The following is a 60,948-nucleotide window of genomic DNA, read 5'->3' as shown; positions in this document are numbered from 1 at the left end:
TTTTTACCAACACTTGCTATAATTTACTTTTGTTTTTGGGGTCATTATGATTTATTTTTTAACATATTTTGAAAGATAAATGCACTTTGATTTAATGGAACAAAATGCAAAAAATATGACTATAATTTATTTAAAAAATAATTATAAAAAATTTAAATACTAAAAATAAATCACACAAAATATCCGTAAAAATGAGGGAACCAACGCGGTTGGCGGGAGTTGTAATTTGCGCGTTTAAAATATGGAGGGATGAGCAGTGAAGTGAGCAGGGATGTAGTGGTGGTAGTAGTTAACTACTGAACTCGAGCTGACTGGTAGGTGCCGTACGCCAAAGCTTATTCCAGCAGTCATAAATACAAAGCAAGCTAGATCGACAGATGAATAAACACCATCATCATCCGTCACCAAGCTGGGAAAATGGCTTCCCAGAAACCCCAACTTAAGCTAGTTATCTTCATCTGGGCTTCTTTCACATGCCTCAGTTCAAGCTATGTTCTTCCCAGCGAGTTCTCAATAGTGGGCCGTCCCGGCGAGGTGGTTGCAGAAGAGAGGGCGGCGGAGCTCTTCCGGCAATGGAAGGAGAAGCACGGCAAGGTGTACCGGTGCCGCGGAGCGGAGGAGAAGAGGTTCGAGAACTTCAGGAACAATTTGAAGTACGTGATGGAGAAGAACGGCGAGAGGAGATGGGGCTGGGAGCGTGTTTTGGGTCTGAACAAGTTTGCGGATATGAGCAATGAGGAGTTCAGGAAGGTGTACACTTCCAAGGTGAAGAGGCCTGTGAATAAGAGGATGGGGGCACAGAGGGGCCGGAGCGCCGCGGCCGTGATGTCGTGCGACGGGCCCTCGTCTTTGGATTGGAGGAAGTTTGGGGTTGTCACTGCGATCAAGGACCAAGGAGATTGTGGTATGCTTTCTTATTACTCGATCTTGTGTAAAACTTATCTTTTTAATAACATAGTAATTTTCATTATATTAAATCGCATTTCAAGTGCCACTAAAATGAAAAAAAAAAAAAAAAAAGGATAGAAATAAGAAAGTTGTAATTATTATGATTGATTACTGATGAAAATTTTACTTAATAACATGTGACCCCAAATAGTATCCATGCTTAACACGGAATTTCCTTTTGGTCAACACACATTCAAGTGACACATAAACAAACATTTTATACATAGTAACGAAATAAAAATATTATTTATATATGAGATTTGTACACTTCCTTGTTCATTTAATTTAACGATGAAATGTTGTAGTACCCGCAGCTTTGAGCTTTCCGGAAAAAAGAAAGCACATAGCAAATTGATTCCTTATTACATTTTTTTTTTTTTATTTTATAAATAATTTATGTTTTCAATTTGGGGGAAAATGCCGCTGCCATCAAGATCGATCGAACTTTCTGCGTACTGGTTCTTTGTTTCATCTCTTTCAACTTTATTAACCATGGCTTTTTACAGGAAGCTGCTGGGCGTTCTCATCGACCGGAGCCATGGAAGGGATCAACGCCATAGTCACCGGAGACCTGGTCAGCCTCTCCGAGCAAGAACTCGTGGATTGCGACACCACCAACTACGGCTGCGAAGGCGGATACATGGACTATGCTTTCGAGTGGGTTGTAAACAATGGCGGCATCGATTCGGAGTCTAATTATCCTTACACAGGAGTAGACGGAACCTGCAACACCACCAAGGTTTCCATCTCTGAGTCTCCAAACTATTTAAACAATGCTTCTATTGATCATGCATTTTGCTAGGAGAACGTGATCTGTGGGTTTTCCATTCAATTATACATTTGTTCATCAGTGGGGCTGGGGCCAAGTTATCTTTGGAATCAGCCCTAGGCCTCCTTCCTTGTGGTTTCTAGTGGTTTGAGGCGGTTGTCGCGAGAGAATTGCCGGTTTAAGATGAACTAGGGTTTGGAAGTTGATTTAGGGGGTTTTAATGAAAAATAATTAAGTAACATTTTGATATGGTCGTTAGGCATAATGAGAGGACTCCAATGGTATAAAAATGATCGATTTTGGTTAACGTTTGTGGAAGTTCGGTTAAGGGACTAATGACGGTTATTAGGATTGATTAAATGAGATTAGCATAACCTTTAGCCATAGTGATGGCAACAGGGCAGGGCGGGGGTTGGGTAGCACTGCCCCGTCCTCGACCCCGACCCTAAACTCCAATACCCCTCCCAATACCTCTCTCGGTAAGGGCAGGGGTTTCCATTCCATACCTCGCCCCGCGCCTCGAACCCGATGCCTTTTTTTGTTAAAAAATTTTAAAATGCCTTTATACATATGCAAATAGTTTTTCAAATGGTTTAGAGGTTAGGGGTATATCTCATGTTATGCATGTGTAAAGAAAAAAATGCATTTCAAATTATATTGGCATAAATTTTTATTTTTTAAGTAAAATAGAAAAGAATATTTTGATATTCACCTTATTGGCAATGCTTGTAACCTCAAAATGACTTATTTACTTAACTAATAGAATATATATTATTATTTATATATACTTTTCTACATTTAATATATATATATATATATTTATAGAGAGAGAGAGAGAGAGAGAGAGAGCATTGGGGTAGGGTACCATCCCTGCCCCAACTCGATTAAAAAATTATTAGGGATTCTCCGAACCTGCCCAAACCCCGATCAAATAGCCTTTGACCTTGCCCCAATTAGAATGGGGCAAGGTGAGTTCGAGTCATTTTGCCAACCTTACTCAGCGATCCAGAGACTAGGAGAATGTGGTATAAGGCTAGGGAGGCTTCTAGAGAAGGGGTGACTGACCCACCAACTTGTTCTAAATAGGTGATGGAGTGTATGGACAGTTCATACACCCCACCTACTTAGAACAAGTTGGTGAGTAGGGATGCGCATTTAGTTAATTCTATCTGTTATAGGACAAATTTGACGATCAAATTGAATTAACTGAATTTATTTATAACAAAACTAAACCTAATTGAAAATAAAAGCTGATTTAACTGAAATAACTAAATTGACCGAAATTAACCAAAGTAACTGACATGACAGAGATTAATCAAACTAATCGATTTTTATTCAAAATAACCCATGTTAAAAAAGTTTAGTAGGAATTTAAAATATTTTAGTAAGTGTAATTGTTTTCTTAGATATCAACTTATGCTTATTTTAGTGCTAACTCTGTAAATAGTCTACAGTTTAGTGGTATATTTTTTGAAAATAATCATAAATTTCAATTAAAAAACAAATTATAATATTCAAAACTGAACTGAAAATAGAAAATTTGAAAATTTAAAACTGAACCAGAGCCGAATTAACAAAAAATTGAGCCAAATTAATTGAAATTTTAGTATGGTTCAAGCATGAGGCAAGTGTAGGGCAAGGTGTCAAGGGGAGGAAGCAATGTCATCGGAGCTACATTGACTTGAGAGGGGACAATTGCACCCCTTCACGTTTGAAAAATTTACATTTAGGATATGGATTTTGTAATTTTTTTTTAATTTGGCCCCCTCAAGTTTGAAAGATATACACTTAGGATATAGTGTTTGTAATATCTTTTAGAATTGTCCCCACTTAAATATATTGATAAACCCTATCTTAGCTTTTAGGATAAATAATTTTAGCTAGTTACAATTTAATATTAACTATATGTATTATATTATTAGTTAATTTATAGTTTCTCAATTATATTTAATTTTAAACTAGAAAATTAACTTTTGATACTGATGATGCGGAGCCGATCACCTTCTTCTGTCTTGAACCAAGTACCTGCAAAAAGGGTGGGGACTTGCTCCCCGTGATCCCTCCGACGCTCAAGTCAGTTCATAGGGTTTTTGAGGAGTATAATAACAGTAATGAAGGATAATCAAAGAGTCCCTTGGGAGTCCGCCCCCATACCTGTAGAGCCTGTCCTCTATTTATAGATGTCCCGTGGCCTTTCCCTTAGGAGATAAGATATATTTCAAAAGGAGAGGTTGATCCCCTTTCCATGGGGAGAAAAAATAATCTTCCCTAATAGAGATAATTCTTGAGATATTTAAAGATATCATTGGTTGACTTAATCTTCTTCTTTATCTCTTTCCAATTCAAAATCATAATAAAGATTATAAAGATAAGCGGAACTCCTAAGTCTTGACACGTGGCGATCGCCCATTGGCCTTTACTAGCACACATGGCTCCAAGTTAATAGTAACCTCTAGGGGTAGCACAGTAAAATTGCCCCCCTATAAATATTCCCTCATCAGATACGTTATACTTGTAGATAATAGTTTTAAGACGAAAGTAATATTAAATCAACAATCATAAATTTAAGAATCTAGTAGTCAAGATAATGAAAAAAGCTTTCAAAAACCTGCTGACTTAAGATAAACTTAGAATATTTCTGTACAGATTCTTAATCAAGGATTAAAATTTTAGATTATCATCTAAATGAGATGGTCAATATTTGCAGAAGATACATAAAAAGGAGATTTTGTCAACTTTGCTGTTGTAGTTTTTTTTTTTTTTTTATAAATGAAAGTTTATTGAAAATTTTGTAGACTTTTTAGTTTAATGAGTCTGGTAATTAGTTAGAATAATTGTTTTAGATTACTACACTATGATACTACGTGAAAAGAATTGCCCCCGGGTTCTTGGCTCTGCCACTATCCATTTTGTAGCACAAGCAAGTGTAAAGTGGAAGGCTCTTGAAAGAGAAAGTGCTAGTGAGAGAATTTTAGAATTGAGGTAATAGTCCCTGTGGCACCATGGTGCAATGTGGCTTTGTTACCCCGTACCTTACAAAGCTAAAATTTGAAGTTGGAGTCGTGCAATGAAGAGGAGCCATGACCATGTCCCCAACTAGAACTAGATCCACCACAACTATTTCTAAGGCCAGAAGACAAATAACCATAGAAGTAGTTATTGTTCTGAGTTGAGGACTTCATAGTTGTGGTATTGATAGAGGGGCCAGCAATATCAAGTAGGCGTTTATGTTGATTGTTGCAGAGTTCTTGAGTAACAAGCTGCAGGCTTGCAATGAGAGATAAGAGGTCACAACAACATCAAAGTCAGAGTGGAAACCATTTGAAAGACATGCAACAAAGCCACTAAGTGACCAGTTGCAGCAAGATTATTTTGAGTAAGTCTGATCTAGTTAGAACAAATAGGGATGAACATATTACCCTTCTTGAGATTCACAAGTTGGTAGCAATACTGAATTACCCGAGCCTGTGTATGGGAGGAGTACTCCTGAAGGTGAAGCCAGGCATTATGAGAAGACGCTTGATCGGTCAGAGCTATTAGAGTGGGATCCACTTTTTGGGCACGCAAAATAATCTAATCTTGTTGATGCCAGGAGGCATGTGCAAGATTAAGAGTGATACAAGAGGTTTTTGTGTGCGAAGATCCAGAAGAAGTTGATGGAGATATAGGGATGTATCATGGAGGGTCTGGTTTGAAGACATCGTTGTAGGAAAAAATCTTTTGGCAGCAAAGGTGTGGCATGATCTGACCATGCCAGAGAATGTGGTCTATTCGGTAATGTCACTGGCAAAGAAATGTGGTAGATTTGTGAGGGGATGTGGAGGAGAAGAGGAGTTGTTGCTAGATATATACCAATGGATAGTGCAGATTCAGACATGAGGACCAACGAAGACACGAGTCTTGATCACTTTGCTACCATGCAAGATGAACTAGGATTTGGGAGTGTAAAATGCCGCATTTTTGACCGACCTTTTCACTGATATTAGTAACTTGTAGAATTGGCATTTGTGTCAAAATCAAATACATGGTATCAAATTGGATATGCGTTAACAGAAAATAAGAACTAAAAATTCTCTCACAATCCTTATCTCAATCACAGACTTTTTTTATTGATGACTCCAAGTGAAAATGAGAATTATCTTCTATATAGACTTTGTTATTGATATCTTGACGTGATGTTGAAAAAGTTTATCTCCAAATGGGTTGAGAGAGATGTGTGCTCTAATAGCTAACTCTTATCACCTGTACTACCTTTCTAACATTTTATTTTTGTCTCATTAACTTTGTTATGTTTTTAATTAGGAGGAAAACAAAGTTGTATCAATTGATGGCTACACAGATGTAGAAGAAGAAGAATCTGCACTTTTCTGTGCTGTTCTTAAGCAGCCTATTAGTGTTGGCATTGATGGTGGTGCGATAGATTTTCAACTATATACAGGGGTGAGCTTAATTTGATTTCATGATCACAATTTATGAATTCAAAATCCTATGATGATCTTATAAGAATAATGCGATGATCAAAACAGGGGATCTATGATGGGTCTTGCTCGGACAATCCAGATGACATAGATCACGCAGTTCTGATAGTGGGATATGGTGCAGAAGGAGATGAGGAATACTGGATCATAAAGAACTCATGGGGAACTGAATGGGGGATAGAAGGGTATGCTTATATAAAAAGGGGCACTAGTAAAAAATACGGGGTCTGTGCAATCAACGCCATGGCTTCTTATCCAACTAAAGATTCTTCCTCATCTTCGCCACCTCCTTATCCCTCTCCAGCATCCCCTCCACCGCCACCACCACCACCACCACCTCCACCACCCCCCTCTCCATCCCCTAGCCAGTGTGGTGACTTCTCCTACTGCCCTGCAACTGAGACTTGTTGCTGCATTTTTGAATTTTTTGACACTTGCCTCCTCTATGGCTGCTGCGAGTACACCAATGCTGTATGCTGTACTGGCACCGACTACTGCTGCCCCAGTGATTATCCAATTTGTGACGTTGAAGAAGGGCTTTGCTTCCAGGTATCAAATTCAACGTTTCACCTTGGATGCTTAAGGCCCCGTATGATTTCATTGTAGTTTCCTGTTTTTTATTGCCATTTTCAAATTTTTGAAAAATAATACAGGAAACACCACTTGGCTGGGTGCTTCCGTTTTCGAAGAAAAGAAAAAACTGAGCACAAAATCTAAAAAAGTGGTAAAAAATTGGTTACTACATGCATTTTCATCAATTTGATATATAGTAACCAAAAATATTGGTTTTCCAGAATTATGGAGACTACATTGGAGTAGCTGCTAAGAAGCGAAAGATGGCAAAGCATAAGCTCCCCTGGACTAAGCACGAAGAAACAGGGCAGAAAAGCCAAGCTCTGCAATGGAAGAAAAACCATTTTGCAGCAGTGCTCTGAGAAAGGGGAATGCTATGTTCATCAGTTGATCAATTTCCAAAAGACGGTTAGATTGTTTTCTTCCTGGCAGAAGCATTTTCTGCCTTGTTGTTTTTAGAACATTTGCTTGGGATTAAGCTCATGTGTTGAGCACAGTATGAAACCGTACAGAGAGAGGGGGAAAAATATGATTTGCTATGGAATATGATGTATGACGGGGTACTTAGTTTCATACATTCATTACAAACATGGTTCATTTGTTAAACTTGATTTGCAGTAGAGTGAAGCTAAAACGAGTTCGGATTATTAAATTTTTAAAATGACGAAATTACAGTTTCCATTTTAAGCTAATAATGCTGTGAATTTAGATGCCCCCAAAAGGCTCTCCTAGTTACTAGTAGATTAAGAGGAGAGAGAAAATATATTTTTATGTTGTAGCGGAGCGGGCACCTTTAATTCTGTTTATAATTGTTTTTGGGCAAATTATATTAAAAATGGTAAACTTTTAGTTTTATTTTAATTTTATAACAAATTTTCAATTTTTGCACTAGTATAGGAAAAAATGTTTTCCCAACTGATACAGTATTTGACTAGTCAAATTGGTCGGCCCAGCTCTTCAAAACAAAGAAAACTTTAGTGTAAAATTATTTATTTAAAAGACTTGTTTTTTATTATATTGTTGCCTGTTTCTAGTCGTTTAATATTTCAGCAAATTATTAATATACTAATCAAATATTTAAACTCACGGCCTGTAGTCGTTCTTTCTTTAAGAGGCTTTGCTTGTATAGAAATTCAATTTAGACGTATGATTGTCTATTATTGTGAGTTTGTTTGTTTGTGAGACTTTTATTTCATTAAACTCACGGTCTATAATATGTCATTGGCAGGACACAGGATATCACCAAGTCACAGGAGATGGAGTGAGAATGCTTTCACAATCTCTGTAGACAAACAACGCTATTACATATAAGGTAGTCTGTTTATTTTGATGGTAAAATAAATAAAGACTTTGTTTGGTATCATGTTTTCCTAGCTTGTACGAAAATGAGAAAATAATATTTTTTTTTAAAAAGTATGAAATAGAAATAAGAGATAAAATATAAATTAAAAAAATATAAATTTTTTTATAAATATGATTTTTAGTATAAAAAATTATAAAAATAGTTCAAACATAATACAAACAAATATAAATATAAAGTGCACAATATATTCAAACAACCATCAATAATATTTACAAAGTTTTATCATTGTTAACATGACTTTGTAATTAAGAACCAACAATAAATTTAAAAAATAAAACAAACATAATACAATTTATAAAAAGTTCATCATTCTCTATCTCTATAGCCTCGTTAATATCTTTATTAAAGAGTACATACTTCAACTCTGATTTATCTAGGGAGAAGATAAATTAGCAAACTCGAGAATATCCACATTTTTCATATTCTCAAATTTATCTCTATCTATATCCCACATCTTTGTCTTCTCGTAATAATATTGGGAGATATTCCTTAATAAAAGACAAAGATTATTATAAATGAAGATTAAATTCCCTGCACGTTTTGGAGTTAATTTATTTCTTTTAAATGAATGAACGAAAAAATAAGTACTCTAATTCCTTTCACAACATGAGGAAGAAATAGGTTGTCCAAACATGTTAAAAGCTAACCTTTGAAGCAAATGAGCACATGAACTATAGCATGCCCACCACTTCCTAGGTTTCGTGTTTTATACCTGCTCACGATAGAATCTAAATCTCCAAATAACCCACTTTTGAGAGAAAAATCAACAAACCCATTATTAGTAATAGCACGCTCATCTTCATTAGAAAAAAAATCTCCTAAAATATTTAATTTTTTCTTTGGAGACTTCTCTATCCATATGTGGAGGGATTCTACTTTTTCTCTCTTGAAATTATTTATCACTATAATATTTTTGAAAGCCAAAATCAACAAAATTTTAAAAATAAAAAACAAGTAATACATAGAGTATTGAATTTGAAAATTATTTTGGGTTCAATGGATGAGCTAAACAATGTAATGAAGTGTTATGTTTTGTCCAACGAACAAGAAGAATACGATGAATGACATGATAAAATAATGCAAAGTCACTTTGTAGCTTTTCTTCGTGATCATAAATAACCTTTTTTATCTTAAAAATCATAGAATTCCACATCTCATAAACCAAATGAAGGCATGGCTTGTTTGTATCGCAAACTCTAATCATGTCATAAATAGATGCTATGAAAGTAAGAAAGTAATTAATTTTTTCTCACAAATCTTTATTCACAACCAATTCATGAACAAATTGGGCTTTTCCTTGGTTATCATCTCGATATTGTGGCCATTTATCACTCATAATCATTGCTTCAAGTGCACATTTAAAAAGTTTAAATCTTTTAAGTATAACAATAATAGAAACAAATCGAGTGTCGGCAATTACAAACAACTTCAAAGAGCTAAATTGATTGAACATGACCAATTTTATTGAATGATTCATTATAAAATTTTTGATGACCAAAGTATCTTCATACACTTTAGTGATTCAATAACACTCATCATATATCTTTTAATTACTTTCTAAATTCCTAATTGCACATATATTCTTCAAAGTAAGATTGTGTGTATGGTCAACATAAAGAGTCCAATAAATATATGGAAACATACTTTCGATGATTTTTCCAGCTCCCTTGCAATTAACAGCATTATTAGTAATAATCTATACAACTTTTTGGTAATCAATTTCATCTATTACCTCTTTCATCAAATTAGTAATAAATTATTTATTTTTTACTTTACTCGAACAATTCACAACTTAACAAACACAAGACCATTTTTAGAAACAATCATAAAATTAATAAAGGGCCTTCTTTTTGGGTCACTCCAACTATCAGTAACAATGCTAACATCATTTTCCTACCAAATGCTTTTAATAGGTTCCAACAAATTTTCAACATTTGCTTTTTCTTGTTAAAGTAATGTGGTCCTCAACTTATTATAACCCGAAGGCACATAACCACTCAATAGATGAGTAGTGACAAATGAATAAGAACTCAAATAATATGGATTTCTAACAAGATTAAAAGACAAACCTCCAGTATAGAACACTTTAGCAATTTTAGCATTTAATTGTACTCTAGTTTGTATGTCAAAAGCTCTAGCGATAGGTGAATCAATGACTTTTCTCTTCTTTAATTGTTTTACAACTCTTGGTTTATGCAAAGACAAAGAAGGTTCCAAAGAAACATTATTAGTTGGTAAAGGCACTTGCTTCGATCGTAAATTTGATAGTCTTTCTACAATGTCTCCTTCAACATTTTTCATTTCAAGACTCACATTTTTATAACAAACAATCATTTTCCCATTGATATTTAATAGATGAGTCTTAACTTTTGTTTATGTCTCAAATTTTTGTAAACTACAAAAGTTACAAGTCCACTTCTAACTATCCTCTCATTCCCTCATTTTCTCAATTCTAGTCACATATTTTTATAATGAACTATTTTCTTCATTCTTATTTTTTGATACAACACCATAGCTAGATCTTGAACTTAAAGTTGAATGAGTCATATTACCTATATAGAATGAGAGGTGGGAGAGGGGGAAATAATAAGGGCTGCCTTAATATCAACAACTCTAACAAGAAATTTGTAATGGCCCGCCTCCCGAAGCCCTTACTGCGGATAGAGGATCCGTGAAAGGGTCATTACTAAAATGATATTGAACAATAACACAACTACATCTCACACACAACCCTTATTAAATTATAATCTTTCTTTATTACAACATCTTATAATCATCTTTACAGAATCATTCATCACTTGGGCCCACATGGGCTTACATAACATATGACAATCCCAAAAATGTAAACATTAACCTTAACAAAGGCACGATGACACCCAGGATCTAGTTTCAAGAGAACTCTGCACTTGCTACCTTGACACGACGGCCTGGACCCAAACCCCGTTGAACGTACCTGCTATCTCAGGCGTTTCTCTTACCTGGAATGATGGAAAGCAAACGTGAGTCGCGAGACTCAGCAAGCTCATGAAAGAAAGGCTATAGGCTTAGGATATGACTCTTCCCATGACATCCCATGCAAATCATGCCAATGCAATGTCATGTCATGCTATGCCCAATACCTGTCTTACTTCTAGATGCATGAACATATAATAAATTTTACATAAACAGTCCTTGGGGCCCACATAAAACACACACTGGCACCCAAGTCCAGCACACAAACCTGTTAGTAGTCTTTTATAAGCTACCTCCATACCATTTCCTTTATATGTCCATTCATGTCACTCACATCATAATTTGTTGCCGTGGGTCTTACCCCAAGGTCTTTATGTCGTCGTGGGTCTCACCCCAAGGTCTTTATGTCGCCGTGGGTCTCACCCCAAGGTCTTATCGTGGACCACGCAGTCATGGGTCTCACCCCAAGGTCTTACCGTGACCACGCCTACCATCCATACTTATCATCTAAAATGCACATTCTCACCATGCAGTGCAACAAATAAGAAATGCAACGGCTTTTGTAGCATAAATGTGATGGCAAGGTCCACATAAACCAAGCATCAGGCCATGTTACGCCTACACATAAGAATTCACACATGCGAAATGCCTCTAAATACACCGGCTCACCTAGAGAACCTAGGTTAGCTCTTAGACCAACCGGGTCATGTAGATACTCACACATCCCATCACACACAAAGCATGTCCCTAAGTGAATGCAACCTAAGGCCTATGCAGCACACACATCATGATATGCACAAGTCAATGCGGGAATCTGGCAGTATCAGCTCTTCTGGCCCGTCTAGCGCTTATCGTAACAGCCGATGAGTGGTGCCCATACATCCAGCCATCAACTGCCACGACCTACGGTCGACAGTCAGTAGCTTTGTACCCCATATCCTTAAGACACACATAAACAACATTAAACTCAGTCTCTTAAACTCAACATTTCTCACACTTTATCCATAACAACATAGACACCATTATGTCATTCACATTCTCTTCTCTTCTCAAACACAGGAAACCATTTTCACATTCATAACACACTATTAACATAATCTCATGATCTTGACCACATCCATTTTCTAAGAACCTAGCCCCAACAGGGTTCGGCATCATTCCCAAGGGAAGCGGAGCGGTTCAAAGCTCCGTGACAGTTGAAAAGAAAGATACCAATGTATTATTGTTTAGTTCATTCCATTAACAATAAAATAAAAGTCGTAAAGTGGTTACTACGCAGATTATTATTATTTATGCGTAGAACCGAGTCACGCTGAGGGAGGGTTTAAAATATGAAAAATAACAAAGACTCTCACAGGAAATGAAGAACATGAGGAGAGGGTTAGGAGCTTGCCTGAAACCAGCTGCTTTCGGCCTCTCTTGTGCTCCCGTTGCGAAGTAAAAATGTTCTATATAAAATATCAAGTTAACGGCTCAAATTAATTAAATTTAACCGCATATTCGACATAATCTAGCCGTATAAATTCTATAACTTAAAAATATAACATTTATGCTAATTTTATTCACTTATCGGGATATTTTTTGATATTAAATAGCCTCAAAATCCCTTATTTTCTCTAATTTTTCTTCTCTTTTCTTTCCATTTTCGCTGCTGAAGTCAAGTCCTCTTCTCCCTCATTTATTTCTCTCTTTTTCCTCACTGTTTGGGCTCCAAAATGGCCAAATTTTGGCCTTAAATAGCAAAAACGGAGGATACTTGGCAACCAAGGCGGGAGAAGCTCCCAACGCGCTAGCAGCCGCGCATGGCTGCCACCGCCTTGGGCCGAAACGACGTCGTTTCGACACCCTCCTTTGGCTGAAAATGTTTAGCCATTTTCCTCGCGCACGCAGACCCCACGTGGAATTGAACCCGCGACCTCCAGCATAGCCCCCCCTTCGCGCTCGACCGCTTGCGCCGCTTGCGCCCCTCAACCATAATAGGCACACGGTTCCTTTTAAGGTGACCTGTGGCCCTTTCTCCAAAATTGCAACAACACCCCAAAATTTTTTGAAAATCCCACATGCACCCCTACCACTCATTTTACCTTTATTTCACTTACACACTGAAATTTCTAAAAATCCTCAAATTTCATTTATTTTATTCCTTCATTATTTTCATAAATATCCCAAACAAAATAATTAATTTCCTTAGTTACTCATTTCCTCAAAACAATATAAATAAATATATTTTCTAAAATCTCCAAATATTCAATAATGACTTCAAATATCACAATTAATAACTATTATTTATCTCCTAATTTTGGAATATTATTTATCTCCTAGTCACATATTTTTATAATGAACTATTTTCTTCATTCTTATTTTTTGATACAACACCATAACTAGATCTTGAACTTGAAGTTGAATGAGTCATGTTACCTATATAGAAGGAGGGGTGGGGGAGGGGGAAATAATAAGGGCCGCCTTAATATCAACAACCCTAACAAGAAATTTGTCTCTAATGTAAAAAACCATCACTATGAGAGATTATTATAAATTTATAACAAGTAATAATGAAAGCAACATCACACTAGAAGCAAAAGTATGAACTTACAATTACAAACTAATAGTCTTACAAGTAGGAATAAGTCACGATGAGCCAAGCACTAAGCAACCAAATTGACGATGGCAAGATAGAGCAATTGAGCAAAGCATTGACTTGCAAACCACCAAATCGACGATGGCATGAGCATCGATCAAACAAGAAATTGGTGATGATGGCGAGAGGGAATGATTGCGAGAGGACTAAGGCTCAATCGATGGTGACATGAGCATCGAGTAATAACCAATTGACAACAACAACAACAGATGGAAATGATGGTGATGAAAGGTTTCAGGTGAGGCGATTTTCAAGATTCGAAAACTAAAATTAAGGCTAAAGAAAAGGCAATGTGAAGACTAAAGAAAAGAATGATCACTACAAAAAAAATAGTTTTTAGCGACGGAATTTAGTGACTGAATTATTTCGTCGCTAATATTTCTAAATATTTTTTTTTAATTTAGCGGTGGAAATCCTGTCGCTAAAAAATAAAAAATTAAAATTTAGCGATGGGTCATCTCAGTCGTTAAAAAATAAAAAAATTAAAATTTAGCAATGGGGTCAACGTTGTCTCTAAAAAATAAAAAAAATTAAAATTTAGCAATGGCGCCACCCTGTTGCTAAAAAATAAATAAAAAATTAAAATTTAGAGACGGGTCAACCTATCGCTAAAAAATAAAAAAAATTAAATAAAAATTAAAATTTAGTGACAGAGCCAACTATCATTAAAAAATAAAAAAATAAAAAAAATAAAAAATTAAAATTTAGCGATAGGGTCAACCCCGTATGAAAAATAAAAAAATAAATAAAAAATTAAAATTTAGCGATAAGGCCACCTCGTCGCTAAAAGATAAAAAATTAAAATTTAGCGATGGGTGATCCCGTGTCTAAAAAATTAAAATAAATAAATAAAAAATTAAACTTTAGTGACAGGGTCAACCTTATTGTTAAAAAGTAAAAAAAATTAAATAAAGAATTAAAATTTAGCGACGGGGTCAACCCCATTGCTAAAAAATAAAAAAATTAAATAAAAAAATTAAAATTTTTACATTTAAACATATCATAATAAGTTTTACTAACATTAATATTAGTAAAAATTAAACTAATAATTTTTTAAACATATTACACATAATTTTTTACTGCTAATATAATAATTAATAAAATTTTATTTGAATTAATAACGAAATAAAATTTAATTTAATATTCATTTCCCTTTACTAACATTAATATTAAAATTAATATAATTAAATAAGTTTGAGAAATTTTGGTGTATAAATATAATTTTAAAATATTTGGAAGAGAATACTATAAATATATTTTATACACATCAATAAACAAGAAGACTTCCAGATTAGCTGGTTCATGCGCGGAACTTGGTCATGGAAGGTTAGGAATTCGAATTCGATAGAGAGCTTGAGATAATAGCTGAGATTAATATCCCAGTGCTGCCACATGGCCTATATGAGGTGAGAGTGGGGTCTGACGAGTGTTGAATTTTGAATTTGGGGTTGAATTTAGCGATAGAATAATTCCGCTAATCAGTAACGAAAATTCTGTCATTGATTTCTCGTCATTGAATTTAGTAACGAGGTTGTATCGTCGTTGAATTCAGTGACGAGTTTATCTCCTATCGCTACTCAGTGACGGGGATAAAACAGTCGTTGATTCCATCGTTGATTAGCAACGGGTACAATCCCGTTGCTGATTCCGTCGCTTAAAAAATCCTGTCGTTAAATTTCTGCAATGCCATTTTTAGCGACGAAAGATACCTTTCATTAAATCCGTCGTTAAAAAATTTAGCGACATAATTTTTTGTCACCAAAATATTGATTTTTTGTAGTGAATATAATAGATATATAGTCGCTAACCATATTTGGTAGCTGGGGAAATGCATTTCTAAAAGTTTTCTGTAATTGTGAAACATCCTCGAAACATTTTGTAATTTATAGAATGGCTCGAAAAATGTTTTGGGCTATCTTTACAATTTCCGAATGAGAAATGCCAAAATGGTGTCTATGAGTGATTTTTGTGCATTAGAGATATTTTAGTTTTCACAAAAAAAAAACCTAAATATTTTATACAACTTTTACAAGCTGCTTTTTTTAATGAGAATATCAACTCATTTTTGAACTTATTATAGCACTTATTATTGGCTTTTAGTTTTTCTAAACTTATTTTAAAAATCATTACTTAAATTAATAAATCAAATACTATACGAGATTTACATAAATTAAATTTTAAAAAATATTTGTAAGTGTAAAGTTAGCCACAAACAAAGACTCAATATTACGCTAAAAAGACAACAATGCCCCCATTCCCCCCCCCCCCCCCCCCCCCCCCAACTTTCGTTGCCTCTCCCCTCTCACCGCCTATGACGCTGAAATCTACTTGGAATTACAAGCCCGCAGCTCGGCGCCAGACGATTTGCTAGAGCTATGCTTCGATGAAAAGTTTTGGTAACAGTAAAAGGATCACCTGCGTGGTGCCAGCAGAGAGACGTCGATCGCCGCGGCCAACTGTGTCGTCTGCTCGCCCAGCGCTGCCGATTGAGAAGAAGACCCACACCAGCGCAATACCGAGGAAGGCTCGCCTGACGTTAGAGAGAAGAAGAGACTCTATACAATGGATGCTTCAGGAGAAAGGTCCTCGTTTGTCATGGTGGGAAAAGACAATTCGCGGCTTGCAAGCCATCAGTGGTTTCGGCATGAGACGAACCAGACGCAGCAAGATTTGTAGCCACCGTGTTCGCCGCTGCCGCTGGTCCACCGCCACCTGAGAAGAAGGCTGCTCCGGCTGCCGTGACTAATAACGAGTGAGTGAGGTACCGGGGGTGGTGGGTGCAATTTTGTCCTTTTAATTATTCCCTTGAACAGAAGCGTGATTAACAAATTATTGGTGCGGACGTGTCATATTAAAGAAATCTGAATAGATTATTATTGTCACTTAAAAAACGTAAAAAGAGGCAATCACGCAACAATTCAAATCCATAGATAGGCGAGAGAGAGAGAGAGAGAATGGTCAACGGGAGAGGGGTTGAATTGAACGCAAAAGCGCGTCCGAGGACATCGGAAGTGGGGGCCCTCACCACCACTCAACCTCTTCCGCCGCCGGCGACCGTTAAACTCCCGCCGGTTCTAAATCCATTCCCAACTCCCAATTAATAAATAAAATAAAGAAAAAATAAAAAAAACAACAACAAACGAAAACCCAAGAATTAGGGTCCATCAATGATGGAAAAAAGAAGAGGGATAAAATAAAAAAAAAGGAAAAATCAAGATAAGGAAAGGAAGAGGAAGAAGAGAGAGGCAGAGAGTTTGTGGGGTGGGGTGGTGGCCCTGGTGTAGGGGTGTCAGAGAGAGAGAAAGGTCACCCAAAAAAAAAAAAAAGCACACAAATTTAGAGAGAGAAAACACAAACATCTCCCATCAGGAGCTTTTGCCCCCCCCAGCCCCTCTCCCTTCCCCTCATGGTCCTAGAGAGGCTCCTGCTCTGAGATCATCCTCAAGGGGGCAGTCAAGAAAGAAAAAAAAACCTATTATTATTATTATTTTATGTTTTGATTTTCATCTTTTCCTTTTTTTCTTTTCTTTGCTGCCTTTGGAGTCTGATTTCTCTTCAATTTCTCCTGCCCTCAATCAATTGGTTCAAGAATAGTTTGTTCCATTGAGGGAATCACAGCAGCAGCAAATAAATTTTTATCATTGACTGCCCTTTTGCCCATATTTCCAGGTAAATTTAATGTCAAATTGGTACCCTTTTCTTTGATTGCTTGCCCATAAGGCTATCCTTGGTTCGCCTTTCTGTTTATTACTTTTTTTGTGTATTCACTTTGTGACTACTCTTTGTTTGGAGGACCCTTGCATTCAACTCAACTATTTTGTTTTTTCCCTCTCGTTGAATTCAGCTCTGATTGAATTGAGCCTCAAAGATAATTTCTTTATCTGGGTTTTGGGATTATCCATTTTAGCCTAAAACTATACAGAAAAGAGGAAACAAAAAAACAGAGGCAGAAATGGGGGACCCCAATTTCGTTATTTGTGTCAAGAGGGCAGCCAAATTTCGTATTCTGTGTAAAAATATAGTATGAGCCTGCTAGAAAAACTTGTACACATACATATATGCCCATATTTGTAAATCCAACAAGTTGTTGTTGTTCATAATTTGTTACGGCTTCGAGTAATCTTGGAGAGGGTGTTCTCTGCTAAACAAAACCTGGCGAGTTGTATAGAATCCTGGCTGTCAGAGGCCTCCAGAACTGCTACTTATGGTTTGCCGAGCAATGGGGGTTAGATGGAATACTCATGGTATCCAGTTATCATGTTTTGCAATTTTGATTCTTGTATTGGCAATTCAAGGGTGCTCGTCGCTTAATTATGAAGGTAATTTGTTCTTTGACTTTGGTAAATCCTATAACTGAAAATAAAGTCAACAATTGAATATAGTTCATCTTAATGATTTGACATGGAACTAAGTTCAGGATTGGCATTGTTGGAGCTCTATGCGAGAGTGAATTATGATCCATATGGTGCTTTTGCTAACTGGAATCCAGATGATAACGACCCGTGCATGTGGTTTGGCGTGTACTGTGTTGATGGTAAAGTACAAAAGCTGTAAGTCCCCTTACATTTACTCAAAAATTCCAATTGTATTCAGTTCCCCCCACCCCCCCCCCCCCAAAAAAAAAACTTTTATTACCTTCTCTTTTAAATAGTGAGAAAATGTGTTCAATATATTTTAGTTACAATTTATTGCAAAAGAAAGTTGAGATTTCTACTTGAAGGCTGTTCAAGACTCAGTACTGCACGTTTCGCGTTGCTGTAAGTTCTCATGTACTACTATTTAATATTATACACAGGGATCTCGACGGGCTGTCTTTGGAAGGGGAATTGGCCCCGGACCTTGGGAAGCTTACTCACCTGACATCTCTGTAAGTATTGCTTGATATATGGTTCTTGAAGAATTTGGAGAATAATGAACTTCACTATCTCCCTTTGATCTAGTAGTACAATTATATAGAAGTAAGAACTTCCAAATACAGCTTAGGAAACTATACCGCTTAGTAAACTACTAAATACAGCTTAGGAAACTATACAGTTTAGGAGACTGCTAAAAAAAAACAAAAGGTTGACTTTCATCATTAATTCCATTGAATTAGAAATTCATCCTCGGTTCTTGAATTAGGAAACAGAGCAGAGCAGCCGGGATTCTACAGTTCTATAGCAACAATTGAGTATTTTCTAGCCTCTGAAGGATTGCTTGATTTATTTGGATACATGAGACTTCTAACTCTGTAGGATTGCTTGGATCTCTTTTGTTAATTTGGTAGGGCATATGTTGGTGCTTCTTAATAGGTCTTCTGTACTGTACATCTTCATGTTGCTTTCCCATCCTCCTCCAGTTTTTGCTGTAAACAGGAGCATAATGGCCAATTCATCTGGCCATTCTAGTCAACAAGTGGATTTCATGTCCTGGGAACAAATGCAGAAGGTCCAAGTGTTGACATATAAATCTAAGGGGTTTACATGCCTATTTTTCTAACCTTTTGGACCAATTCTAATATTCTAGACCATCAGACACTTTATGTAAGATGTATGAAAATAATGTAAAAAATGTTCATTTGCTGGGACAATTCTGGTAGGATGCAATTCTTAAGGAAGAGCAACCAATGCCAATCTAGAGGAATTACTGCAAAAGATTATTTATGCTGGGCTATTTGCAATGAATGGTCATAATTATAACTGGGATCGACCTTACTATGGGCATTGATTAGTTTCATCATCCCTTTTCAGCTGTAGTCAATAATCCTTGACATGAATATATGTACCAATCTCATTCCTGCTTCTTGAGATTATTCCTTTCCATTCCAATGCTGCCAATTTATATGTATTCATGCAGTAGTGACATTAGGTCTTTCTTCTGCACTACTGTTATTGTATTGTTGAGTATTTTTAAATTTTCACTCCAACATTATCAGACAAAAAGGGCATAAAGTTTTGTGTGTATGTTAAATCCATGTCAATGGTTACATGTCCTCAAGATAATGTGAGTTGATCCCCTTGATTGCTGGATGTGACTAGGGTCTGCATGCACTTCCTTTGTACTTTGCCTTATTTTCTTTCACGTGATTTTTTCTGGGTCTTTTGTCATATGCTTGTATAACAGTGTACTTCATGACAACCATTTTATTGGTGAAATCCCTAAAGAGATTGGAGGACTTACAATGCTGGAGGTATTGGATTTGAGAAATAACAACTTGAGTGGATCAATTCCGGCAGAAATAGGAAGACTACAATCATTGAAACGCTTGTAAGTTTATTATTTGTAGATATAATATTTGATACTTGCACCACTGAATAAAAAAATTTATGTACAAGAACTAAACTACATATTGTGCTCCAGGTTGCTTTCTGATAATAACTTTGAAGGAGAAATTCCTGTTGAGCTTGGGAAGCTCAATGTGCTTTCTGAATTGCAGTTTGATGAAAACCTTACATGTGCTGTGTCTGCTGGAATTGCCTGTCTAAATAGAAAATTTGGGCATTGGTAAGAGATTTCTCATTTATTGACCAACCTCTTGATATTCTTGTCTTTGGCTAAATCTTCCATGCTCTCCTGTCCCTCACTTAAGATGCATGCCATCCACTAGCACCTCAAAGGAGATGATAAGTTAAAACGTTTATTGGTCTGCCTGGCAAGAAATGTTGTATTGATTTCAGACTAGTGGAACTTGGAGCCTGAGTCGCATGCCCATAAAAGTGATATTAGCTTTAGGTTACATTTCAGAGAAAAAAGTCTGAGATTCTGCCAGTTATGGTCAAAAGGGTGCCGTAGTCCATGATCCACTGGCAATGCCAGGGGCTGAGTGGGGTCACATGTAGAAAGCTCTGATCCCTGCATGCCCTAGTGATACCCAATTCACAGCTTCAATGTTCTATTCATGTTCATGTTTGTGCGTGCAAATATGTGCAAAATTACATGGTTGTGGGTGCAGATTTTTTGTAATTATTCTACTGGCATTACTATAAAGTTCTTAATTTCACAAGAATTGGAGCTTCTAACTATTATTGTATATGTTTGTAAGTGAACCATCAGCCTTTTAGTCTTAAAGGCGTCCTTTCTCAGATGATTTTGTCTGATCAGTTTTTTCTTCTCTTGCTCTTTTCAATCTAGTTTCAATGTCTTGTGTTTGTTCCACAGATGGAAGTTGTGTCTGGGCATTATGCAGGGCAGGCAGTGATGGGAAGTTTAAAATTATCTTTTGCTCTGAGACTACTTTTTTAGCTAATAAAATATTAGGTTGCGTTCTCTTTGTTGTTTTCAAGTTATTTTTAGTTTTTAATTTTCTAAAATAATAAAAACGCGTTTTCTTTGCTGTTTTTAAAAATGCATTTTTGAAAACAAAAAAAAAATTGTAAAGAAAACTCAAAATAACAAAAAGTTATTTTGAGTGTTTTTATCCCAAACAAATTTTAAACTCAAAACACTTTTATTTATTTATTTATTCATATTTTATTATTGTAATGGGAAAAATATTACAAAATTCATTAACTTAAAAATGTATATATATATTTTAATAATATATTAATATTGAATATTTTTAATTTACTGAATAATCAAATTTATTGAATAAAATATCATTAAAAAATTATTTTCAAAATTTCAAAGAGAACGTATTTTCTAATTTTTTGTTTTGAGAAATAGTTTTTTAAAATGATAAAGAGAACGTGTTTTCAATTTTCTAAAAACAGACTACCAAAACAAAAAATTAAAAATGAATTCAAAACTCAAAATTGAAAATTAAAAATTGAAAAGCAAAGAGAACGTAGCCTTACCTATTGAGAACTTATTTTGTATGCCTCCTCTTGAATATTTTTCTGTTTATACGCTGCTGGGATACTGGAGTCCGTATATTTTTCTTGATGTGATAGAACTGTGTTACTCTATATTGTTCAAGAGCTCTATATTAATCATTCTTTCAGTTGATATGAAGCAATCATTTCTAGTTGTTTTATAACTTTCTGAATTATGGTTCAATCCCCATTTTGTAAAATTTATCATAATTAATACCAATGTGCCTTTTTTTTTTTTTTAAATTTCTTGTGCGTTATTGCAGTTGTTACACTGCAATCTTATTCTGGTTTTGCTATAAACACGCCAAATTTAGTTATGATGACATGCATATTGATCTGCTTACCGAAAATTTAGTTATGATGTGCATATTATCTACTTACCAAAAAAGACATGCATATTGATCAGCATGTCATTTTACAGCCGTGATTTAACTGGATGCCATAGTGTTTTTACTTCTGCTGGTCTGCTAAGAATATCCAAGTTCTTTTCTTTTCTGATCTCCATTACATTTTGGTGCAGCATCTGCCAGAGCAGTTCAAAACAACTAAAGAAAGTAGATGCCATCATAATCCCAATTCGAGGGATTCTTACTCGTTACCTAAGTGTGCTTCCATGGTATGAAATCAACATTAATATTTACTTCTATCCAGGATCGTTATCTACCCGACCTAACTTTCGTTTCCATTAGTGATCGTGATACCCGAATTAGTTTTTTCCTGATGAAAACTACATGATTCTCTTCAAGGTTCAAATCTGGAAAAGATTCCTTAAATAAGCCTGCATATTATTGCTATGAGAGTGCACCAGGTCAGTAGAAACAATCCATTGTCTTGGCTCACTGGTCTTCAGTTTATGTTTTTAGACATGACATTAGTTCTTGCATTTGGCAGGAGGTCATGAGATGCACATCAATCAACGTGTACAAAACCTAGCTAATATGGACAGGCGTAGGCTACTTCAACAGTCCAGTAATCTGGCTGCTGCCCCAGCTAGTGATGGATCCCCTCCCATACAGATGGTTTCTGTTCCAATTACACGGAGTAGTGGGTCTTTCCCTGCAGTACCAAATGCAAAGAAAGGACAATTACATCCACCCGTGCCTTCTCCTGCCATGTCTTCATCTGAACATAATCATAATTCTGATGGGCAGCTTTTGGGTTCTACAAACAAGCCTACTGGGTATTCAGGAAATTCTGGAAATGTATGGAAGTATTTAGCAATTTCAGGAATTGTTCTCTTGCTTGTTGTTGCCATAGTCATGTTTTTCATGTGTCGGAACCGAGCTGTCACAACTATTGGTCCGTGGAAGACTGGATTGAGTGGACAGTTGCAGAAAGCATTTGTTACAGGTAATTTTTCCATTTAATTCTAGCACTGCTTTTGATGGTAGAGAGACTTGGCTTAATCAAATGCAGATTGATCCCTTCACTATGGTTTAGCTGCTATACCAGTCCTTATTAGCAACTGGTCATCAGCCAAGATGACAACTTCTACAACCAACACCCCCACCCCAAAACGAAAAAAATAAAAGAAACGCTTCTTAAATATATGCATGACTCAGACCATACAAATATTTCTCCAAGAATTATATGGTATTGTTTGTGATCACTAAAATCTTAATGCTCAGGCTTGTGTTTGAACTTGGACCCAAGCTCGGACCCAAGTTTCGCATTAGAACTCAGCTATGGCGAACTCATTTCTTTAAAAGGGGTAGCCTTTCACTGATAATTTTCAAAATAAGGTATTATTTTTTCTAGGAGTCATGGGATTGATTGCCCGTCATTAAGTTCTCTTGTGTCCATTTTCTTCAATGGCAGCACTTATTGAATGCTAGGCAGTATGCAGTGGAGCCATTTGGTTTTATTAGTGTTCCAACTGTACTTTTATGGTACTACTAGAGTTTTGAACTAGCCTAGAGTGAATCATCAGGTGAACCAAATTGACTCATTCCCTAACTGGTTCATGGATCAACTCTGTAATTGCTAGGGTGTCCAAATGTCATTTTGAAGAATCCAACAAGAACTGGATGATGTATTTGATTTTAAAATGCAGGGGTTCCCAAACTGAATCGGTCAGAGCTAGAAACCGCTTGCGAGGATTTCAGCAACATTATTAATACAATTGCTGATTGCACAGTATACAAGGGAACATTATCAAGCGGAGTTGAGATTGCTGTTGCATCAACTGCAATACCTTCTGCCAAAGACTGGTCCAAGCGCTCTGAAATAGCATACCGGAAGAAGGTCTGCAACATGAATGGAACTTGAACTTTTGTGCAATTTATAGCCTATCATACTCTTTATCCTATCGGAAGATCTAAATTTTATTTGTTGTGCTCTTTTTGTAGATCGATACACTTTCAAGAGTAAACCACAAGAACTTTGTTAATCTTATTGGCTACTGTGAGGAGGAAGAGCCTTTTGCTAGAATGATGGTGTTTGAGTATGCTCCTAACGGAACCCTCTCAGAGCACCTGCACGGTATATTATTACTCGCGGCACGTATCTCTGGCATTGGCCGTACAAATTAAAATTTGAGGCTTCGATTCTGATATACACATCTTGTTTCTCTGTCTGTCTGTCTCTCTCAGTTAAGGAAGTCGAGCATCTTGACTGGAATGCAAGGGTTAGGATCATTATGGGAACAGCATACTGTCTCCAGTACATGCACGAGCTGAATCCGCCTGTGGCACATTCTAATCTGAATTCAAATGCTATCTTTCTCACTGATGATTATGCTGCTAAAGTAGGCTCCTTTCTTTATCCCATTACACTTTCCGTACATGCACATGTTACAAATTGCATCTTCCTTTTCAGATTGCAGAGATTGGATTCGGCACAAACGTTTCATCCAAAACCACTGACGGGTCATCCAAAGCTTCGGACGCTTCTTCCAAAGCCACAGACGCTTCTTCCAAAGCCTGGGCTGGAAAGGAATCAGAGGACTCCGAGCTGCCACCGTTTTCTGATCCCGAAACAAACGTCTACTGTTTTGGAGTGTTGCTGCTCGAGATTATTTCTGGGAAGTTACGTTACTCGAAAGAGCAAGGATCTCTGGTGAACTGGGTACGCCTTTTTTAACTAAATATTCTCAGTCGCAACTTGTTTTCTACACTAATATATCATCATCATATTAAAGCTTTATCTCATTGTGTGTTATTGATTACGTGAATTATAGCCTTTTCCATTTATTTTTCTACTTGGCTAAGACAAGTTAACCATTGCCAGGCTGGTGAGTATTTGAACGACAAGCGGAGCACCAGCCACCTGATCGACCCGACCCTCAAGTCCTTCAAGAACAACGAGCTCGACGTCATCTGCGAGATCATCCAAGTGTGCATTCAGCAGGACGCGAGGAAGAGACCAACGATGAAGGAAATAATCGAGAGGCTGAGGGAAATGATCCCGATAACCCCCGACGCAGCGACTCCGAGGCTTTCTCCTCTCTGGTGGGCCGAGCTGGAGATCCTATCGGCGGAGGCGGCATAAAATTTGGTTGACTGATTGATTGATGATCAGCATTTCGCTCTTAAATTTTCCCTGATCACTCTGTTGTATGTGAAGTGAAGTGTCCTCTCTCTCTCTCTTTGGAAAAAAAAAAAAAAAAAACACGCGCGCACACACGAACCAACATAGAAAGAAAGAGTTCTGTTGTTTTCTGCGCCAGCCAGCTGCCCCTCTTCGCATTACTTAGTATTTTAGCCAATGCATTGCATTTCTCCCAGCCCGTTTTTAGTCATTGCCTATGGTTCATTCAACGCAATTCTTTGCTTGCATTCTGTTGCCTCCCAAGTGTGCGACGATGTTTGGTATTTCTCGACCTTATTATACACACACACACACACACACACACACATATATATATATATACATGATATGAGTTTGGCCTCATCTGCGAGGACAATATCATTACCGAGTTTTGTGCAAATTTGGTTCTTCTTCCAAATAAATGATATTAACTGTTAGGGTGGTGACATTAACACGCCTAGAAGAGTTACACACCAAATGTAAGTAAAAAAAGTCACAGAGATCATAGAAAGCTTTATACTTTGTTTTGTAGATGATCTTTTAAGAGCAATTTTGTATTTTTTGGGAACATTTAGTTAGTAACAATTTTGGGTGTGTTAGTATTGCTACCCTAATGGCTGCCAAACGTACCAATCAAATCAATTGTACCCTGCATGGTTGTAAAATAATTAGAAGTGGTTGCCTAGGCAACAACATTACAAAAAGAGGGGTTGCGAGCAATAGGATCTCAATATAGAAAATAAATAACAATCACAATTAAAGATAAGCCCTAGGCAGTCCAAACACATGAAACAAGTAAAAACAAACCATATAAAGGACATCTACTCAACAAAACAACTAGTTTATATAACAATCCAACAACAAAATTTATGCGATCGAGCATTCAGGAGGTGGGTAAAGTCGTACATTCACCATCCTCAATCGCCAAGGACAAATCAATCCAAAAAACATAGATCGAAGTCCATGAAACGGAGTTATTATAGATATCTTTAAAGTCCCATAATGGAGATATAATTAAAACCATGGAAGATGTCTGCAACTTGATCATGGGTCTTCACATAACTAAGCTCCACACCCTTCTTCTCAGCGTACTCTCTTATGAAGTGAAACTTTGTGTCTATATGCTTGCTTCGATCATGGAACATGGGATTCTTTCCCAAAGCAGTAGCTGACTTGTTATTAATCGATTAGTTTCCAAGTAAGTGACGGGGCCACAGACCTCATCATAGTCAATGGCTTGTTTTTGGCTATAGCCTTTTGCAATGAGCCTCTTCTTATATCCATCTACTTATCCTTGGGCATTTTTCTTCACTTTTGTACACCCATTTCATGCCAACTACCTTTTGCCCCTTAGAAAGGATCACAAACTTGCTAGAAAATTATAATATGAGCATACGCAGCGAAATTAAATTAAATTTTTTCAACTATCACCTTTTTTTTTTTAAAATATGATTTACAAAATCAAAAAGTAGACATAAGAATACAGGGCACCATTGAAAACCTTAGGTGCCATTGGGTTGACTTTAACGTGCTAGTAAAAAGTCCAATCCAATTATTAATTCTTATTTATCTAATAAATAAATGCATCATAATTAGTAATTATATAATTACTAATTTATCTTTTTTTTTATAAAAAAAGTAATTTCTTATTAGGTGGGACTTTCTGGTTTCACAATTAAATTGGCAATGATAATTAATCAATTATTAATTCCTGTAAATCACGAGTGATATCTAATAATATGTCATGATTATCAAATTTAATATGAAGCGGGTATTGGAACCATTTACTACAATACCATACAATACGATTCCTCTATCATCTTATATATCGACAAGATATGAGATCATGGTCAGCAAATCAAATCTCTTAATTTTGTCATATGACCAAATCCAAAATCAATCTTGATTAATATGAAACAACCATTATGGAACACATATTCCATCATCATATTACCTTAGCCAAGAATTTATCGTCAAGTGATTACTAGACGACACATCACCAGATGCCCCAAAAACTCACAATCACCACTAGGAGGCGATGCATGGGAAGGGATTTGGCAGGAAGGAATTAGAGTGGTTGTAAAACAAGTTAACAAGTTGCGAAAACTTACCGTCTCAGTCAATCGTTGCGAATGCTTGAGGCAAAAGGCAATATCTGGCAAAAATGTAGCAATGATCTTTGCGGAGTAAGGCAAAAAGCTTCAAAGAAGAGGAACAGTCGTGAACTAAGTATCGTTCAGGCCGAACCACGTGAAAACTTCATTTCATACTTTCTCTTCCCTTCTTTTTCTTTGGAATCATGTTTACTTTCTCAGTGCGAACAAATGAATCACGGTCGACCAATTCTCAACGTCGACAGTTAGTATTCATGAATCTCTAATTGAATATATTCAAGAATTTTAACGAACCAAACTTTACTAAATTCAAACTCGGTTAATTTACAAATTGAATTTCAAAGTTACACTCAATCTCGACTTATTTACCTCAAAAAATAAAATCAAACGATCTTTGGTCAAGTTAAACATCGAGCCTCTCGCAAACGACTCGATTCATTTGAGACCCTAGCTCCATATTATTTTAATAATAATAATAAATTATTATGGTATGAATTTTCAATTGGTAATAAATAAATATAAAAAATTCATAAAGTTGTATTAATGAAACTTTCATATATCTAAAGATCAGAATTAGAATAATATATGGTCTATATATTCTTGGTCCTAATGATGACAAATATATCCTAAGAGGGGGGGTGAATTGGAATTCGTATAAATTTTCAATAATTAAAATAATTGTTGATAGCATAATACTATGTTTTGAAATATAAGGGTTATGTTTCGAAATAAGACTTTCTGTTAAGTAGGTTTCAAAACCTACTATATATGTTTCGAAATATAGATTGTATGTTTCGAAATATACTTTTATGTTTTACTTAATTCGAAATCTTTTGGCTTGTATTTTAAAATAATGATATTTGGTAAAGATGATTTACATAAGTAAGAGTATGCCAAAGGAGTTTGGGATTAAAGATAGATACTTATGAATATGTAAAAACATATGCTCAAGGAAACTTTGTTTTAGTCTTTAAAAATAATCCTTTTAAAAGCATAAGCAATAGGCAATAATGATAAGTAAAAGTGAAAGAACAATTGCACATAAGATATATAGTGGTTCGACACCCTACTTAGTCCACTATCTTCAAGTTTACCCACTTAAATGATTTTTCAATCTCAATCACCTTTACTAGTGATCAACCACAATAAGGGTTTTACCATGGTTCACCTCAAAACCTTGTACAATGAGTTTTTACGAGCTCAATTCAAACCTTACACTAAGTGAGTTTTAGGCTAAACTCGAACCTTTGACACAATGAGAATTAGGCTAAACTCAAACCTTTACACCATAATGAGTTTTAGGCTAAACTCAAATCTTACAACATTAATAAGATAAATGAAACTTATCTTTACAGCCCAATATAATGTATAACAATAAAATGCCTTACCAAATGGCTATACAAACCTCTTGGTTTGAGGTTAGGAGAGCTAGAAAGATGATACTTGGATTTCAGCTTACTTCTCTTTTTTACACCACAATGCACATCAATGATTGTATATATGAATCTTTTTTGAAAGCTTGTCAAAAGGATTTAGATCACCACTTATGCTTGTGTGTGTGTCTCTAGTGTGTGCTCTCTTGTTGTTGCTGGTTCTTGTCTTCAAACACCTGCTATTTATATCAAGAGATAGGAATCTAGCCGTTTATTACCGTTAGAAACAAGACATAAAAGTAGGTTTCGAAACATAGCATACAGGTTTTGAAATATCATAATTTTACACTTAGGTTTCGAAACTATAGTATTTCCAACTGTACTTGCATTTAGAGACAACAATGAGTGTGAGACAATGTCTTATGCCCACTATGATTGTAACACCCCGCTTTTTCTCTTACCGAGCGTGTCACTATACTGGGGCCCAAATTAATTATAAATTAATTTTTTTTCTTTCTCGGTACATAACTTAACCTTAAGTACCGAATTCCAAACAAAACCCCCAGCAAATCATTAAAAATGCGGAAGCGATAATCGAAACTTGATATGGTACATAATCAATTTACTTTTATTTATAACATAAGAATTCATACCATAGTTAACATCATATCCTCAATATTGAAATACATAAATACATGGAGATTCCATAATAACAAGACTAATCATCAATAAAGTATCAGCTAAAACATATCCGAGTCAGCTCGCTGAATCCATCGGTCACGCCATCACGTGCCGTCATATATCAACCTGCTCCTTGCCTGAGCTGCAAGTCTAAACTAGAACGTTGAATGTTCCAGGGGCATAACCCATTAGAAGATGAAACTTCTAGTGAGGATTCAAAACATATATACGAATGCATGATGCAATAACATGAACAACATTGGCCCTTAGTGTAACTTCCCTGGCCCGCAAGTTCGGCTAGGAATCCTAGGAAAATCCCGAACCTCTGTAGGATAAGCATAACGTTATTCCCTCAACGCCTTTGGGGAATTACGGCTACACTCTGGGGGCGACATCTCATTCCCCTGTATAAATATCAACGTGACAATAATATCGTGCCATGCAATTATCATGACTTTTCATGCAGTATGACAAAATGAATTATATCTTTCGCAAATAGTATGCATGTATAAGCAATCATATCTTTCATAAATATCATGCATAATAAACAATCATATCATGTAGGATAGAATAACTCACAAAACCATGTTTAGGATAAAATTACTCACCAAATCATACTTAGGATAGAATAACTCACATTTTGAGATAAACTTGCATTTTCTCGAAAAGCGTGCATCGCCTCGATATGCGTGCCCCGCCTCGATTCTTGTGCCAACTCTCAAAAGTTGCACCGATCACATCATCTCGATTACATCAAACATAAAATGATATTTTATTACTAAATATCCTCAATATTCCATTTATTTCATTTTTCCTTCATTTTCTTTCATTTTTCCTTTCTGAAAATTCTAATAATTGCCTCGAGACTATTTTCTTAAATCTAATTTCACAACAATTCATAATATGCTATAAAATTTAAAGAAAAAATACTGAACTTACCCAGATGGTGCATTTTCACGCAAAACGAGGTTTTTGACGCTAAAACCGAGACATCAGGAATCCCAAATTCAAAACTTTTTGCACGGACCTCCATAAAATAATTTTATAGATTTTTCTATATTTTTTGCACATTTTTCCAGAAGCACATGCGCCCACACGTGCTAGGGCGACTGGGCGCGCTTGAGATGCAGTGCGTGACCGGCACGTTCCGGTCATCTTCTCCGGCGCTCTGGTCGTCGGCGATCTGAGATTTTCATGCCATCTTAAATACCTCTTCTAGTTGATCCTCTTGGCCAAGTTTGAGCCTCAAAGAATCACCGGAAGACCTCCCATCGGGGCCTCGAACATTCGGTCAAGGCGTCCGCCCCAAACTCCGGCGACCTCTCGAAACCTCACCAAACCTCAACCAAAATAGCTCAAAATCTCCAAAATTATTCTACCTCTCATGGGCTTCAAAAGTCCCTTATTCCTATTTCCCAATTCATTCAATTTCGGCCTCGATTTGAAGCTCCATGTCTTAAAACTTTCGGCCACTTCGAGCTCTATTTATAGGCGATCATCGAGCTTCAAAATGGCTTTGGCCGCCTTGCCCATCACCTTAAGAGGCTAAACCTCCCCTAGATCGACCTTGAGCGAGCTTTAGTCGACCACAAAATGGATTTGCAGGCGTGCGAATATCCGGCCAACTTTCGGCCAGTTTTTCTTCAAAATTCGGCCACCACGATGGCTTTTGTCGGGCAAGCTCTTTACAAAAGATGCTCCCTCGACCAAGCCTCATGCAACCCCGTGGCCAAAATCGGCCATGGCCGACCGGTCAGATTTGCCTATGCTAGTTTTTTTGTGTTTTTGCACTTTGGCCCTCCAAGTTTTGGCTATTATCACTTTAGCCCATTTCACTTAACCCCTGAACTTTCCATAATAACATTTAAGACCCTCAAGTCCTAAAACATCATTTTGACCCCGGAAGATTTCGAAAAATCATCATTTCAGCCTCCTCTAGTAATTTTGAAAAATTGCACTTATGCTCGAATCTTCGTTTTGGCCCTAAACTTCTTCGTTTTTTCCTGAAACCAATAAGGGTTGTTCCTTATGAAAAACCAAAGCCCTCTCAAGCTTCTGTTGACTTCCGGGAAGTCGTCTACAATAGTTCGGTATTGTAGCCTAAATGGCAGCTACATTTTTGCTGTACCGAAAACTGTTCCCGATCTTATTTCTTTTGATGCTATAAATCATATCTCGGGGTGCTTGTTAATGCCACATCATTTTATTTTGGCATCTCGGCTTCAGGGCACTCCCGACAGTTGATTTGGTCAATTTTTCGGGCTATTTAGATACCAATTTTCTCTAAAATCCCATTTCTCTAATAAATTGCTTCTTTTTAATTAACCCAAATTTCTTGGGTATTACAATGATTAATTAAAAGCACTCACATTCAAATTTAAATTTGAATATTATAGCATGGAGAATGCATTAGTCAAATAATTGAGAAGCATTTTGATAAAGACAAAAATGCAACACACATGCATCTCGAATTTGAATGATCTGCTGTTAGAGGTTTCGAAATATGATATATATATATATATATATATTGAAACATACCTCTTTAGAAATGAGGTTTCGAAACATGACATATAGGTTTTGAAACATAGTCCAAAACCTGAAACAAATGCTAAAACATAGATGTTTCGAAATGGTATACACATTTTAAAAACATGAAAACCTTTTCAAAGGGGTTTCGAAACATGCACATAAACATGACAGAGTTTCAAAAGCATTTGCTTGAAAACACAATCCATAGCATGTATATATCACAACTTATTTACATTATATTTACTTTAATACATAAATGTAAATAAAAAAGTACCCACTATTTGGATTCAATAAAAATATTCAAAAAATCAAAATGCATAACAATAAGAAAATAGAATTTTGGTTTTAGTACAAATTCAAGATTTAACAATTTTACCACTCTCAAAATACATACCTTCTATTTATTGAAAAATTTATTAAAAATTATTTTAATAACAATGAATACTAGCTATAAAAATACCGGGAGATAGTTTTTCAAAATAAAAATATTTTCTTATATATTTCCTTATAAGGTATTAATCTTCTAGACTTAGAAAAATATTGAAACCTTATCAAAAATAGTTTCGAAACATGATGCATAAACTAAAGAATTTTTTAGACATTTGAATTTCGGACCAAAACCTTTCCTGCATATTTCAAAATATGAAAAGCTTATTTCGAAATATGAGATTGACATAAATGATTTTTTATACTTTTCATCAAACACATTTATGTTCTAGTTGGTCTTTTATCTTAGAACAATTTTAGCTCTATGTTGACCAACGACTTCAAAACTAATTTGAAAAATAATTTTAGGAGATTCTTTAAGAATAAATACTTGATTTTGCAAATCTCCAACTAATATAGAAATCATAAATCTTTTTTATTTTCATTTTAACAAAGCACTTGAAATTGATTTTTGTTGAAAACCATAAACTTGACTCATGACTTGAGGATCAAAACCAAATGTTGTTTTTCATTATCAAAATTAACTACAAATGTAAAACATCATATATCCTTTTATTTTAGAAGAAAAAAGATCAATAATGAAATATTAATTATAGAAATATAATCTATTGTGTCATAGGTAAAAGCCCAAAATCCCAGAATATCTTTTTGAGTTAAAAGGCATAAATTTCCCATATGTGAGGGGGGTCTCGCATAAAGTGCGCAAACACGATAAGTTCGACATTTAAAAATCTTTTTGAATATTTCAAAAAAATGGTAGATAATTATCCATAGCGAATTCTAATTCTAAAATGATTATGAAATATTTGAATAAACATCATCCCTAATAAATTATATCCCTAAAATGGGTAAGATAAATATTATCTATAAAAGATACAAGTTATATGTATCTTAATTCTAATAGATTTTAGAATACCAAGATAGATGTTATCTACAACTATCTTAGTCCCAATCAAGATAAGCATTATTTATAAGAATATTAATTTTGTTACATTTTAAATCATTCCATATTTCTCTATAAATAAGGAAGCATTCATTCCTAAAAGGGGGAACGTCTTTGATACTATTTTAATACAATCTCTTTCATCATACTCAATGTTTAATTTAAGTGTCGGAATGTTTTGTGCGGGGATCTCTCAGTGCCCTTTGACTATTTTCTTATTTTTGTAGGTTCAAGCAATTTGAAGGTGACATTTCTATTCTACAAATTTATTATTGTTTCATCAACAACATAATCAATATTATCTTATTTGAATAGTATTTTTATTTTCTTTTTCATATTTTCTCCCTAAAGGTCCCAGTTTTGGGTCTCGTCCTTCAAACGGCCTCAGGCTTCCGATGTCCTCAGAGAGAATGAAAAGAAAAGAAAAGAAGTCTAAAATGCAAAACTGATTTTCCAAACCAAAGATAGAGAAACAGATAATTACAGGACTCTCATCATAACAAACTCAAACAGCAAAACCCTGAAGAAGATGATGAAAAACATATATATTATATATATTCTTAGTTCCTACCAAGCGAGTGATCTATCTTCTTGCCCCACTCATGCATGGAAAGCTGAAGCTTCTTGCTTGCAGCCAGAAACTCCACACCCTGTAATGGCGTTAGTATACCCATCAGATCTTTCAGCGTCCTAAGTCTTAGCTGATCAGCCTCTCCCAGCATACTTGCCATGGCCTTTGCATGGGCATCGAGCGCCCTGTCCGTGTCAACATCCGACTCACCTATCGGACTCAGACTCCTCGCCACCGCCGCCAGCGGGTCATCCGCAATGTTTTCCTGCAAGCTCGCCATCCGCGACGACAGCATGTTTTCCTCCTTAATGTTCTTGCGCTGCAGCCTGTCCACCAGAGTCAACTGCTCCCCGGAGAGCCAGCCGAGGTTGGTGGTTCCCACCCCCCGGAGGAACTCGTCGAGCTGTGATTCGATCTCCGACGGCCCACACAGCGAGTAGACGAGCCGGATGAACATGGACGGCCGGAAGCCGCCGATCCAGAGGAGGGAGTTCTCAAGTGACGTGCACCAAGAGGGGGCGAAGAAGGCCCAGGAGTCTCTGCCGGCCAGTTGGCTTCTCTTGTCGACGTAGTCTTGGAAGTGTTGGATGTTCTTGTGGACGAGTTGGCTCAGTAAGACTCGGTGATCAGGGCTGCCCGTGTAGGCTGTTTGGCCACGGATGAGTTCTAAGAGGTCTTGCTCTTGAAGTATGAGCCATTCCCGGAAGCAGCAATTGTGGTGGGCTTGTTCTTCACTAGCCATACCGAGCGTGGAGGCTGTTCTTTGCGCATGGGTTGGTTGGCTTTATAGTTAAGTGAACATGGTGGCTAGAAGAAAGTGGCTTTCAGTTTGGTGTATAGACATAATGTAGAGTTTGATGTGGGTTTTGTGCCTATAGAGTTGGCTCATTTGTTCGTTTTCGTGTGAAAAAATTGTGTGTATATATATGCAGACAAAAAGCTAGGCCACTTTGAGTTAATTAAATGAAAATGAAATCATTATATATATTGTAGGTCATGTAAAAAACAATATGGATTAACAAAGAATTACTGTACATTTCAAACAAGTTCATATATAGATTTAATGGGTAATAATTAGGTGAAATCCAGTGATATGCATATGTCATGTTAAGTAGACAACAATGACATATCAATCATGGCACGTAACAATACATGAGTTACTTGTCGTAGTGGTTACTACCGTAAAGTGGCAACAATTGTTCAGGTATATTATGGCATAATCATGGTAGACAATTATTTCTTGTGATGGCTTGCACCTACATTTGGTTGTCTCTGTTGAATGGTTATTGTAGATGGGATTGTTGCCTTAACAATTGTATATGACAGATGACTATATAACAGACTCTCATGATGGCCCATAATCTGAAACGATGAGTAACTGGATGATCTATTAGCTAGATGGCCTATTAATCAAACGATCATGATAACATGGTAGAATCACAAGAGAGGTTATGGAAGCTACTTGAGGGAGCCCCTAATTAATGAGAATCGTGGGATCGTGGGTTTACACACCACCAACTTCTGCCTTCAATCGTTCTTACCAAGGGGAAATTCTTGCATGGAATTTTATCCCTGAACACAAAAGTAAGATAACTTCCTATTTTTGTAAAGATGACAACCGTTTTGTCGTTGTTTGTATATAAAGTTTAGCATTGTTTTGTGCTAAGAAAAGAGAACTGAAAGATCCAAAAGGGCACAGAACCTAGGAAGATGATCCACTGAATTCTTAAAGCAGTTTAAGCCCTTATTACGTACGTAACTACAAGAATTGGTCACATGCAAAGATGCAAAAAGGACAAGGCTAGTTAATGTCAGTGTGCGTGGACGATACATCCTTCAAAGAACTGGCCTTTCAGACAGACAGACCTCTTTTACAAGCCTCCAAAAACTGTCAATAAACACTTCGGGAATTTTCTGTATACATAAAAAATGATTGTTCCCATTCTGAAATTAATGAGTTTGACAGTGGGTGCCTACGAGCTTGAATTTGAAAGTTTTAGGTGTAATTAATCTCTTTTTTATCACTTTGTAGTCTTGAATTTGAAAATCATGTTACGTTACATGTATGGCTGTATATTATCAGTGGTCACTGTTTTATTGAATAATAATGGGCCCAGTAGACATTTTCTTTTCTGGTTGATTTGTATGGTTCTAGTCTCTGGATCATAATGTATAATTGCTATTAGTGTTGTTGTCAGTCTCTTCAATTCTTCTAACTTTTGTGGGACTTAGTAATTAGTGGGAAACTATTGGAAACAGTTTAAGAGCCTCGTTATTGGTTAGATGGTTCTTCCCTCTAATTTGATGACACTGTTGTTATGTAATTATGTCCGTGGACTCGGCAGATTTATTAGTAATGAATTTTATTTTAATTTTACAATTGACAGGAGCTATTTTAACTATTGATATATATATATATATATATATAACGTTTATTTTTCTGTTTAAAATTCTTTTAAACAAAGAAAAAAAAAAAGGTAGACCTATTGGACCGAACCGGTCCTCCTCGACATGCATCAATCCGGTCTTCACTTTAACCTTGATCCGAATTTGACCGAAGGAATACCCCTAATTAAATCTAAGTTTGAAACTTGACTTCATTATTTGCAAAATCTTGATTCTTCTTGTTGTCTATATATAAGGAATCTACGATACCATATCTCCTTTTACCTTTCTATGCCCCCATTCTTCTTTTTCTTTGACGTAAACCCCAGCCATATTGCCAGTGTTCAATCAAACCATGCACAATGGTCATTGAGGTTTCATTTTAATAAGTCGTACACTTATAGCTTTTTTTTTTTTTGTTTTATTTTTTTTTTCAGAAATGAAAGAGAGAGGGAAGAGAGAAAACATGCATATTTTTGTTATTTCATCTCATTTTTATCGACATGAGAGGTCACTATTATTTTTAAAATATAAGAAAAGTTGGGGAAAAAAAGGCTTAGGCTATTGAGTCACACGCAACAAAAATAACATTTTCCCTGATTGTTTTAAATAACCAACCAAGAAAAATTCTCATGCACATGAGACATCAAGTTTTATGTGAAAAAGCTTCGACGTGATGAAGAGAAAAATTATGAACTCGGCCAGCAAATAATTAATTCTTTCACTATATAATTAATAATGGACTTACACAGTTGTTCTTCTGGCTCAACTACATTATCAATGCCACAAATTCTTCACTTAATGTGAATTTTTAGACCAAAAATAACTGAAATTTGTAAATCTTTACTAAATTCATAGTTGTTGAATCGAGAATCAAAATCCTTATGTTATGAATTATAAATTGAGAATCGAATCGAATCGTAAAATTCAGTACACATTTTTAATTTCAAATATAAATAATATATATCCATAGAAAATAAATAAAATATATTAAAATTATGTCAAAAATATATTCATGTTATCTTTAAATTCAAATTGTACCAAATCAATTCACTTTCAAAATAACAAACTAGAAAAAATCAACTATTAGCCATTAGGCTACGAATAAACTCTATTATAATCTTTACTAGTTATCAATCATCTTCATTGTAACGCCCCGTTTTCCCACAACGTGCATTACCTCGAGATTTCGAGAATTTTTTTCACATCAAACACACAACATAAGTCTCTCGATACATATACCTTTGTAACACCCGGTGTAACCGGTGTTAAGAAAATAGGAAAGGAAGTAAATATACTTCCAAAAATGTCCTTGAGGAAGTGATGATCTTTGAGAGTGAGAATGCCCATGAGAAGGGTATTTCGGTAATTTGGATAGAGAAATCCAATAAAGGGTATTTTGATAAATTAAAAATAATTCCTATGTGGAATTAGGTGTATAAGTGAATAAAAAATCCCAATATGGTATTTATGAGGAAATATGTGGGATTAATAAATTCACAAATAGTATTTGGGAATTTTGGAGAGATGCCATGAAGGAAATTAATTTTGGAAATAGGGAAAATGGTGGATAATAAATTATTTGAGGAGAATAATTAAATTTTTCCTAAGTTAGTGAATTAATGTGGTAATGCCACATGGAGGACCAAGATAAAGAATTGGAAGCCAAGTTTGTGTCTTAGAGTGACACTTGGCATAATCTTGGAAATTTAAGAGAAATTATATGTGTGGATTTATGAGTTGGAGAAGGAATTAATTAAATGCAAAAGATATGATAATTGGTCTTGTAAGCATTTAATGTGAAGCATAATTATATGGATTAAAGTAAATCCAAAAGAAAATGGTAAATGGTCACCATTAATGCCTTGGAAAATATGAGATTTAAATAAATCTAATGAAAAATGGGAAAATGGTCACCCATTAATGCTTGGAAAATTGAGGGATTTATTTAAATGAGAAAGAAAGTATTATGTCTTTCAAGTGGTCTCTCATGTGATGGTTATGAAAATAGTCCCATTAATTTAAATGGGAAAGAAAGGATAATTTCAAGGGATGAGATTAATTCTTGAAATGGGAAAGTGATCCAAGGGTTGCCATTAAATCTTGGAAGTTGGCATGGATTGCCAAATGGTGGAGAGATGTTAAAAGAGAAATGATTGGAAGGTGGAGATTTAATCTCCAAATTAAATCAAAGGCTAGGATTAAAACCTAGCAAAGCACATGGATTGTGCTTCCTTTGGATGGCTAAGATGTTGTCTTGTAAAGTGAGAAAAGATCCAATGGTGGACTTTAAACAAGACTTAATGCCATGGATTGTGTTAGTTTGGATGGTGAGGATTTATTCTCACCAAATAAATCTAATGGCTAGGATGCATTCTTGAAATATGAGGGAACTAGTATAAAATGGCAAGAAGTGAGGTCTTGGTTTCCTTTGGCCATTTGGAGAAAGAAATGAAGAAGAGAGAAAGAAGAAAAAAAAGAGAAGAAGAAATCCAAGAAGCCTAAAGGTAAAGGTTTCTTAAATTTCTTGTATTTCTCATTTTTAAAGGATTTCTTTATAATCCTAGGCTTGTTTTTCATGTAAGGAGTTTGAGGAAATTAAAGGAAGTGATTTTGGAGGCTTGAAGTTGTTGGAAACTTGAAGATCCATGGAGTATGAGGTAAGGGGAAAGCCCCAAGTGGATGGTGGCTAGCATGACTTTTGTATGCATTTTAACATTTTGTGCTTGCTTTGCATATGCTTGTGTGTATGAGACTCATGGCCATGAAATTGTGTGTTGGGATGGGTGTGTTGAAGCCTTTAACCTTGAGGGTTGAGGTATTGGAACCCTAGGCACTTGCATATGGCATTAGCATCTATGTTGTTAATTTCCATACTTTATATCATTGCACCCTTATTGAGCTCTTGGAGCTCATGAGGTTTATTTGACCTCTTGTAGGTATTGAAGCATGCTATGGAAGGGTTTGGCAAGAGAAAGAAGCTTGAGCATGAAGGCATTAATTATTTTTCTCAAATGGTGTAATTTATGCTTAAATTGTATATGCTTTAAGTAAATGTTTCTTAAGCCCAAAGTGTATTTTTGGAGTGTATATTCCTTGAAGGGTTGATTTTTCTTAGTGAATGAGATTGAGGCTTATGGCATGTTGAAGCCTAGGCAAAAACTTCCCTTTGGTATGATATGTTGTGTGTTCATCAAGAGGTGTATTAGGTCTAATTATGGAGAATTAGAGGCAAACTAAGATGAATGTGAATTTATTTATTTAAATTTAATTTCTGGAAAATTTGGGGTTTTATAGCCCAAAGAAAAAAAAAAAAAAAAGGGAAGAAAGAAGGAGGGAACCAGCAGCTGGAAGCTGCTGGAAATCAGTAGCAGCAGGCTGCTGCCTGCGCGCGGGCTGTCGCGGCCGCGCGCGCGAGCAGGCGGCCGCGCCCGCGTGCGGGCGGGCGCGCGCGGGCGGCCGCGCCCGCATGCCGACGGGCGCGTGCGGGCGGCGGCGCGGCATGCGCGGCCAGCCCGCGCAGCCAGCGCCAGCGGGGCCCCGCGCGGGCCCCGGGCGTGCCAGTGGGCCCCGCTGGCCAATTTTTTTAAAAAATTGGAATTTTGGGAGAAATAAGGGGCATTTCTTAATCGATTTTGGGCCCCGAATGAATTTTCAAAATAAATGAAATTCGGGCATTTTTGGAGAAAACGCCGAAATTTTGGGAAATTGAAAATGATGAGTTTTTCCTCCAAAAAAAAATTGGTGATCCATCAATGGATTGGTCTGGATGGTGATTTTGGGAGCCCGGTAAAATTCTTCGATGGAAAGAATTAAATATAAAAAAAAAATGGCGGTTGGGCGCTTGAAGGAGATTTTCTTTATAGCCAATGCGGTGTGGCTAAAGCCCAATTCTGCTAGCGAATCCTGGGATTCAGCGAAGGGAAGGACGAACCTAGATCCCACCTAGGGCGTTTCGTCTTGAAACATGATCCACCCTTCGCCAAAGGCCGGGCAGGTGGACAATTCAGGTGATTGTTCACGAGTAACACCCGTAAGTGGGAGCGGGGCGTTATAACCTTCATCATAATCATTTTCCGACAATCCCGATCGTACCTTCTTATCATGTCAAAATTTAAAATTTAATAGACTAAGATAGGTATTATCAATCAGCGGAAGCAAGATCAAAACCTCAATGATATATAACTGACAATTTCCTTTTTACAGATAATAACCGAATCGATGTTTCATATGAAAATATCAAAATATTATATAACCTCTGAACATCGTAATCATAGACAAAACCTACGAAAACTAAACATAGCAGCTACATCTCGATGACATTCTTTCCCTTAGCGCCATTGCATTCACCTGGAACGTTTGAATATTCCAGGAACATAGTCCAATTTAGATGCTAAATCATCTAAGTGAGAATTCAAAACATTTTCATGCAGATCTGCAAAATCATATATAAAATCGATAAATCCTGACATGCACCAGCCTAAGAGAATCCCACATAGCACTTAACCTTAACCGGGGAAAATGCAATTTCTCTAAAGGCGACACGACCACTTCGGCCCATTGGCAAAACAATCCTGCTTAAGAGGGACAATCTCGACACATGAACCCGGGAATCACCCCATTGTCATTGTTAGGCTTTACGCTCCAACTCAAAAACATTCCAAAACCCAACGTAACCCTAGCCCCAAGAGTGTCACATCAACACTATCCTCGGAATCGACGTCACCTCGGCATTAATGCTATTGCTCAAAGGAACCTGGGGTGGTGTCCACTCGCAGCCTCGCCACTTGAGCCAACAACCGGGGTGGTGTCCACTCTCAGTCTCGCCACTTGGGTCCCGTAGGGTGAAGTCCGTCTTAGCCTCGTCCCAAGTGGTTCATCGAGCATTTATCCTTGGTACGCATCCCGAGTGCTGTCACTCTGGACTACGTCACAAGTTAACAACCCCACGTCCCACATGGACGACACAAAACAAGCCAATGTCGAAAATCATAACATGCATAGTTTAAAATCAACATTTCGATGTATGCAATTTACCGTACGAAATTTAATGCATGTGTAAATAATCATTTGGACAATCCATCACAATAAACCAAGCCATAGGTATGAACACTCACAGTAAACCATTCACATGTCACTTAAAGTCTTTTCAGGTAGAACCACTCACAATTCAAAACAGAGTTGGGGGCGAACACTTACCTTGGGCTAAATTCAAGATTTCTCGAAATGCGTGCCCGATTGACCTCGATTCTCCTGCCAGGCGGTCTCTAGTTCAAATTCGAGCCTCAACGATACCCTAGACATCATGTGCATTCAAAGGGAAATTAATATCTATTTTTCCAATTTTCTCCTTATTTTTCTCTAATTTCTCCCTATTTGTTTCTTGATAATTTCAAGTAAATACCTCTTCAAGCATTTTTTCTAAATTTTTCTCCATAAGAATTCATAAAAAAAATATTTATAAGCCTCTGGAATTTTATGAAAAATTTTCAGATTTTTCTCCTATTTTCTCAAATTTTCATAATTACTTTTCCTTGAGAAAATTTATTTCTGATCGATTTACTTCGAATATACTTCAAGAAAAATCACAAAAACTAATCAAATAAATCCCTTATCCTTCTGGAATTTTCGCAGAATTTTATAAAAATTCCTCCTATTTATTTTCTATTTACCTTTCATTTCAAAAATCAAAAATAATTATCTCCTCAAGAAATTTCCAAGATAAAAATTTATCAAAATAAACTATTCATCCTTCTTGAATTTATGGATATTTTTCCAGAATTTTAATTCCTTTAATTCTATTTTTTCTCTAATTTTCTTTATTTTCAGTATTTAAAAAAATACAGAAAATACCTCCGGTCATCTTCTCAGGCGACGGCGACCGACCACCTTCTCCGATGGATGATCTGAAGACACCATCTTGAAGCTCTCTTCAATTCGATCACAATGGAACCTTCACATGGCCGAAAAACTTACCGGAAGCTGTCCGATTTGACGATTTACAGTCCGACTCCGGCGAAGCTTTGCGTTTTTCGGCGAGCCAAATTGACCTTCGATTTGAACTCATATTGACACGAAACTTTCCAGATCAATTACCCATCGCCTTGCGACCAAAAGCCCCTTATTAGATCGCTCAATCGATCAATTAACAACCCGATTTCACCTTCACTTGATATATATATATATATATACATGCGGCCGAATGCAAAAACACCTCTACACCGCTCCAAAAATTCTGAAACTCTCCAGAAATGATCCTCTTCCCTCAAGGATCAAAAGCCCCTTATTGGTTTCCCTCAATTCGCTCTCAAACTTAAGCGATTTGATGATTCAAATTCGGCCGAAACCTTTGGCTATTTATAGCCAAAATCCGACCCCCACGTGGCCAATTTCCGGCCAAAACTTCTTCCCCACGCCTCCTAGACCACCCTAGGCCACTCCCTGACGGTCCTGAGCTGTCAAATGGCCGGATTTTCTGGCCAAATCTATGGCCAAATCGGCATGCTTGTACAACTTTCTGAAAATTGTACTTTGGCCCTTTGAAATTTCTCTTTTACATTTTGGCCCTTACCCTCAAGCCCCTGATCTCTCTAGCACCATTACTAAGACCCTCAAGATTATTACTTCTCATTTCTCCCTTGAAATTTCTGAAAATTTACCATTTTGACCTCTCTCGGGCATTTTTAGAAAATTATACTTAGGTCCGATTGATTTATTTGACCTCAAATCCACTCGATTCAACCTAAAACCACTTAAGGGTTGTTCTACACATCGAATACTAGTCCTTGACACTCTCTGTTGGCTTTTTGGACATCATTTATAACAATTCGGTAATACGAGCTTATTAGCAGCTGTATTTTTGCTATACCGAAAATTCTTCCCAATCTCATTTCTTTTATCACTAAAAATCATAATTTAAATCACTTGTCGTTTCTATACAATTTTCCTTGGCTATATAGGGTCCGGGGTACTCCCTCTGACTAATTCGGTCGTCCAAAGCTGTGTTAGTGTACCCTATAGTCTTATTTTTTCCAAAATTCCAATTATGCCCTTTCTCAAATATCATTTTTATTCTCAAATTATTCTTGGGTGTTACATTCATCTTCAAGTTGAAGAGCATTATCATCTTCAAATGTAGCCAAATCCACTTGCTCTCCATCCTCCACATCTTCCTCACCATTAATTATTTCTAAATCCAATTCTTCTTCCACTTTGTCTTTAACAACGTTTTATTTTTCTTTTTTATCTAGCTTCAAGTTTCTTGGCCCTATATTATACAATATAAATTATAACATATTAGAATTCAATTCAAACTTATACAAACACATTAACTTAGTTTTAGAAAGTAGGAAACTATAAAGTATAGATATATACCTCTTATATTATTACTTGGTTGAATATCTCGATCATCTTCAAAGCATTCATTAGCATCCATCCATGAATTATCTTAGGGTAAACAAGGATTTTCTTGTTCAGTGATCCATTCATCATTGGAATCCATATCACTCAAACAAATAAGATCATAATTTTTTCACTTCTTTTCTCCGTCTTGGCTTGCCTCAATTCAAGTTGAATGTTATACTTCACAAAGACAAGGGCATTTAATCTTTGTTGTTCCAAACGATTTCTCTTTTTGGAATGGACATACTCAAATGTGCTCCAATTTCTTTCACATCCCTTAGCACTACATGTGAGACTCAATACTTGTATGGCTAGGTCTTGTAACTCTCTGTATTCTTCCCCATAGCTTTCCCACCATAAAGCTAAGATAGAAAAATATAAAACTAATTAGTCTAATTAGTTTAAAGGAGCTAACAATTGAAATTTGAAAATGGAAACGTTAAATCAAAATAATACCCGATTGCTTCTTATCTCTTGTTAAAGTAGCCATGTTTATGCCAAACAATCCTTCGCATTTTTTAAACTTTTCTAATTGCTCATCAATTTTGAGTCTTGTTTCAATATTCGAATACATCTTTTCTATTGTCTTGCACAAACCAACTTTAACTTCCATATCCACATTAAAAACTTATCATACTGAAATCTTAAAAAAAAATGCAATACAAGTAAGAAACAATAAAGCATATACAAAAATTTGTTGGTTATAGAAAATATGATTTTAGAAACTCACTTGGGATTAAGAAAATATCCTGCTGCATGGAGTGGCATATGAAATTTCAAATCTCATCTTGTATCAATAATGTTCCAAATGCGCTCATACTTTATCTTTTGATAGTTGAAATTTTGTGTAATTTTTTCCTTTGCCCTATCCATCGCTTCATATATGTATCCCATTGCTGGTTTCACATCCCCATCAACAAGTCTTAACATTTTAACAAGTGGACTTACACACTTTAAGCAATACTTAATCGATTTCCAAAACTTGTGATCGGATAACAAGATTACTCCCACTTTAATTGCATCCACCTTAGACGCATAATGACTTTTAGCCCACTCTTCCGATGTAAACATAGCCCTAAGAGGAATTTTATTTTCCTTAAAACTCCTCAATGTAAGAAATGATACGGCAAACCTTGTAACTCCTGGCCTCTTCAACTCTATCTTCTTAGAGAACTTCCTAAACATGCTAAGGACCCAAGCATGTCTATAAATATATACACAAACTTTTTTAGCCTTCTTTATTGTATCTGTGAAAATAGGCAACCCACCTATATCATGTAAGATCAAATCAATGCAATGTGCTGCACAAGGAGACCAAAATAATTTTTTTCTTTTTCTCCATCAACAAGTCACCCGCAACTATGTAGGCTGAAGCACTATCAGTCACCACTTGAACAACATTTTCCTTCCCAATTTCCTCCACCAATGAATCAAGCAACTCAAATAACTTTTGTGTATCTTTTATAACATTTGAAGTGTCAATAGATTTAAGAAAAACTATTCCACTTGGACTATTCACCAAAAAATTTGTAAGAGATCTACTTTTTCTATCCGTCCACCCATCTGACATCAAAGTACAACAAGTCATTTTTCATTCCTTTTTATACTTCTCTAGCATTGAGTTTACATTGTCAACTTCCTTCTTCAAAAATGTAACCCTAGCCTCATGATAACTAGGAAGTTTTAAACCCTTACCATATATATATTCACCAACTGCTTCTATCATTGAAGCAAAAAAAGGGACTTTTTACCAAACCGAAAGGTAATGCATGTCCATACAAAAATCTATAAATGCTATAAACAACGGGCTCTCTTTTCTTAACCATTACATTTAAAGTTTGTTGTTTTTCTTTCATTTTAGTGACAAAGACATCCATGCTAGTTTTTCTTTTTCCTCATACTATTTGAACTTCTCTCTTCTTCTTGGAAATATTCTTTTTCATTCACTTTTTGTCTTTCCAATTCTTCTAAGATCTGAATACAAAGTTCCCTCACATTATCTAGACATTGTGTACAAGGAGCCATTATCATGATTACCCGCAAAACAGTATTTCATTCGATTTATCCCTCCCCATCTTTCAAATCTATAATAATTGCACTTTAAGTTCATTTTATTTCCATTAATTCAAGAGCAATATTTCCAGGTAGGATCATTACTCTTTGTTGTAGATCATTTTTTTGATCTTGACGCCATATTCAACGAGAAAGAAAGTAATATTCTTCTTATAATATTTAAAAAAAAAACATAAAGTCAAACTTTTGAAATAAAAAACAGTAAAACAACATAAAAGAAAATAAAAAAAAAGCATAACAAATTTGAATAAACAACAAAACATAACAGAAAAAATCAGTAGAAAAAAAAAAAAAAAGACACAGCAGTCAGCACTGTAGTGTAGTAGCAAGAAAACATTAAAAATAAAATAAAATAATAACAAGTTAACAACTAAAAAATAGGTTCTCTAATAACCCCAAAGTCAACAAAAACAACTGGAAAAGACACAGCAGTCAACACTACAGTGTAACAGCAAGAAAAAAAAAACAAAATAACAAATTAACAAGATAACCCTAAAGTCAACAAAAATAGCTGGTGCCCGTGCTTGGAAGTAAGCATGAGTGGCTCCACACCTATGATCTCTTTGGTGGCACGTGAGCCTCATGCCCATGATGTACCAAGCACATGAAAAATTATGATATCGTTTTCAACGATAAAAAATGGTTTGTGTTGGTTTTGTGTTTCCTAATGAGGCCCAAGGTTGTGACGATTTTTTGGGTGAGTTTCATTTTCATAGGCTTCGGCCTGGGATTGAAGGACTCAGATCCGTCATTACTTTTAAGCAGCCCATTTTAAAAGTCGGGCCACAAGCCCTATTCCCACTTTGGAGGAGAAATGGGCCTTAGCCCATTTGCTCAAATTGGAGGGAAGCCCACTGTTTTGAGTCCAAAAGCCCAAGCCCAAAGCCCACATATAAAAGGCCTATTTTGTGTGGCCCATTCCTTGTTGTTTCTTTTCTTTCGGCCAAACCCTAGCCCCTCTCTCTCTGTCTCGTTTCCTTGCTTGGCTGATTGCTTCCTTCGTGGTTTCCTTTTGTGCTTGATCTTCAATGGCTCTGTTTCCATGTCGGTCCGATGCTTCTTTCCATGTTGAGAGACAACATTTGTTCTTGTTGATCTTGGTCGATTTGTTGGTGTCGCATGCCCTATTTAGGGGGTTTCGATCATCCATTCTCGATAAGCATTTCTATTTGGCTTTGTGCTTTCTACCTTCTGTCTTTGTGACTGATCTACCTTCTGTGGTAACCTACTGTGTGTGGCGTTGATCGTTTTGGGTGAGATAGGGCTTCAGTTGAGTTCGGCCGAGAGGTGTTAGGGCTTTCTGGGCTTTCGGTTTGAGGGCTTTGTTGTGGCTTGTGGTTCCTATTCGTTGGCGTTACCAAAGTGGTGAATGGACTCTTCAGATTTGAGCCTTGAACGTGTTTAAACAGGGAGTTTGTACTTCGTGTTCATCTTCTTGTTGCTGTTTTCGATACTTTGCGTATTATTCTTTATATTCGATTATATTTGGTTCGATGTTATTGCACTAACCCTATTTTTGTAAAGATTTTCCGCAACAGTTTGACTAGAGAAATGGCTATAGAAAATCGAGAATAAGGTGGACACCTTCAACACTCATCAAGACTCCCAAGCTGGATTTTCTTTAAGAATAGGCATAGAATAAAAGCACTGGTTTTAAGCAAACACAATATTCTTCTTAGGACTCGTATGATCTTGGATAAATAAAAAAAAAAAGAAAAAAGCAACGCACCTTGAACAGAACCTGAAGTCTCGCGGTCGCAGCTCTCAAGTCTTGCCTTTGCTTCGGTCGTTTCTCATGCTCATACATGAAAAAGAAAATGCCCTTACCCAGAGATGTAAGATGCGAAGATGAAGGACAACAAAGATGTAAGATGCGAAGATGAAGGATATAGTGCCCCTTAATTACCTAGAGATGTAAGATGCGAAGATAACAACAAAGATGTAAGATGCGAAGATGAAGAATATAGAGCCCCTTAATTACCTAGAGATGTAAGATGCGAAGATAACAACAAAGATGTAAGATGGGAAGATGAAGGACAACAAAGATGTCCTTCATGTATGAGCATGAGATGAAACGACCAAAGCAAAGGCGAGACTTGAGAGCTGCGACCGCGAGACTTCAGGTTCTCTGAGATGGTTATTGTGATTTTTTTTTTTTTTTTTGTTTATAAACTATGGTATTTTTTTTAACAAATCATGCTTCTAATAAACGCAGCAGCTTTGAAGAATGTGTGTGGCTTCACCTTTAGAAAATTTTCTATAGTTCATTTGACGATGAAGAGAAACAAGAAAGTGCCCTTACCCAGAGATTTAATTTCTTATCTCTTCTTTGTTTTTGGTCTAAAATAAATATCTCTTTTCATTAGACCATAAAAAATAATTCTCCTATGGTGCATGGGAAACAAGACCACCAATTATTATTATCGCTAAAATATAAATAAGAGAAAAAAAACAAAATAAAATAGCATCCGCAAAGGGGTCTTCCAGCGAAACATCATCATTATAAAAGCAAACAATAAACAAACACAATAGAAGAAACCAACCCATGCCTGTGGACTATATGGTAATGAGTGGGCATCCACCCAAACTGTCTAAATTTGGATTCAGAATATATTTATTTCAACGATGATGGAGAAGACTTGATATTATTATATTTATTCATAAATTCACTTCAAATATTTTTTATGAAGGAATCAATCATCACAGTTAACGTGCCTTCTCGACCATAACGCAACCCACCTGTTCACCCTTTGCTAGCTTTCGGCTATATTATATCCTCTTACAATTTAAAAATCTCAAGAGATGATGATGTTGAGAATTTTGTCTGATAATGTTAAAATTAAGGATGATCTTGTCAAAAATTTTGTTCAAGAGTTTAATGTATATAAATGGTATCGTCTGAACAAGTAGTTCTCTCCTACATCTTAATTTATATAAATTCTCTATTATTAATTTATCTTAACTCTTTCCTAAATATTAACTTAATTGTCCAAATCTATACAAGAAACAAAATGTATCTAGACACCTCACACACTTGGTAATGCTCTCCAACAACATCCAATGATATGTAAAATATTGATAAGAGTACAAATAGGGTTGTGGAGATATGATTCTCTACCCATCGTTACCTTACTGTATTTCTCTCTCTCTCTCTCTCTATATATATATTATTTTGTCTAACTGATATACAATTAAAAATTAAAATGAATTCAAAATCAAACATATTATTTCAAACTTTGAAACTTAGCTAATTTTGGTCCTCCTTGCCTCTCACCCTCACCATCTACCAACTAAGATGGTATTTTTTTTGTATTCTTTAATGTAATAAAATAATTTAAAATTTGCAGTTGTCGCTCTTTAACTTTTTATTTGCATTAATATCAGATTCCTCTCTTATTAGATTATTGTGTAATTAGTTAAATAATAAATATAAACTTATTAAAATAAAATATATTTGGCACAAGGACAGAGAGTTAAAACAAATACTTTGAAGATACAAAAATAGGGACACCCAGAAGTTGATCTAGCTAGGTGATCTCCATCGCCTGTGGCCTCCAACCTCAAAGCACACCCACTCGTACGACCTCCATCACGCTGGACCAAGAAATCGTCTAATTAGCGCCTGGATTAGACACTAAAGCTTCATTAGCGAAGCTTCAATATTGGTGACTAGATATGAGACAGAAAGGAAGAAATCGAGGAGATACAGGCCAAAAAAGGCCAAACAGTGGAGGAGAAAGGGAAGAAATGAAACAGGAGAGATTATATGTTGATTATCGACAAAACAATTCTTTTGTCTAATTTATTTACATCCTAGAATCTGACTAATTAGATAAATGGTCATACAGAGAAGCCATGCATGCATGATACATTAGTTAAAGGCATTGGAAGAAGAAGAATAATTAATAAAGCCACCCTGGAGATGATGTAGACTAGATATCTGTTGTTTTGATAGTTGAAATGCAGCCAAATCCTGCTATTATCTTATTCAGGGCCATCTTGCTCAATAACTTAATTTGTCAGGTAGTCCTTGGCTATACTTGAAAAGATATGGAATCATTTAATTTGCAATAGGGGTATTAATTAATGAAAGTCACCCACTTTAAGAAAAGAAGATTTATCGGTATTAATGCAAGAAACAAGCTGCAATTGTAACTGGGACCTAGTACAATTAATGGACATGGACTTCGCACTTAAATGACAATAAATGGGCTTGACTTGCTTTCAGTTGAAAGTATGTTTGCCCCACATCAATTACTGCACAAAGCAAGCAAAATCAAAAACTAGAGACTATGATGTTCAAGAAACCTATTTAAATATTACAAACATCACTTTACTTGTTATCTTATTCTTTGAAGTATAACCACAGTTGTTATTATTATTCTTGAAAAGCGACAATTAATTAATATACGATTTTCACTGTTACAAACATAAAAGACCATTTATCGAGAAGGATGTCAAGGATTTGCCTCTTTTATGTTTTATAATGTTTGTTGGTTTAGTTGGTGTTATTGTTGGCTCAAGTATACGGTTTTGTCACTGGGGTCGTCTTTCGAGTATTTGGTCTTAGCATGACTCAGTGCATATATATCCCGCTAAACATATATTTTAGTTCTTGTATTTGTATATTTTTTTATTTAAATATTTAAATTTTTTATTATTTTAAAAATAATCATAAATTATATAATTTTTAGTCAATTACACATTTAAATTTTTTATTTTTTGAATTCATTATTTTTAAAAAATTTATCGAGATGTATAATTAACTCAAAATTGTATAATTCGGTGATATATTTAAAATAATAAAAAAAAAAGTTTAGAGATGCAATTAACTCGAAATTACAATTTCAAAAATATTTTTGAATCAATAAAAAAATTAGAGTGTCTAAATGAAAAAAAAAAAAAAATACAACTACAAGATTAAAATATTTATTTTGCCTATATATCCCTTTGAAGGAGTAATTTGGAAGAATGCTTTGTGATGATGTTAGGAAGTTGGGACTTGATGTAGTGCTTGACGATTTCTTCTAAGCTTGGGGCTTTTTGTCCCCTAAAATAAACTCTGACGGTCATGTTAATGTTCGATAATGAGAAAACGAGCAAAGAGAGGTAGAATGACGAGAAAAATAGTAAATGCTTACCTATCACTAGAAAATTTAGGGTATTTACAGCCCACACAATGATGGTCCGAGCATGATTCCCATTAAAACTTTATTTGAGATATGATCCCCAAGTATGGCCAAGGCATAATGCCAAGTCGTTAAGCCATGCTAGTGGAGCAATGCTCTCTGATGATTGAGGCATTGGATTTTTCCATGTGGCAAGTTTAGATGCTCTCCAAATGGCCTTTGTGATGGATTGTTAAGATTAAGCCACATCATCATACTAAGAAGAAAAATGAGAGGGATCGCAACGATTCACCTTCTTTCTCATTCCTTATAAGCTAACCCTTATGGAAGAAGAAAAGACGAACCTAAAATACTCCTCCACTCAAGCAAACTTAGCTATCGGAGTCAGAGGCAAGTGATGAGGTAATTAACCTACCAACCAACCTCAAAGCAACATGTGGACCAATCTAAAAGGAACACATGGACCAATAAAAAATTAACACATGGCTTTATCTTAACAATCTGACATAAAGGTCACTTGGGAATCATCCAAACTTGTGATGTGCCAAAACCCTGTGCCTCGATCATTAAGGGGTATAAACTCCACCAACATGGCTCAACATCTTGGCACCATGCCTCTTGGTCATATCTTGGGGTCACATCCCAAGTAAGGTCCTCAGTAAAAATCATGCTCAAACCATTATTGTGTGGGCTATAAAACCCTTAAATCTTTCGGCAACAAGTAGCCATTTACCACCACAATTCTCGTTACTCTACCCCTCTTGGTACATTCTCTCATTATCACACATTAACTTGATCGTTGGGGTTTTCACCCCAAGAAATAAAGCCCGAAGCTAGCAGGAAATTAGCAGGGTCTTGCATCGGGTCCCAACTTCTCAACAATATCACTTCGAACTTTTAGTTCTCTACCTAGCATCACACAAGTTTTCTTCCACGTCAAAGCTTTCTTTTTGTCTATAACATCTTGTTACATATTTTATGTTTGAGTGAACTTCATTATATGTCCCTCTCTAGTTTAGTCTTTGTATATCTACTAAAAAACTTAGCAAGGACACTATCAAGGGAAAAAATAAATACACAAAGAAACAATTCAATTATAATCTCATCATCCTTATTCTCTTGTTTCCAAGACAACCAATGAAGAATTTGGGAATATAATCATTTTTACAATTTTTTTCTCCTTTTTCAAACTAGGAAACATAATTATATTCTTTCGATCTTTCTTTCTTTTTTTAACATTGTAAAGCTAAAGTAAATCTCTAAGGTTGCGTTCTTTTTGTTTTTTTCAAGTTATTTTTAATTTTCAATTTTTTAAAATAATGAAAACGCGTTCTTTTTGTTGTTTTGAAAAATATATTTTTGAAAATAAAAAAAAATTGTAAAGAAAACTCAAAAGAACAAAAAGTTGTTTTGAGTGTTTTCATCCAAAACAAACTCTAAACTCAAAACACATTTATTTATTTATTCATATTTTATTATTATAATAGAAAAAAAATTACAAAATTCATTAACTTTAAAATGTATATATATTTTTAATAATATATTAACATTAAATATTTCTAATTTATTGAATAATCAAATTTATTGAATAAAATATCATTAAAAAATTATTTTCAAAATTTCAAAGAGAACATGTTTTTTTTAATTTTCTGTTTTGAGAAATAGTTTTTCAAAATGACAAAAAGAACGCATTTTCAATTTTCTAAAAATAAACAACCAAAATAGAAAATTGAAAATAAATTCAAAATTTAAAGCTAAAAATTAAAAAATAAAGAGAACGCAGCCTAAAACTCCTATTTAGGATCAATTTTTTCCCCATATTTCACTTTTTTTCAAGCAGAAAAATCTTGTTATCAATGTAAAATGGATAAATTATTCAAACATCCCTCATGGGTTGATTCATTTGCAAAGACATTTTCTATACTTCAAAATTGGTCCTAAAAACTCATGTGTTTTCAATTCGTTGCACATACACCTTCTTCGTCAATTTTAAGATATGAAATTATTTTTTATAAGTTAAAACAACATATAATTTTGCATTGCATAACATTAATTAAATTATTAAATTAAAATTAATTTTAAATAAAAAATAAAAATATTGCCAATTAGACCACATGAGTTCTGATTGACAGAGCTCCCCCACCGATGATGGATTCCACATAACCTATCATAGGCAAGTTCTCTAGAACAGAGAAAAAAAGTAGAGTGCAACCAGCAATACTTCTTGATGATGGTTTTTGGGACCGACCACCACGTGCCACCTCTACGACTGGACCTTGGGAATGGAACCTCGGACTTAGAGATGTCGGACCTCGGGTGTAGAACCTGCAAGACAATGGAGGGCCGGGGCTTGGATCCCCCGGGGTGGACTCCGACGCTCAAATCAGTAGAGTAAATGCAAGTATTAGTAAATGAGAGAGCTGTAGAGCTTGGGTATACCTGGCGAGAGTCCTTGTCTTTTATAGGCGAACCCGTTTTGGGATATCCGAGATGAGTGGGCACGACTCCCGAGAATCCCGGTTAAGTTGGAACGGGTCTTGCGGTTCGGCCCGAATTTCTCGGCCTCCGCTCTAGAGTGTTGACTGGCCACGTGTCGGTCTCTCAGGTGATCCACATGGCAGGTGAGACTATTGGCGCGTAAGGGTATTTTGGTAATTTTAGGCAGTGCCACATCACTTCTACCTCTTAATTTGAAATAATTAAATAAATTTGAAGAGTTATTTAGGTTGAGAGAAAAATAGCTTTGGCCAATAAAGAGGGTAAAGTGACATGTTAGTCTAATTGTGAGGTGAGGAAGTCTAGTTAGATGGTCATGGTTGAGTAAAGGGTGGTAAAAGTAGAATTTTGGAGAAATATTTTCAAAAACCATTAAAAGTTATATATATCCAACTAATATTTAACTAATTTTAAGTTGTAAAATTTAAAATAATAAAAAGAAGGGAGATGACTTTTATGGCAGAAGAAATAGCAATTAATGGGCAGCAGAATGGATTTGATGTAACAAAACAGTGCGCTATCACTTATATATATATATATATATAATATTATATAATAAATGAAAGAAGCAGTCGAGGAAGTTCCCATATAAAATTTTAAGAACTCCACTTATCTATATAATATTATATAATAAAAATATATAATATACTTAGATTTTAGAGGTCCCAAATAAAATTTTGCTTAAAGCCCCTAAAATTTCAGAGCTGACCCTACCTAAGAGAGACTATTTTTGTGCATGAAAGGCTTGATGTATTTGGAGAAGAAAGAAAGAGAAATTTAAGAGCAAGGCTTGAAATGATAAGGGGACTACTGTGCGATCTACCCAATTACAGAGGCTACAAAAAAAACATGCAAAGATGATTTTTGAGCTTTAAGAGGGGACAATATCCCTTGCCAAGTTAGGAAAACGCTAGAGATAAATCTGTTAGACATCAAAAACATTTCTACCTTTGGGTATTTTGTTGGCCTGAGAGAGTAAAAGAAAAAGGAATAAGTTTGAAGAGTTTTGGAGTTTAACCACTAATTTGAGTCCCTTCTTGATAAGGCAAGGAGGATTTAGGTTTGGATTTTGAGTTAGAGTTGGTTATCAATGAAGAGTAATAGTTCATATGTTTCCATTATCTTTAATGTGATTTTAAGGGATGGAAGGTCATTGATTTGATGGTATTTAGCTTCCAAACTCATCCTTGGTAAGTTCCTTGATTCCCATTTTATTGTTTCATAGCATGAATCTTATGGCATGTGTTGATGCTAAATGTGTTGTATTGTCGTTACTTCAATATATATGCATGTCATAAGGCATTGGCTATACATTTAAGGTTAAAATACGTGAGTAAAGGCTATCGTCAACAAGAGATTGATGCAAGAAAAATCTTTAAAGAAGATGGGGTTATAGAGGTCATCTCTTTGAAGTTTGGAGTCTCTAGTTGATAAAGAGTTGATTATAGATCTTGCATTTTCATAGTGTCGACGTTCAGAATTGGTCGACGGTGATTCGTTGGCCCGCACTGATGTGATGGATTCGAGAGGCTGGAGAAGATGGGATATTTGGTTTGATTCGTCGACCTGTCGGCCCGTCCCTACAAGATACTCTGATGCCCAAGTCAGTGAGCAAGTTGGTATGCAAGGTATTTGTCAGTGGGAAGAAAAAACGTACCTTGACTCTCAAAAGAGCTGGCTGATATATAGGAGGACATGCCTTCCTGCATGCGTTGTAAGTATGCAGATGATGTGATGGAATAGCCGGCATCGTCGGAAACATCCATGCAGCAGCAGGGCGTCAACGAGACCCTCATTAATAGGGATGGAATCCATCATTAATGAGGATGGGATCTGAGGTGAACGCGCGAAAACCCAAATGCGGCTATAATGATGTTGCTGCAAAGGGGCCAGGATGGGACTGGTGTGCGCTAGCCAAATGGGCCGAGAATGAGGGCTTGAATGGTCCAGTTGGGACGGCTCTTGACCTACTAGTATTCCGTGGCATATGTCCCTCCCGTCATGCGAGCTGATCGGCTGGGCCGACGAACTATAAGGGTCGCTGGGAGCTCGCTCGAAATGTGGCTGGGAGTTCGCTCGAATAGGTTACTAAGTTAAAGGCATTATCAGGAGCTCACTTAGCCCCGCCATATGAGTTTGGACTCCAACGATGTAGGAGCCCGTGTCAATGAGCTTAGCTCGAGGTCTACTGGATTTTAAGCAATTGGGCTGACCCATTAAATTAAGTTCAGCCTATAAGAAATAGAGTGGAACTTATTGAACTTTAAACTCATGGTTGCATCTTCATCACTTCAAAGGTTCATGAGAAAACTATAAGTGGCGAGGCTCCTTAACAAACCATCATCTCACTATTATATGTATTAGGAAAACCCTTATTTTGTTACACTTATGTTTTGTAATCAAATATAAGAACTCAAGTGGTCAAGGGTAAGACTACCCTCGTTTGAGAGTTATGTAGGCAATCATCTCACTATTATATGTATTAGGAAAACCCTTTTGTAGTTGAGTGTGATTTTGTACACCCCCATTAATAGGGGTGCACATCACCCCCTGTCAATTTGGGGGTAAAAAAGTCATTGTGAGGGTGTCTCTCCCCAAGCCATTTCCTTTTCTCCTCTCTTTTCCCTTCCCTTGCTCTCGTCGCCTTCCTCCCGCCATCGACCCTCTTATCACCTTCCTTTCACTATTGCCTCTCTTTTCATCGTTGCTTCACCGCCACTTTGCCTTCCCTCATTGAGCACCTCTATATCCTCCCTCTCCGCGGTGAGGCTAGGTGGGGCAGCGACGACGATAGGAAGGCGATAAAAGGCTTGTTGGAGAAGAAAAGGAAAGAAGAGAGAGAGAAAGAGAAAGGGGGGGGAGAGGAAGGAAAGAGGAGATGAGAGAGATAAGGGCCTCACAAAATTGGCCGGGAGGGGGGGTGACATGCACCACCGTTAAAAGGGTGCACAAAATCGCATTTTCAGTAGTTGTTTGTAATCGCTTAAAAAGGGTGCTTGGACACAATCTTAGTACTTTATAGTTTTTTGTTGATTTAATAAAAAACTATGGATTTCTATGCATTAATCATATTCATTAAGCAAATTTTGATGATTCGATATTGTATCATCAAATTATTAAAGGTCATTAGAAAAGGGTTTGAGTGAAAACAAGACCCCAAAAAAATGAATGCTTTTTGGCAAAAACAAAGGAAAATCGATATTCTTGGCAGTTTATTTCGAAACAAGCTTCAAAACCTCCGAGTCAATGTTTCAAAAGTTGTCATGGCATTGAAATCTCACTTCCTGGAATTATTATAAGTTTCAAAATATGAAGGGTTTATTTTGAAACTTGTCGTATCAAGGGGACTAGTTTCAAAACAAATTAATAAGGAACTAAGTTACGAAACATACCTCATTAAATTTGCAAGTACTTCAATAAAAAAAGGGATCAATTCATGTTTTTGAATTGAAGACTAGGACCACCCATAAACGTTATTTACAAAATAAAAAAAAAAATGAAAATTAGCAAAAATCAATATGATTGGGTGGTTGAGTAAGGAATCGCGAGATTTTCTACGAGAATTAGTAGTTTTGTAGTATAACCCGGTCTGACACTAAAAACATGAAAATTTTGATTTAATAGAAAAATGCACATTTTTTATTTTATTATTGAAAATAAATGACAAATTCTACAAGTAGTTACATAAAGAATCCTAAAACCCAATCAAGAATAAGATGAATAAGAATAAGAATAAGAAGAGGACAAAGATTTGTTGCCAATCTAACAACTAAGAATCTATTGCAATTATCACTCCAATGCAATGAACCCGACGACTAAGTTTGATCTTTGAACCCAAATTGACCCTAGATTGATTTGGATTCTATACAACATATCCATCCTTTTGCACAATCGAAATCCACCTTTGTGCTTCAAGCCTTCTTGTCTACGCGTTCTCTCTCTACGTCAATTTCTTTGGAACCCATTGTCGGCAGGTCATCCATCAAGAGCCATTCATTGTCCATGGGTTGATTCTTTTTTATTTTATTTACAATTTAATTAATTAAAGTTATATAATACAAAATTATATTATTTTGACTTATAATGTACTGCATCAACCCTTCAAACCGAGGTACTGTAAGATTATGAATTCGATTTTGTTTTCATACAGACTTGTATATTAACTGTGCCTATATGAAAGGTTATGCTCAAGTTTCTGCCTATAATTTATCCAAGTTAAAGAAAAGATAAATCCTAAGTTTATAGAGAGGATAGGATAATTCAAGCTAAAAACTTATTATGTATTGAAGATGGCAAAGACAACAAAAAAGGATAGTGAAGTCAACCGAGACAAAAAAAAAAAGGAGACGTACAATGGCCATGACAACAAAGGCAAGAGACACAATTGAGATTCGAAAAAAATAGAGCTTGGGAATTAACAATATTCCATCTTTAAGACTATTTCTATTGAAAAATTAATTTAAAATTTAATAATTTTATTTTAAATAATTATTTTTACAAAATTATACATAAATTTATTAATACATTTATAATTGAGACCATTCTAACATGATCATTAGTCTTTGATTGAATCTATTCCTGAGCTATTAACCGAATTGATTCACAAGACGCAACAAATCAAATTGTACTAAATTCAAATTTAACTCATTTATCTTTTCTTTAAGAACAAATTCAAGCATCAAGTTACTCCCAACAGCTTATAGCTCATTTTGTGACGTAAAACAAGTCTTCACAAAATATAAATAAAATTATATAAAAACAAAAAAATTATCTTCAAAGTATCTATACTATATTTTTTATCTTTTTCATAATATATATGTGTGTATATACATTCTTTATAGAATTTGCGTGGGGGCCTGTGTCATTCAAATCAATCGCGGTTGTCACATGGCCCGCCACCCACCCTTTTCCAGAGAAAATTAATTATAAGATTTCAAGAATTGTCACATTCGTTGGCGTCAAAACTCCACCCACCCACCCGGCTGAAAACAGATCAGTGACAAGCGACTTCACCTCGAATTCCACATCAATTGCAATCATAGATCTGATTTTTACAAATTAAAGAAAGCCCCCTTGAAATGGAACCATAACCATTAATAACAAAGTATTCCAGGCCTGCCGAAGTTCATATCATCGCCAGGATCAAAATGTAGCTGTCTTCAGATACCAAAGGTTTCGGAAAGGTTATATATATGTATATATGTGCGTGTGCGCGCGCGTGTGCAAAGGTTTGGCAGTGATTCAGGTTCCTGTCGTTGAAATACAAACAAACCACCAGTTGCAGCCAACTTCCCAAATGGAAACGAAATTCCCTCTTGGGAATGGATTCAATGGGCAGAAATATTAGCAAACTTTACAAGAGGGTTATTCATGCAACAAATATGTAGATAAAGAAGAGATGAAGGAGAAAAGAGAAGAATCCATGGGAGATTAAGGGAGCCAATGAAGAATCTAATAAGTTGGTTTTTTTCTGGTTTTAGAGTTAGATTGTGATAAAAGTGATACGAAGAGAATTCAGGACTGTTTCCCTGTTGGTTTTCTATTTCATATCTAGGTTCAAATTTCATGGGGAAAAGATAGATTGTTCTACGAAAAAGTATAGTTCGGCGAGAGTGAACGCTTTATAACCAAGTTTTTGTCTAGTAACGACGTAAATTACTGATCTCACCTAATGAGTAAGACTCGTGATCATTGTAGTTGACAATGATGTCAACCACAACCCCCCCCCTAATTGAACAACAAATACCGATAGTGATCCAAAGCCGATTCCAAGTAGAAGAATGGACAAGGGGCTCTAGCTTATCACCAACTCATCAGGAGATAACAGTGCGTGCTTCTCTCATTTACCATAATGAAATTAACATATCATCTTTGGCGTAGCTACGAGGAAAGATGGAAGTTAACATGAGACTCTCCCAATTCCTAACATGCAACAGATAAAGAGTCATCTTTCACAACACAACTTAGCCAGGTCTTCTCCAAAGAGACTCTCCGAATTCCTAACATGCAACAGATAAGAGTCATCTTTCACAACACAACTCAGCCAGGTCTTCTCCGAAGTTCCTAAATAAAGCTAATAACGCACATCGAATTGATTCTAAGACATCTGTCTTGAAATACTTAGCAATTTGAAATTGCATACCCTTCAACAATGAGGGAATTGTTGCAATGAGAATAATTTTAAAAAAAAAAAAAAAAAGTGGTATCAAGCATCAAAAGGCCAACATAAGAAAGCATACTCTTCTATTTCTCTGTCTCTCATTTATCCTCTAAAAGAATATGTACATGGATGATCTAAAGAGATCTTTCAACAAGATTATCTAAAAAAGTCCAAATCTAAGTTCAGAGCATGCACGAAAGAGCCAGAAAATTTAAGTTTAAGGCTTCCTAGAGAAGTCTAGACGGAGAGAAAAAAGATACGGACAGAACATACCATCCTCTCTTCATTCCCATGAAGACGCAGAAGACTCACCCCAAGATATGCAGCCAAGGCTCCAGCTTGTTGCCAATTTTTACCGGTCTCTCTGGATTCCCACTAGACAAGCAACTTCTCTCTGTGTCAAATTTATTCTCCACACAACCGCTCATACGGAGATAGGCCATCTGCTTCAAATTTGGCAAGAACCGGCCAATCTATGAATGAAATTGCAACCCAACAATTATATAATGGAATTAACAACATTAATCAAGATCTAATTTATGGGAAGTTCCAGGTTCCTCCACTTCAGAAACACGGGCAAAATTCATAACAGGGGAATCACAAGACATTGTTGTTATTGTTTTTCTCTCTTTTTGCCTTGTTCAAGGATGATATCACTCAAAATTTACGTTGTTTATCTATTCATCCTCCTTAAAATGCAGCAAAATAGACATACAAACACAAACAAAAGGGAAGTCCAAAAATGCAAAGGGCCAAATTTGATACAGCCACAATTTGCAAGAGGATTTTTTTCTTTCCTCGTGTCCCTTCTTTTGGATATATATATATATATATATATATCTGCAGGAGAAAGGGAGAGAAGCCAGTAGTTGAACTGGGAATCACAAAACAAGTACATGAAAGTATTTGATTTCATTTAACTGGCATCGCATTGCCAAACAGTAACAAAAGGTACACATGATCAAGCAACATCTTAAGCTTCACCTAAGCATTACATCGAGGATAAATTTACTTACTAAAGAATAATCATACAGAATAATTTGATGAGAGAGAGGCATACCCTTTTCTCTTTCTCTTTACTCAGTATCCGAAGGCAAATAAGAAGTATTCGACAGCAATGTTAAAGGATCCTGCGACAAATGTGAAGCATCCAAAAGCAAAGGTGATGAATCATGCGAAGGGGACGCCGCCGCCGATTCTTCAGCGATGAGGTTCTGCAAGCCGGGCTTCAATTCGCGGTTATAGAACTCTTCGTACTCGCCTCTATCCCCTGCTTTCTTCTTCACCTCAACCATTCTCAACGACGGCGTTAACTCAAATATCTCCGCTGCAATCGTCAATGGCCCCTTTACTCCTTCCCTCGAACCCTCCAAACTCACTCTGAAATCCTTCTTCCTCACCGTGAAGCTCACAACCTTTGCAATCTCCTCCAATTTGGATACGATATTCGACACCGGCGCGCCCGAAATAAACCTTCCCCCTTCCCCTCCCTCCTCGAACAATCCCGACAAATCGAATCCAGGCGAAAACGATATGATATCGAACGCATTCAGACTCGCTGGCCGGGGCAGAGTAGCGAGACGCCGCCGGGACTCGACTTCCGAATC

General features: G+C 36.0%; 4 protein-coding genes across 6 annotated transcripts in view; 2 read left to right on the top strand and 2 right to left on the bottom strand.

Moving 5' to 3' along the window:
• Positions 1-369: 369 nt before the first annotated feature.
• On the top strand, positions 370-8,161 carry LOC127795439 (low-temperature-induced cysteine proteinase-like). Of its 2 annotated transcripts, XM_052327106.1 has the most exons (6): positions 370-904; positions 1,455-1,687; positions 6,020-6,157; positions 6,244-6,744; positions 6,990-7,176; positions 7,997-8,161. In XM_052327106.1, the coding sequence occupies exons 1-5, from the start codon at positions 418-420 to the stop codon at positions 7,128-7,130; spliced, it is 1,500 nt and encodes a 499-aa protein (XP_052183066.1). In that variant the 5' UTR covers positions 370-417; the 3' UTR covers positions 7,131-7,176; positions 7,997-8,161. The 2 variants fall into 2 exon arrangements, with proteins under 2 accessions (XP_052183066.1, XP_052183064.1); XM_052327104.1 differs by lacking the exon at positions 7,997-8,161 and having other exon boundaries at positions 6,990-7,402.
• An 8,829-nt stretch (positions 8,162-16,990) lies between these two features.
• LOC127795681 (protein MALE DISCOVERER 2-like) lies at positions 16,991-25,285 on the top strand. The gene is made up of 13 exons (XM_052327504.1): positions 16,991-18,040; positions 18,139-18,271; positions 18,517-18,588; positions 19,824-19,967; positions 20,061-20,204; positions 22,032-22,127; positions 22,258-22,319; positions 22,403-22,861; positions 23,565-23,755; positions 23,860-23,992; positions 24,103-24,257; positions 24,329-24,577; positions 24,740-25,285. Exons 1-13 carry the CDS (start codon positions 17,926-17,928, stop codon positions 24,998-25,000), a joined length of 2,214 nt encoding a protein of 737 aa, XP_052183464.1. The 5' UTR covers positions 16,991-17,925; the 3' UTR covers positions 25,001-25,285.
• Positions 25,286-33,686: 8,401 nt separating this feature from the next.
• Positions 33,687-34,439, bottom strand: LOC127794681 (protein DELAY OF GERMINATION 1). The gene has a single exon (XM_052325927.1). The coding sequence runs from the start codon at positions 34,437-34,439 to the stop codon at positions 33,687-33,689; it is 753 nt and encodes a 250-aa protein (XP_052181887.1).
• A 24,968-nt stretch (positions 34,440-59,407) lies between these two features.
• The window catches only part of LOC127795338 (CBL-interacting serine/threonine-protein kinase 12-like), a 2,642-nt gene continuing 1,101 nt past the window's right edge, over positions 59,408-60,948 (bottom strand). The window contains exons 1-2 of one of the 2 annotated variants that reach the window (XM_052326948.1): positions 60,402-60,948; positions 59,408-59,814 (exon numbers count right to left, since the gene is read on the bottom strand). The exon at positions 60,402-60,948 is cut by the window's right edge and continues 1,101 nt beyond it. In XM_052326948.1, coding sequence (XP_052182908.1) covers positions 60,418-60,948 — 531 coding nt within the window. In that variant the 3' untranslated portion in view covers positions 59,408-59,814; positions 60,402-60,417. The remainder of the gene's footprint in view (positions 59,815-60,401) is intronic. The other variant, XM_052326950.1, reaches the window with a different exon arrangement.

This window comes from Diospyros lotus, chromosome 2 (assembly GCF_014633365.1).
Source record: "Diospyros lotus cultivar Yz01 chromosome 2, ASM1463336v1, whole genome shotgun sequence".
In the NCBI taxonomy this organism is placed as follows: Eukaryota; Viridiplantae; Streptophyta; class Magnoliopsida; order Ericales; family Ebenaceae; genus Diospyros; species Diospyros lotus.
The sequence above is the reverse complement of the archived record's forward strand: the minus strand, read 5'-3'. Positions and strand labels throughout refer to the sequence as shown.

Coding starts and splice junctions, on each gene's coding strand:
- LOC127795439 (XM_052327106.1), top strand. CDS start 418: ATGGCTTCCCAGAAACCCCAACTTAAGCTAGTTATCTTCATCTGGGCT. Junction 1,688..6,019: donor GAACCTGCAACACCACCAAG/GTTTCCATCTCT, acceptor GTTTTTAATTAG/GAGGAAAACAAAGTTGTATC. Junction 6,158..6,243: donor ATTTTCAACTATATACAGGG/GTGAGCTTAATT, acceptor TGATCAAAACAG/GGGATCTATGATGGGTCTTG.
- LOC127795681 (XM_052327504.1), top strand. CDS start 17,926: ATGGTTTGCCGAGCAATGGGGGTTAGATGGAATACTCATGGTATCCAG. Junction 22,128..22,257: donor TACCTAAGTGTGCTTCCATG/GTATGAAATCAA, acceptor ATTCTCTTCAAG/GTTCAAATCTGGAAAAGATT. Junction 24,258..24,328: donor CTGATGATTATGCTGCTAAA/GTAGGCTCCTTT, acceptor CTTCCTTTTCAG/ATTGCAGAGATTGGATTCGG.
- LOC127794681 (XM_052325927.1), bottom strand. CDS start 34,439: ATGGCTAGTGAAGAACAAGCCCACCACAATTGCTGCTTCCGGGAATGG.